Consider the following 72089-nt stretch of genomic DNA (forward strand, 5'->3'; position numbering starts at 1 on the left):
TTCCAATCCCCATTTACAAAAGAGAGGTCCTGCTCAATCATATATAATCGGTTCTGCTCTGGATGCAGCTCTGAAGCCTCTGCTAAAACAGGGCTACATTCCTTCTCTATCTCTTTAAACCGACTGTAAGTGGACTTGTAGGCTGGTGGATCATCCCATCCCACTGTCACAGCAGTTTCAGAAGTGTAGAAACTGGCAAGGCAATAAACAGAGAAGGAGGAAGTCGCAGCCAGTACCCATATCCCAAAGAGAGCTTGGAAATACGCTCCCATGTTTTTTTTACAGTGAAATCACAATTGTCCTTCAAACGGATTCAGAATTTTCAGCTTGATACTGCAAATCGAAAAACAAAGCACTCTTTTCGAAAGCAGCTCCTGTGGAAATCGCAGCCTGCAGGGGAAAGATATCATTCAGTGGAAAGGCGAAGTGCCAAAAGGGCTTCGACTGGGATGCAGCTGATAAAGAACATCTAGGCGAAGAATAAATGAACTGGCAACATTGAACCCGACGTGAATTGAACACGAAACCTTCTGATCTGGAGTCAGATGCGCTACCATTGCGCCATGGATCCATGTTTATTACTCTTTGGAAGTTCACGGAATCAAGCTGTGCGGAGCTTGTGGAGGGTGGCAGAGCTAGGCGCGGCTGGAGCCGGAGGTTTTTCCAGGCGGCGACGGAAACCGAGCCATTCCTCCACCTAGGTAGACTACTCCAAACATTTGTGTTTCATCCCAACGTCGATAAAATAGGGAGAGCCTAGGCCCAAACACCAATACAATAGGGAAGACCATCCAACCTATTTTCTGGGTGAAAACATTAATGTATTTCATCTGAACATTGATAAAATAGGGAGAGCATGGGCCCAAACACAAATACAATAGGGAAGACCATCATCGATCGAATCACCAATGAGGTGACCTCTCATTTATTTTTCATTTGAACGCCCTCGAAACTACCAAACATGGATAATCAAAACTTATGCAAAAATAATTTAAGGTTGAAATATCTTTTAAAGGTTAGGTTTGCAGCTTGAATGAGTCAAATGGAATACCGCATAAGGATTTGTCTGAGCCTATTTTATACCTGTAAAGGTTTTTAGGGGCATTATGGGAGTACCGAGCATGAGAATGCTTAAATTTCACAAATAAATATGAAATTGGAGTATGTTGTGTTTATTTGTCAAAGTTCATTTCGTAGTCTGTTTGTATTTTCTCGGAAAAGTTCTCAATACAAAGAAATTGGTTAAATTTTCTTCATTTTGTTACATTCGGTAATTGAAACATACAAGCTTGATTAGAAAAATATATTTTTGTGTCTATGTAGCTTTTTCAAATAATAAGCATTCTGATAGAGCTTAAAACTAGGTGAAATCACATATCTAGCATGCTAGGTCATTTTCATCCAAATCCCCAAATAGCTTCATATGGAATGCCAAAAGAGTAACTTCATTGTGCTGAGTGTGGTATGCAAAATGCCAAATGCAAAGTCTTTTGAGTAAGCTCATTGTGCTAAATGCAGTACAAAGGTGTAGAGGCAGAAATAATGATATATTGCGGAAATGCAAGTATTGTAGAGGCAAAAATAATGGTATATTGCAGAAATGTAGGTATTTTAGAATAATGACAAAATAATGACATAGTCTTAATCAATAAATTAGTGGTAGAGGAAGGGACTATGTTGGGTTGCAGCTATGAATCTTGTTAACCTATCATTATTTTATTTAGCCTTAGATATAGGAATGACAAATGTTTTTCATAGAAACACCAGGATATGTTATTTTCTCATTAACCTTAGTTTTAACCCTATTATTTTATTTGACATTAGATAAAGGCACCACAAATGTTTTTATATGGACACACCATATAGTGTGCATGTAGTATCCCCTCTAAAAGCTTCATATTGAATCATAGACCTTGTGGAATTTAGCCTTTTGATATGGGATAAAAAACAACCTAGACCTCTTCTTACATCATGTTTGGCTATCATGAAGAAAGAAGTCATGGGACCATAGTTTTTTATGCCCTTGAGCTCCCGGGGATGTGGATTTTGTTGTTTAAAGCCTTATTTCGTATTGAATTACCATCCTTATGGTATTTACTACTTTGGCATGGAAACACAAGTAACCCATACCTTGTTTTGCATTGTTATAGCTAGTGTGAACGAAAAGTTGGGGACCATAGTCATTACACCATTGAGATCCTTTCAGTCAAGTCTTCAATGTTAGTTTCTATAAACCTTACCTTGCAACGTGTAAGTGAGAGCTTTAGGATATCCTATATCTTTTATCTATTATCATTCCTTCCTAAATCTTTATATAATGCAATATAATGAATGGTTGATTTCAAACTTGGAAGGAATGAACATCATCATTTCTAAGATACAAACACACATAATTTATTTTGTCTATTAGCATTCCTTTTCTAAATATTTGTATAATACAATATAATTAATGATTGATTTCGAGCCTGGAAGGAATTAACATCATCGTTTACAAGATACAAACACACATAGTTTATGCTTCCTAAAATGTTATAACACACATGTTATGCATATGGAATATGAAAAGGTATATGGGGAACCAAAACGTATATGGTGAAATGATATAACTGCTACAAAAACATAACAAAAACACTATAATAAAAACCATAACTATGATTATGAACTAAACTAACCAATACACAAGATAACTACACATACTACATGAGGATCCCTTCCCAACTGGACGACGTGCTAACGAATTTCAATCACAACAATACCATTTGAATTAAAATCCAACTTGCATTATAAGAGAGGATATTACAATAATTTTAACAATACATGTCATACTTGCATTATAAGAGAGGCTATTACAATAATTTTAACAATACATGTCATAGTGTAGGTGAGAATATAGATGTGGTTACACAAACTACAATTGACATTCAATAACAACTCTATCAGCATCTTGTCTCCTCTTATAATCTATACAATCTGTGTAGAAAAGACTAATTACAAGGATACACATGGTTCCCGTGTTTGAGGAAACAAAGCTATCAAAATAACCATGTTATTAAGAAACAAAGTTATTCAACTAATATACGATATCCTCCTAGATGAACTAAGGAGTTTTCAAAATGACCATATGTCTCTATACATTATCTGTATGACATGAGAATGCATATGAATAGTGTTTTTCTATCACTTGAGTAATCCAATTAATGATTGGTGCACAAAGACTCATCATACCATCTATTGACTAGATCTTGGGTTCATTTGGAGAGGTCTAGGCATGAATCAAAGGAGATATGCCATCTTGCTAATTAGATCCTCAATACCCTTATAATAGTTTCTCACTTGGGTGGATGCATGAATGAAAAACAGCAAACATGGGTACTAGATGTCACCTAGAGGTATGATAAGTGAACTAGACATTCCATCATTAGTAATATTATCTTAAAAACCCAATTTAAACCTACTAATGACTTAGGAAATTAATAAAGTGAGAAACTATTACCTCTTAATTCTTGGAAAAGGTTTTTAGGATTAAAAGTGTAGGAAGTCACTAGGATGTAAATATAAATGGGTAGGATAATAGTAGAAAATAGGTTGCTAGTTATGTCAAAATGATACTCCAATATATTGGTCTAAAACTTACCTTCTAACTTGTAAGTCAGAGCTTGAAATCTTCCATTTTATAATTAATTATCCAATAGTAACAAACTAATTTGAATGTATAAATAATTAAATTCAAAATGTCAAAGAGAAGCAAGCATTACAAATAAAGTGTAACTCAATATTACTTCTCAAGCTTTTGGATAGAGCACGCATATGAAGTAAACTACCTTTCTTAGTTTTGATCCCACTGTTTCAGTTAAAAAAAATATGATGGGAAAAATGAGAGGATCTTATAAAACACACAAATTGGAAACCAAATTCAACTATTTATTAAATATTGATCTCAATGAATGATGTACAATGTGTACATATAAATGCATAAAGAAACCATTGATTTAGTTTCCAGGTCTCCTTGGAATCTAATAACCAATCACACTAACACAAACTAAACCGACCTTAATCCCAAGGATTAACTATGCAACATTCCCCCCTTAATCTGAAGGGATGCATCAAAGTCTAAGAATGAGAGCTCATAATGGAAAAATGCATCCCAACAAAGAGTTTAATGTGTATCATAGATGGTTTTTAAGGATGACCACAAACCAATGTGGGATAACTCAAGGTATCAACCAACACCAACTATGGAAACTTCATAACAGTTCTCAAAGAACTAAAAAATGTGGTTTTAAGGTGACCACTAACATGTAACTATCATTGTTGTTCCTCTAACAATTCTGAATCTTGAAGTTCTCATTAACAAACAACTTATTCTAAAACAATTGAAGTATCTCTAGCTACAACTTTGTCTCTAACTGATACAGGTTGTGGCTCATGCTTACTTGTAAATCTCTGACTTAGGCTCGCTTAACAAATATTCGAACCTGTAGCAGATCATCACCAATTCCCCCCTATTCGAATACAGGTTGAGAAAATGAAATATTCTTCATCCCTGCAAGGCTAGTCAACAATCTCAAACATATCTTGTGGTATGACCTATAAATATTCTTGATTATTTTCGACCAATCGCATGAAGAAATCCATCCGAAATTTAGTTTCTCTCTTGCAATTATTTTCTTTCTGGAACATTTTTTTGAATGGTGATTACTCTTTCCACAATTCTCATATGATTGAAGATCAAAAAATCGATGTTTCATATGTCCAACTCTATCACAATTTTCGCATCGATCAACTTGTTTTGGAACAACACCATCCAAAAATCTAGCACTGTGAAATTCTATAGGTTTAGAAAAATCAGGGAGATGAAAATATACCTTTAGGACATCTTTGTTATATCCAAAACCATTTCTGTATTTATTATGTGTAATCTATTCCCATGATCTTATAAAGGTTTTGAGAACGACATGCTTCACATCTATATGAAAATGATTCTTGCATAGTCTTGCCTGAACATGACTTTCCACTGCATCCAAATTTGCTTTTGAAGTGGTTTCATTATTCTTCGACTGATGTTTGAAATTAAGATCGTCTCACTATACTTGAGACTCAATCTGGAGAAATTCAATTGTCTCCAATGCATCATGTAAACAGACTCTAATATCAACAAGACTTACTTTGCTGACATTTATAGTTTCATTGATACAGGAGCATCAACGATCCAAGTCAAAATTGAATTTTGGAACCTTCCAAAGGAGAATGCATGGCATGAGGACGAGATTTCCTCCAAATCTAATTGAGTTTGTTTGTAATTTGTTATTTTATGTAGATTTTGAGGGATGTGAGCAAAGATAGGGATTGATCGGATCTCACTTGATCTGATCCGTATTGTGTTACTCTATTTAACTATAAGTGTGAGTGCGTAGTAGAGGAGGCCCAGTATCGATGTAAGACCTGGTAGAGGGCCGCCACTCCATGGGGCATATGTAATAATTTTTCTGTAATTTCCATCTTGTTGAATAATTGATTGAAGTGTGGTGTGGACGCACTGTTCTGGTGCAGAAATTCATTTGTAGCTGTGTATCGGCGTTTTGGACCCTAATCAGGTATTTTTCTCTGTTTATGTATTTTATTGGTAAATCACAGTCAATTAGCATTAAGAGTTAATACTGAGATTAAGCGCTAAACCTTTGGTTAAGCGTCTTTCTTAAAGGTTTTGATTTAAGCACGTGGGTAGTAGTCGGCAAGTGGTAAGTGGTATCTTGCGCAGGCTAAAGGCTGGAAATGGTATTTCACAAATTCACACGATTAACCTTAGTAAACGACATGTAGAATGAGAAAACTACTTTTATCACATGCTCTCGATCTAATATCGGTCATGCAAGAATTTTCACAATATTGCGCGATAGCCGTTCGATTTGACGAGTCACATCAATGGTGGAGATCGGCCAATATAGTTAGCGAGTGGGTGACGTGATAGCCATTGGATTGAGGTAGGAGAAATAAACGTTGGAGATTTGGAGCGCCAAAAGTCAAGTGTTCAAATGAATACGCCAGTTGTGCGACACACGGTTGATAGTGATTGGTCAAGTTTGTTGTGAAGTCTGCTAATTGAAATGCTTTGATGTATACATGGGCCCATAACCCACAGGTCCACACGTGAATTATCTAAAGATGCAGTTTTGCTGCATCAAAGTGGTATCAGTGTAGAAGAAGATTCTGGGTGCAAAAGAAGGAGGTGCAATTATGTTGTAGATTGGAAATTTTGTGGTCTTTATATTGTTGTACAAGTAGTGGCAGAAGAAAGTGAGAAGATTGCAGCAACCTACAGCTAGGAGTGCTCAAAAGGTTCCAAAGAAGAAAGAACCAAAGAGATGTTGAAAGACTGAGCTCAGATGAGAGAAGCTTGGTGAGGTATCGGGTAGGAAAGAGGATTTGTTACTGCACAGGTTTTTTTGCATCTCACGGAAAGATCATAAAGGAAATTCCATAGAGGATGTGGGTAGAATTGCTAAGGGATGAAGAAGGCATATGACCAGGAGGTCATAAAATTTTTGTACCTCGGGTGTCTGATGCAAGAGCATCAATGATCTAAGTCAAAATCGATTTTTTGAACCTTCCAATGGAGAATGAGTGGCATGAGGATGAGATTTCCTCCAAATCTGATTGAGTTTGTTTGTAGTTTGTTATTTTATGTAGATTTTGAGGGATGGGAGCATAGATAGGTATTGATCAGATCTCACTTGATCTGATCCATATTGTGTTACTCTATTTAACTAAAAGTGTGAGTGCGTAGTAGAGGAGGCCTGGTATCGATGTAAGACCTGGTAGAGGGATGCCACTCCATGGGGCATACGTAATAATTTTTCTGTAATTTCCATCTTGTTGAATAATTGATTGAAATGTGGTGTGGATGCATTGTTCTAGTGCAAAAATTCCTTTGTAGCTGTGTATTGACGTTCTGGACCCTAATCAGGTATTTTTCTCTATTTATGTATTTTATTGGTAAATCACAGTCGATTAGCGTTAAGAGTTAATACCGAGATTAAGCGCTAAACCTTTGGTTAAGTATCTTTCTTAAAGGTTTTGATTTAAGCACGTGGGTAGTAGTTGGCAAGTGGTAAGCAGTATCTCGCGCACCCTAAAGGCTGGAAATGGTATTTCGCAAATTCACGCGATTAACCTTAGCGGGCGACACATAGCACGAGAAAACTACTTTTCTTGTGCGCTCTCGATCTGATATTGGTTGTGCAAAAATTTGCACGAGATTGCACGATAACTGTTCGATTGGACGGGTCACATCAATGGTGGAGATCAGCCAAGCTAGTTCGCGAGCGGGTGACACAATAGTTGTTGAATTGAGGTAGGAGAAATAAATGGTGGAGAATTGAAGCGCCAAAAGTCAAGTGTTAAAATGAATACGTCAGTTGTGCGACACACGTTTGATGGTGATTGGTCTGGTTTGTTGTGAAGTTCGCTAATTGAAATGCTTCCGATGTATACATGGGCCCATAACCCATAGGTCCACGCATGAATTATCCAAAGATGCAGTTTTGATGCATCATTCATCTACATTGGAACTAATGAAAGTATTTAATATATCTAATAAATTCTTAATTTGAGCCATTTTACTCAATCTCGTGTGGTAGGTTCAACCGAAAATGCTTTTACAAAATGATTTTAGCAAGTAAAAATTAATAACTTCACAATAAAGACACTAAAAAAAATGCTCACAAAAATCTTGATTTTTAAGATATCTATGTTATTATATTTCCATCAAGGTCAATTTCTATTCACTCCATCATGTATAATCTGTTCAATGAGACTTCAAATTAAGACTTCAACAATTTTCACCAAGAGATGTTTCATATATTTGACTGCTTTCAAATCGCACCCTCAAACAATTTCAATTTAAATAGAGTAAATTGTTGTGGAGTGAATTGCTGAATTCTCCAGAACAATTGCTTATTGGCCTGCAAAACCATTATTACCCTTATTAATCATAGAAATCGTTTAGGCAGTTACCTTTCTTAATCATCTTTTCTCAAGGAAAACATATTCTGCTTCCTTCTATTTCCAATCGTACCGCAAAGTCTTCAAAACTTTCCAACCCAATTTCCAGCTTCCTACGTTCCCACAGATTCACACTACCTTCATCAACCTCACTAAGCATAAGTCAATTCATATTAAAAAAATTCGCAAGGATAACAGATACCACCTTCGATGCTTATAGTGACTGAAACTCTTTATAATGTCAAGCCCCAATGCAACTCATTGATGGATCAGTGCTCTGACCTCTCTGTAAATAATTAACACAACTCTTGAAAATGGTAACACGATCTGGATTTTCACCCTTCTATCGACGCTAAAGGTAGCTATGAAGGCCTGACATGATAGGTTTCTGGGACATATGCTACAGAGGAACTTCCGAAGCTAACATGAGCCTTTCGTTCAAAATAAAAAACAATATTGGAACATGGAAATACCAAGGCCGATAATCTTCCATGTCATTGTGTATCAACCTACAGTCAATCCTTGAATTCTTCATAGAAAACTAGATAGTCTATGTGTGCAAGTAAACATTAACCTTAACACGCCATTGGAACAACTTTGAATGGAAATTTGGGAGAAAATTGGAACATGGAAATACCAAGGCCGATAATCTTCCATGTCATTGTGTATCAACCTACAGTCAATCCTTGAATTCTTCATAAAAAACTAGATAGTCTATATGTGCAAGTAAACATTAACCCTAGCACGCCATTGGAACAACTTTGAATGGAAATTTGGGAGAAAAATTTGAATCAATTCGCCAGGTAAGTAATAGGTACTTTACTAAATGCTTCAAAATTCGACTACAAAGTACAAAATTATCTCTTTGCTCCAAGATTAACGCAGTTTGTCACTCACTGGTCTGCAATGACTTCTGCAGTGAAAAATGTTGCAAAAATTTGTTGGCTCAAGGCTGGGTACCCCCGCTTTCTCTCGGCACATGTTAACAATATGAACACCTCTGCACTGACATCCTCAGTATCATCACAGGCCATACCCTTCACAACACCAAATTTCAAATGTGCACGAATACTGAAAACAATTCAAGTGGGCATGTAACTTCAAATGGTCATGAAGAAAGAGCGACATGCCTTACAGAACATAGAAATGGCTTACGCAACATAAAACTCAAATATCGAATCTTTACAATGCAGTGACAACCCACAACAACAACTCTTGAACCGTGAACAAAAATTGCCACGGTCTGGACGAAGTTGCAGGAGCCGCTAATCAACACGGAAAAATAAAATAAAATCTGAGTGCTCGCTAAACATAAAATATAGTTCAATTTCATATCATTTCAACTCCATCTTTTCCGGTCGGAGGAGGAATTCAATCTCAGATTACAATACATTGCATGGTCTGGTAATGGTCTAATTTATTTAATATATTTTGATAATATTACATTATCTATACCAATAAACTCATTTCCAACCCGAATTTTAAAGGCATGGAACCTTCTTCCACGACGCAAATGCCACTAATTAAATGAATTTATATTATTTTGTTTATGCAAAAATATTCGTAGACCTATGGTTAAGAGAAACACTGCACCGAATATTGTGAGTTCGGTCAACCGCAGGCTATTCCCTCGAGATTAGTGGCTATTCACTTCCGTTGCACTCTGACGCATGTTCAAATTCAGTAACCTTTGAAATCTTGGATTCATTCTATTTGATTTATTCAACAAAGCAGCTCACTGGCTCTGATATCACTGCAAAACACACAAATTGGAAATCAAATTCAACTATATATTAAATATTGATCTCAATAAATGATGTACAATGTATACATATAAAAACATAAACAAACCATTGATTCGGTTTCGGGTCTTCCGGGACTCTAATAACCAATCACCCTAACCCAACCTTAATCCCAAAAATTAGATGTCTAACAAATGTCACAATAAAATATTGCATGCCCCATTGTTCAAGTGGTCGATTGGCTAGAGTGGTCTATTCATAATCCTTTGGTAGATGACAAAAAACTAGGTTGCATGATCCTGGTTGATGGATTCAACATTGGCTAATAAGTGGTGTGAGAAAGACCATTTTTCCAAGAAAATTTTGATTCATTGATTATTTTATATTTTAATAATCTAAGGTTCCTTCCCATAACTGGGGACCCAGTAGCTATATATGGGTCACTCTCACGTCATGTACAGAGAAAAAAAACTCTACCTTGGGGCATTGCTAGCATGAGTGAACGATTGATCTCTCTGGAACTGTGTCGAACTGGAACCTTTAAACACCTATATTCAACAACAAATCACTCTAGATTTGTGAAGGATAAAAATATAACGATGCTTAAGGAGAAGACCAATAGTCGAGCGAAGGAACGAATAATGAGATTTGTGATAATATATTCTTAGGGCGGACCAGATTGGGATTTAGATCCACCAAGAAAATATAGATTCGTTCGAAGTGTAATGCTGTGTCAAGATTAGCCTGCTCAGAATCCATAATCGATGTAATCATAAATACATTGTATATTCACTTCCCCACATGGATTCACACTCATTCATATTATTATGCGGATAGATAGGTCAGGTCCATATTTGAATTGGGCTACAAGAAGTTTGTTTCTTTAAAAACAGAAAGGTTGAGATACCATAAACATGGAATATTCTTCATCTAAGTCACAATTTGGATAATAAAAGGTCACAATTTTCAGTTTCCTAATTTTAGATCGAGTTTATGTACCACATGTTTGGTGGCAACGTGAATCATTTCAACACAGATTAGTTTCGTTGGTCGTGGCATTCTTGTGCACTCCATTTCCATTGCTCGAGTAAACAATGGCTTACCTTTTATTTCTTTCCAGTAATTTCCCTTTCACAAGATTTCATCCGCGCCCTAATAATCCAGTTGTCATTACGGCATGTACAACATGTAAATGGTTTTGGGTTCAGTGAGAATAATTATCTAACTAAATCGTAATTGTAATATGTCACTTTACCATCGATATCATATGGTATTACTAAGCATTAATATAAAGGAAGTTAGATTTTATGTGTATTTTTTTCTCACTTTATATATTTTTGCTATATTTTTATTATCCCTTACCAAGGTTATATCCAAGTGGGAGCATGGAGTGACATTTTCAAAAGCTCCCAGGTTGGGAGCGAATCGGGAGTAAATTCTATATAATATATATTTTTATCTATTTTTACGCATATATGTTAACAAAAACATGTAGAATGATGGATTAGATATAAAAAACATCAAAACATGGATTAAACCATATAAAATCAATCATCTAGAAGTTATAATCTTCATCAACCACGTCCACAAGTTACAAGTTCTAATTTATATAACATCTAACGGTTCACATAACCAAAATAGCATCGAGTGTAATCCATCTCTGAACTGAAAATACATCAATAAATAGGCTCTAGATGGCATTGAGCATAAAAACAAATCATGCTACGACAAATAGCTACATATCATCAAAATCATTCTCTATCCTGGGATGTTTGTGATTAATATCACCCTCTAAGCAATTAACATAAGATAGAAAAATGTAGCATGTCAAGTCAAGATTTTGTTTGAGTCATGGGTACATTTTTAGTAGGGTCATGATAGAGGAGTTCGACAACCAATGTCATTAACAGGAAGGTACATAGAGAGGTTGGTGCTCTTCATTAAATATGAGTCTGATACCTTAGTACATGACCAAATCCAATTGAAACATTGCAATCCCCCCAATCCTAAAATCTTGAAAAACTAATAAGTAGGTTGGATTTTGAGTGAGATCTAAAATTATGCTTTCTCCATATGAAATCCAGTGAGGTTGGAACCACTCTCAAACATCCTGAGTCATTTCATGGCAATATTAAAAATTTAAGTAAAAGGATGAAAATGAAAGATAAAGGAGAATGTCACTTTTACTTTAAGAATTTAACATTACAATGAATTACATATCAATACTAGGGACATAAGCTTGAATATTAGGTTTCCCTAGTTAAAAAATCTTGTTTATTTGAAAATGAGTTGTGTTTGGAACATATTTGTGACAATTGTTTTGTGAAAAAACCAGGGAGAGAGCCTTTTTTTTTTTTTTGTGGAAGTGCAATGAGAGAAAATTTCGGGAATGGGAGTGAATTTTAGGAGTGAGCTCCTCAGTCACTCCCAATTCGCTCCCACTTGGAGCGCACTCCGGGAGTAATTCTAAGGGGGGTGAGCCTCTCCCTCGCAACCATGGTCCTTACTGGGTACAGACTATTGTAATCGACATGCTTCCTTTTATTAGCCCTTGCACATAGAACAACAAAAATTTAACTTTTTAACCTATGGTTTTTTTGATATTGTCTCCACACTTTTTTCTAAAGAAATCAAGTATATCCACCTTTTTTATTTAACCAATCCATAGAATATTCTTCTTATTTGACGTCATATTGAGGAAAAACTTAGGTGAGTATAAGAAATGGGAAGTTTCAAATGAACTAATGAATTAATGCTATAGTTAACTTAGCAATGATGCTGAAATATTTTATGCTAAGAAAATTTGGCTCAGACAATATACTCGTTTGGAAGTCGGTAGATACATGCCCGAAAACACTTAAATGCATGGCCTGATGTATTGTTGATTGCATTAAATAGAATTCCATTGATCATGGAATCGAGTAGGCACATGTTTGGAAACACTTACGCGTGACATAATGCGTTGTCACTTACATTGAATATAATGCCATTGATCATGGAATCAAACTAACTACTAGTTTAGTTCATGCTTTCTAGTTTATTGTTCATGTTGTCTGGTATGTAGTTTGCCTTCATATTTTTTAGTTTAGATAAGATGGATAGATATGGGGACCATTATCCTTCAAACATGGGTTTTATATCAGAAGAATTCAAAGTCTGATAATTAGGAACATGAACAGGAGGAATAGAAAGAATGGAAGATATATGCACCTAGTGTGTCGTGATTGGATTAGAAGCAAGGATAGATACCTTGTGAGTAGGATTGGGATAATCATTGAATTCATCACAAAGAAGCCAATGATGCACTTGTGTACAAACCTTAGCAACATCCTTGTGAGAAAAAGATAAAAGAGTGCACAACATCTCTGTGAGAAAAATATCAAAGAGTAAGGATGTTTAGATTTTTACTGTGAACTACAAATTTAAATGTGAGAAAATGAATTATTACTATTGATTTTTTTCAATACATTATATTAATTGGCTTATTTAGTGCTAAAGACCTTGGATAAGAAGCCACAAATTTCTATGGAAGGAGAGTCAGGAAGGATAACCTGTCAAATTTAGTGAATGTTTTATTTTGTGGATTAATGTGTTTCAAATGCCCCATTTCTTTGCAAAAAATTATTGAATGTTGGTTGCACCTTTCATAGATTCTTTCCACCGCCAAAATGCTTCATCACTTCTGCATATTTTTATATCCTTCTCCCTAGATAAGGATTGTTACTCTAATTTTTTCTCAGAATTATTTTGTCTCCTCTGCATTGCTCTTCACGAACTCTATTATGCAAACTTTGCCCCTACACCATCCTGCAATTGTGACCAATCTGTTGACTCTACTCCTACACCATCTTGTAGTTGTGAGAAATCCTCTAGTTTTTGAGTCCATCAATCCTACATTTATTGACACCTTCTTATGTAGTTGTGAGCAATCCTACAGTTTTTGATGCCATCCTATAGTTGTTGAGGAAGATGAGAGACGTTGATTTAAGCAACTACATCTAGAGACTAGTCCAAGCATTTTTCTAGAATAATTAAATGAGTACGTAAGATGGTCTAGATGTAAATATTTATAAATTTGTGATTGGCATTTGTTGAAAATGCAGCAAGAAAGTCTCAATTTTGATTTTTTCCTTAATTAAAATTGAGAAAATTCGAATTTCCACATCAAGAAACAACTTGGAGGAGTTAACTGAGGTGACATAGCACTTGTCACTCAGTTAAGAACAATCAATTCAAGTTAATAGGTTGAATTTTAGTTTTGGAAAAATGTACTCGCTAAAATAGATCAATCCTCATATGACTTACTCTGTTAATTTTTGTGTCTTCCAAAAGCAAGACTAGTCTGAGGGAGCTAGAATCCCGAGGCATGAAAGAATTTTCTGACTTTACAGTCCTAACTTTGGGAATTTTGGCCTAAATCCATGAAGTAGTGTGCAAGGCATCCTGGATTATAAATGCTGATATGAAACCTATTGCATCAATTTAATAAACAAAAATTGAAATCAATCTCAGAGTGTAATCCAAACATATGTAAACCCAATTCAATTCAGGAAAAAAAAAGACACCCCTTTCAATAAAGGGGAAAATTTCAATGGAATCCATACATATGTAAACCAATTTTCAATTGAGGGATAACAAATCACCCCCTTCAATAAAGGGGAAAATTTCAATGAAATCCACATAGATGTAAACCAATTCCAATTGAGGGAAAACAAACTACACCCACTTCAATAAAAGGAAAATGGAATCCACGCATATGTAAACCAATTTCAATTGAGGGATAACAAATCACCCCCTTCAATAAAGGGGAAAATTTCAATGAAATCCACACAGATGTAAACCAATTCCAATTGAGGGAAAACAAACTACACCCACTTCAATAAAAGGCAATCAACAAAACCAATTTCAGTGCACTCAAAACAATTGAGAGCACAACAATAAAATTACCTCTTATACTATTTAATACAACCTTCAGTAATTATGTGGGTCACTGGACCTTCTGAGCCCTCTGGTCTGCTTCTTTGGCCTGAGTTACACTTTGCTCCATATCCTCACACAATGAACATTTCGTCATGTTCTTCCAAACCACCCAAAAGAAACCCCATGTACATAGACAAACCACAATTCCAACCTCCATTACCCTCAGAACCAAGCTCAATCCTACCATAACAACACACACACACTCTTATCATCCCCTCTTCTCTTGAGCTTCAAAGCACCCAAAAACTGATAGTGGGCTACAACAATGGAAATATGCCTAGAAAAACAAAACTTCACAAAGTCCCTACAAGTTTCAGATGCCAAATATTGTTCAATTCGATGATTAGCTATATCAAATACAAAATCCCAACACTTTCGTATACATTTCCAACATATGTTGAAGTTCAATCTAGAACTTTTCTAATCTACTCTTAGTCTCAGGCTGCATGGATGAAAAATTTATCTACCTCATGTCCATCAAATTCAACTAAAACATTTATATTATCATGAAAAAAATAACATCCAATTTCATGCCTCAACATTGGGCCCTTGCTTTGAGGCTTCACTAGATGATTTCTATGCTCAAATTGCCATTAGATAATAAAAAAAATACAAGGATTTATAAAAATTGTGGATAGTGGAAACAACTGATATATCAATAATTGTGAATCAAATATGTTTCAAAATGTTTTATAAACTATGTCGATCCTTGGCAATTCCAAACTCCAAAGAAACCCTTAACTAGTTGACCATATTTAGAATTCAACTACTAAGTGAAATAGAAATCAAGATCATCAAAGGGGTCATGAATAACAACTTTGATTCAAAATTTGGCTTCTAAAGCTTGACTTAGACTCTTATACCCCGTTGTCCAAAGCATGCATTCAAAACAGGGCAGATTTGTGAGAAAGAGTAAGAGTAGATCTACACGTTTTGAGGACATTGAAAGATTAGATAATGCTTCTAGATTTTCTAGGAGTTGCATAATGGATATGATCCAACCTAGTAACCATGAACAATTTGAATGCTTTATAAGAGTGTATCTTGAAAATTGAACTGGAATTGTCATCTGAGAGATTAGGCACAAAGTCTAACGTGAATTTCATTTTCGTCTTGCACAAACAGAACTATGTACCTACTTGGGAAATGGCATCAAGGTCCTTAGTTCATTTACCCAATGTATTTTTATGGACATGATGAACCTAACTTAGATCGATTGATCCAAGAGGACAAGAGTTTCACTAGAAGAATGAAAGAGATCATCACTAGGTAGTTGTTGAAGTTCCCACTTAAGAGTAGCTATAAACAAATCATGTGGTCTGCATTTTGTAAATTCATGAAGAGCTGAGCAACCCTTCTATTGTTGTTGTTTTTCTAGCATTTAGTTTGAAGGGTAAATTTGTGTTTCTGTGCTGTGTGTTATTCTTGTCTTTCTTGCATTGTACTTTTGGTTTGACACACAATAGCATTGAGATATTAAAGCATAATCATAGCTAGTTACACAACAGAAACAAAAAATACAGAAAATAAGTGACACTTTTTTCTTATCAAAATCCATATTTTTGAATCATATTAGCCACACATTGGTTATGGATCATCAAGCATATGTATAATAATATTAATATTTATAATAATGTGTTTTTTAGATGGTGTATTCATTTAATGTAATAAATACTATACTATTCAAAACAAGCGGTAAAAAGTACTAACCAAATCAGGATTTAATCTTCAACTGCCACAACAGTGTCAACATTTCCTTGGTTGAGTTTGAGAGATGTGAGTTAGAAGGCTATATAGCTATTTTCATGCCATCTGTATGAAACTAGTGAAAATAGTTCTTTTATTTTATGTTATGGCAAAAAAATGTAGATCAAGAAACAAAATATAAATCATCCTTTCTGACTCCCCCCAGACGCGCTCTTCCAAATGCACTAACTTATTTGTATCTTAGTTCACCCATGAAAAGGAAGTTAGATTTAGCATATGGTTCTCTTGCTCCCATTCTTATCATAGAAAAGGTATAAGGTCCTTGCTTTATATATGGTCTTACAAAAATATGCATCCTTTTATCCTCATTATTGAAATTATAAATAAATGAGAACTTGAATATTGTTTGTCTATGCTCCTAAAGTGGAATGTCTACTTTAGTTACTTAAACATCAAGTTGAAAGGGTTAGCACTCAATGAAACATGAGAAGATACCCACATGGAATAAATCATACTCGATCATCAATGACCGTTGATCAATACTCTACTTCATCTAATCCTTTCAAATAATCAAACTCAGTCCTCATCGAACAAAAAAGGCCCATGATCTATCTGTCCATCAACCTCCTAAAATATTATCAAACCATCAAACATTCAACATGCAATAAAGCTGCCTGCAACACTTGAGGTTTTCACTCAACTCTACTATTTAAATCTCATTTCACTATCTCAAGTTGATCTTAAGCTATGTTCATTGAAATTTGAAACACCCCTTCTCTATGAGTGAAAGGAAGAATGTCATCTCCTATGATTTGGCTAGTAACACAAATGGGCATCTAGGATTTATGCAATGATCAATTGTTACATTATGTTTCTTTATACACTTTACTACCTAGTATAAGAAACCAAAACAATATGTTAAAACACAATCATATTTCTATGTTAGTAGTTGTCTGAATTAGTATCACCAATAATCCCCACAATTACATATTCCATTCTTAAATGATGGAAACGACTGGTGTCCCTCAAAATAATTTTCTAGTAGTGAGACAATTACCCCAAATGTGAACTTCCATGCTTAATGTTTGTAGGTAATTGATCTCAAACATTTTCTATGTCAAGTACTTCGATAGCAATCATAATTATTTCTATGAATTTCATATAAACAAGGTACTACATTGAATTTCATATAAGCAAGGTACTACTTTTATAAAGGGATCTCCATATTTATGTGGATATCAAAAACAAATTGTAGTGAAGCTATCAAGAAATATATATTTTGTCAATATAATTCTTAATTTACTAAATTATAAACTATAAAAAAATACATTTTGTCAACATAGTTGATAATTTACTAAATGAAATGATCTGCATAATATTTTAAAATAATTTTTCTTAAAAAATATCAATATAAAGACGAACACGATATTTCATTTGAGGTGTAAATTCTTTAAACTTCTTATCAAAGTCTAACCTAAAACTTTAGTGGATACCTAAACCACCTTCAGTATCTTAAAAAACAATTGGCATTAACACTATAGGACGAAGAATCACTTAATAGGTTGTTGCGCCCGTTACAGTGGTTTCAGCTTTCTACGAAAAATTTTGCACTCATCTTAATAATTCAATTAAGCCCATTGTTGCAAAGGTTTATGCATCCGTCTTGAAAAATTATGAATCGTGTGAATGTGATTACATCCATATCACAAACTACTAATGCACAAGGGGATAAACATGTATTACAAGGAGTTCACTGACATTACAAAAGAAATTATCCATATTCACTAAAGTACATTTAAAAAAATGTTCTTTACATAGTCTCAACGAAGATAGATGTCCCAACACTATATATTAACAATCAACACTGAAGGTTTAGGTTTTCAAGGAAAAAAAATATATAGATGCCAAACATAAATAAGAAATTGGTTGTATTGACAACAAAGATCATGCATGTTTACAGAAAAATCAACCCTGAAGAATATGTTGGACACGCAGTACATACCTTAGTTTGAAAATCATCCACACCAGCCTCAAAAAAGAGGTCCCTATCAAATTGTAAGGTATTTCCCATAAGTGAAACAATGGGTGTCTAGACTCCCATGGATCTCAGTTGTCTTGTTGCCTGGCATAAAAGTATTCATTTCAGTGGGTAAGAATGAGTGAGATGTGGAACCCATAATGAAAATAGTGGAGCATGGAGCCCTGAAATCCTTTTAGCCCTTTCTATTCCCAACACAATTCTTAACACCATATCGATCTAGTAATTGCAAAAGTTTGTCTCTTGGCAAAGGCTGCAAGAGGGAAAAAAAGATATAGATGCCAAAGATATATCAGAAATTGGTTGCATTGATACCAAATCTAATGCATGTTTTCATAAAAACCAACCTTGAAGAATAAGTTGGACAAGTAGTACATATGTTAGTTTGAAAGTCATCCACACCAGCCTAAACAAAGAGGTCTCTATCAGATTGCAAGTCATTTCCAGTAATTGGAACAATGGGTGTCTTAACTCCCATGGACCTCAGTTGTCTTTTTTCCTGGCATAAATGTAGTCATTTCAGTTTGTAAGAAAGAGTCAGACATGAAAACCATAATGAAAAAATTGAGATGATTGGAATGATAAATTCAGAGCACATGCAAGCAGGGGAAATGAAAGATAACTGCAAAAACAAGGGATGACAATTTATCTACCTCATGTCCATCCATGACAGACGTTTCTTTTTCCATGAACATGAGATCATATATTCTTCCCTACTTGAAGTAATCCACTGCTACCTTTCCATTCTCAGCTTCTTCACAATGAAGGTTTAGGGTTTGAAGCACCTTCCTGAATATAATCTGTCATTGATTGAGAGAAAAAGAATGATCGATATATTAATACCTGACCCTATGAAACTTAAATTTACATGGAAACATGTACTCTCTAAAAACCAATTAATAGATTCAGTCTCAATATTACTTACTCTTTTAATTTCTGGGTCTTCCACAAGCAAGTCTAGTTTGGGGGAGTTAGAATCCTAAAGCATGAAAGAATTTTTTGACTTTACAGTCCTAACTTTGGGACTTCTAGCCTCAATCCATGAAGTAGCGTGGAGGGTGTTATCACTAAGAAGTTTTCCCTAGAAGTTATCAAAATAAGGAAGCATCCAAGGTAACCACAAACCAATCTTTTAGGCTCAGGTTCTAGCCAACCTAAGTCCAGAGAGGGCTCTCTCTTTATAATTTAGCTTTGTTTTTATGATATTTTAGGCTAGCTTTTAGTGTTCATGGGGTTTTGATTTTGATGAAGGTTGGGTGGTGGAATTCTTGGAGCAGATGGATAGAGTTAGGTCTTCAAGCCATTGGGCTATGGAGTTGATAAATGGATAGCATAACTGGACTAAATCATTAAAGGGAATGTTCACAGGGCAGGCTAGCAAAGCAAAAGGAAAATATTCATGTCTAATGGGTGAAGTGATTCTAACCAGGGTGAAAGGGCACTTAAGAATCCTTGGACCGGGAACAGAATGAAGAACAGAGGGTGATAATGAACAAAGGGAAATTAAGAATCCTTTGCTATAAACCAGAGGGGAAACTACGGAAGATAAGGAGCAGTTAAGAATTCCCTAGCTAAGATAGTTTAGGAGAAAACATTCAAAATGTAAAACAGTCAAGATAGAGTGCATTCAAGCAATTTTTGAAATATCATTCCTTGTTATACATTTAGATTTTTAGAGAAACAAATAAGATTATGAAGAAACATAAGAAAAAACAACAGTAAACATGAGAGAATACTTATTTGTATTTCACTTTACACAAGAATCCTGTAAAATATCTTATCTTTATTCCTTGATCCAGCAAGCCAATCCAGTCATTGATACAATAGAACTCTAATTTGAGAGAAAAAGTCTATAGAAATGTCTTGGAATCCACCATACATACTTCGAAATGTGAAGTCTTTATAAAAAAATAATTACAAAATATCTCATAGCAATTTGAGATTTAATCTAGGGAATAAAATATCTTCATGCATGAAGATAGAGATAGATGTAGAATTGTTTCTTGTTGTCCCTCTTATTATGGTGTTGTTGGTTGTTTCTGTTGAGTTTTGAGCCCTTTAACCTAGTTGAGAGTTGTCGTATTTCTATGTTGGAATCTTCTTTACTTTGATCTTTCACTGATACTCTTTGACTCTGTTACTCTTTGACCCTACTGATTTGTCTTTACCTGTTTCACCTGGCTGCCTTCAGATTTACTGTGGTAACTTTTTGATGTAAAACTTTTTCATAGTAAATCTGTCATTTTCTCCCACCATTCTTCCTCAGGTAACTTTACTTTCAACATTCTTCTGTAAATTTTCTGTGTATTTTTCAAAATTAAGCTTGGTGAGAAACAAATGTTTCACCTCATGTTCTAGGAAAACAAGTTCTCCAAGGTATCATATAATACTTTGCCTGTTGGCAGGGCTTTAATGGCTGATGTACTTGCCTGTTCCTTTGCCAATCTTCTGAGCCTATCACTATAGTCCAACTGGGTCATGAGTTTGTCATTGATGACCATGGGACTGGGAAGACCTTTGTCCCTTAGAATCTGAAACTTAGCCATGAATGTTATAGACATTTTTGTGCCTTACAGCATGAAGCATGAAATGTCCATAATCTAAGGGATCCAAAGTCCCTAAACATGTTGTTCCTACCCCTAGAGGAACAAGGTCAGCAAACCACAGCACTGAAAATCAGTTCTCCACCTGAAAACACTCAAAAACAAGCAATTTCGGGATCATGTCAACTGCTCCACTGAGAATCTGCGCTGAATGTCAACTGCCCCTCTCTGTACCTGCGTTGAATGTCAACTCCAACAAAGGCTACCTGCGCTGAGCGAGATTGGACAAGTGGCACAGTCATTCCTCAAGGTGTCAATGCCCAGGAAGCTTCCAAAATGACACTTGGATCAGGGAATTCGCCTAGTGATGAGTAAGAGGTTCTTAATCTCCAAGTGGAAGCAAGGATCTCCAAGTGGACTCAAGAACTGAAGTATAACTGAAGTGAGAGAGGACACTAGTCAGCTTGAAGCCAGCCTCAAGCTGACTCATCCTTTCTCCAAAACTCCTATATATAGAGCTCTCTCATGAGGTCTAAGGAGGTTGGAATTTTTTGAATGTAAGGAAGTGCTGTTGGTTTGAGTTTAGAGCTATTGGGTGATTGCTTTGAAGGAGGTGAAGAGGAGATTTCTTTCTGCTGGGAGGTGTTGCTGGATTGGGCCTCTTATGGTTGTAACACTCCTTGAACTTTACTTCTTCCATTAATAAAGCATTTGAGGTTCTTCTATATGCATGTGTCTCAATGGTGTATTGTTATACTTGTGTATTTGATTTATTCTAATCCTTGAATCAATTATGAATGTATGCTTCTTGTAGTTTCCCTCTCTTGCCTTTTTGCAGGATCTTTTTGTAGCTGGGCCAGTGAAAGAGCAAGGAGCTGGGAGCAAGCAGCAAGGAGAGAAGATCGGATCAATCATTAGCGAAAGACATCGGTTAGTGGATCCCTTTCTCCCCTATTTTACTTTCATAAAGAAGAAATCTTAGATAGCTTTGCTTCGGTTGTTGCTGAGGTACTATCACCCTTAGAGTGGGATAGGGTCATTCCGTATTGGATACTTTTCCCTACAACAATGAACCTGTCAATGGCTACATGCATGTTATGGCACTTCTCTTTTAAGTTGTGCATGAGGTTTCTTTTGGACAGGACCTTTCTAATCTCCAGAATGGATTCAGTCCTATCTTCTATGTTAAGCTCTTAGAGCTCATATCTATTTTTGTTGTTCAAGAAGTGGATGAGTCGATTTGCATCCTCTGGCTTATCTTCCAATTCTTCCTTCACTTCTTGAATGGCTTCAGTGGCTATTTTCACCAATTCTGTTTGCTCAAATATAACTTGGATTGATGGCCAAATATCATTGACAGAGTCAATGATATTGGCCCAAAGCATCTCTTTAGTCTATCCTAGTGGCTTCTACAGTGTCAAATATTTCTCCAGGACTTTGATTTTCTCACCCATTCTTTGGGCTTCTATGTTTCTTCTCTTTGCTGAATTTGGGCAAGTTGGCAATCAATTTCCAAAATTTCCACTTTCTCCTTTAATCTTTTGAGCTCTATAGACTGGATGGACATCTCCTCCATGGCTTTTACCAGTTCTGTTGTTTTCTCAGTTGTATTTGGCAGTGTAGTGGCAGGTGGAGCTGTAGGTGCTAATGATGCTGCCAATGTGTATGGAACTACTATTGATACTGTGGGGATGACAGTTATGGAAGTTGTGGCTAGGTCACTTTGCTTCGATTGAATGAAAGTGTCAAACTCCTTCTTTGTCTCCTTGAGTTGATTGTTTAGCTTCAAGAGCAAGTCCATGAGCTCTTCATGTCCTTGTTGTGCCTCTAGGACTTCCTTTGTCTGTGGGTGATGCAAGTGGGGTATCTTTAGCTGCTTCTTGAGTGCAACAATGTCATCATTTTTCTTCTTGATTACTTGCTCTGTAGCTTTTAAATCTTTGGGATCATGTCCCAACTCTATGACTAAGTCCTCTAAGGACTTGATTCTAGTATCTTTGGCCTGTGAGGAGGCCTTCTCCAACTAGAATTGTGTTGATATATTGTTAAGAGAGTTTTGCAGTTGGTGGGAAACAATGGCTTTCCCTGTTAAGGTGGAGTATATCATCTCCCCTGTTTGCTTGTGTAGCTCAATCTGGTCAATGGGATGAATATCCCTTGCCAGTACTTCAAAATCCACCCTTTTAAAATCTGTTGTTGTCCTTGGTTGTTGAGTGGTTGGCTTGATGAAAGTCATATGCATTTTCCCCTCTTTGACATCAAAGGCTGACATAAGCCTTGTTTGATTGGTAGGGTTCATTTTCAGATACTGTGCATAGGTTTGGGTAGAAAATTATAGTTTATATAATTAAATTAAGGGTAGGGTTAATTTATATGTAGTAGTTAAATATATACGGGGAAATGGTTTTTATCGGGATTTAATAAATAAAAATTAATAATTAATAAAATGAGCGGAAAGGGGCACAATACCCTAAGTAAATGTTTTTTCACATCTTAATGCTTTTCCAGCATTAACATAAATACTTAGGGTAAGGTGTTTTTGTGGTTGTTAGATATGAAAATGATTTATGTGGGGGAATAAATACTGTTCCTAGGTAAAAGTATTTTAACCTTAGGAAAGGAGTATTATTAGGGAAAATGAATAAATTGAAGGGGGGGATGAATTTTTATGAGGGAGTTTAGTACTTATTGCCTATAAGTCATTGAGCCAAGGGTTCGATCCCTCCAAAAGTCAGAGAAATGCTCTGAGCCTCTTTGACTTAAAGGTTTTGGTACTTTGAACTTTATTGTGGGAAATTAGTTAAGTAAAAGGTGAAATGAATGAGGGAAGTTAATTAATTGACTTTGACATCCAATTTCATGCTTGATTGTCCATTCATCTATAGAACTTTTATGATGGAAAAGATGATAAACATGCTTTGTGTTATCAATCATCATGCTTCTGCAACCTTTCTACTACTTACCCATCTACTCATCCTACCATTTTTACTTCTCTTTATTAGGGTGCATTTGAGCTAGCAAACCCTTATCAAATATTTTTCTTTCTCTTTTACAATAGTAAACTAACTAAATCTAACCTTATTACATCCAAGGGCTGAGATTAAACAGTCGAGCTCCTTTTATTTACTCTACCTATCTAATTATCTGTCAAGATTAAACAGTTTGGTCATATTTTTATTCTCTATCTATAGAAATGAAATTTAAAACATGAAATAGCCAAGTTTAAACATTTTGACTATCATGGATTGTGGCAAAGATTACAAACTGCACGCAATCATTTATTATGCACCAAAAGTAAATAGTAGTGGATTTTTATTCCCTACCTATAGACATGAAATTTAAAACATGAAATAGCCAAGTTTAGACATTTTGACTATCATGGATTGTGGATAAGATTATGAAATGCACACAATCATTTATTATGCACCAAAAGTAAATAGTAGTGGCATTTTGGCTTGCTCACTTTCGTGGTCTTTTTTCTTTTCTTGGGGTTCATATTTTTCATCTTTTTGACCTTTTTTGTTCTTTTTGTCCTTTGATTATTATTTTAGGACATACCCTCTTTACATTTTTTAATTTTTTGAATATGGAAAACATTTCGGAAAGCAAAGGTATGTACATATTACGGGTTTAATCTTAGACATTCAAAAATTATGACTCCTATTGGTATAGGAACCTAATAGTGGCTCCACTTGGGGATGGCATTTCCTGGTGAAATGTCAAGAACTTTGTAGACCAATGGCCTTCTGAATTGTTGTGATGTTACCCTGTAACTTTCCCTTTCATGTTTCTACATTATTACTATTTATGACAGTAAAACTTTTGAAGCTTAGGGCCTTCTCTTCGGGCTTCAACTTCAAAAATCACCATCCAATCAACTCTAGACTTTTGAAAAATAAAGTATGTACAAATGATCAGTGAAATCAGTAACTAGGTTCAATGTAGTGTTTGAGAATTCGACCATTAACTGGTCCTCCTTCTACTTTTGTACCATCCATTTCTCTGAGGAAGAAAGCATTATTACCCCTGAAAGCATAAATGATATATGGGCCTTTCCATAGGAAATCAAATTTTCCATGTTTACCTTTATCCTCTCTCCTTGAATCCCATTTTAGAACTTTGTCCCCTAGGTCACAATCTTCTGCCTTAGTCCTTTTATCAACAGTCTTCTTGATCCTTTCCTGCACAACTTGAGATCTGATATACACTTCTTCCCTTGTTTTCTGTAAGTGAATTGTTTGTTTGATTCTTCTTTGGATGTCATTTGGTTCAATCTGCAACTCTTGGAGTAGCTTCATCACTGGTGTTCCCAAGGAATATGGGAAAATAGCTTCCATTCCATAAACTAATTGATAAGGAATAATACCAATGGATTTCTTTGTGGTTAGCCTATCTGCCCATAAGGCATTTACTAGCTTTTTGTTCCATGTTTTCTTGTTATCCTCCAACAACTTTTTTGATGATATTTACCAGAATTTTGTTTGAGGACTCTACTAGTCCATTTCCTTTAGGGTAATAAGTTATGGAGTGGCCTAGGGTTATATTATACTTATTACAAAAATCAATCATTCTTCTAGATTTGAAAGCTGTTGCATTATCAATGATGATTTTGGTTGGGCACCTGAATCTAGATAGGATGTTGGCCTCGAGGAAGGTTATTATAACGGTGTCAGTGGCTTGCCTTGATGGTATAGCTTCTATCCATTTAGTGAAATAGTCTATAGCAGTGAGGATCCATCTGTGTTGGGCACAGGAAGGTGGGTGGATTTCACCAATGAAGTCAAGGCCCCATTGTTGAAAAGGTGCTTCAATAGAGATTGGTTTTAGGGGCAAGGGTAAAAGCTTTTTCTTTCCTTCAAAAATCTAACATTTATGACATGAGGTTACAAATTTCTTTACATCAGAAAACAAAGTAGGCCAATAGAAACCAACTCTAAGAATCTTGTCAGTAGTGGTTTTCCAGTAAAGATGTCCTCCACAGTCACCTGCATGAAACTCTTGTAACACCTTGTCAGATTCTTCTTTCAATAAACAGTTAAGAAGGATACCTTCATGATTCCTCCAAAACAAAGCATTGTCAATTATGCAAAATTTTAAAGATTTCATTTTTAAAAATTTACTTTTGGTCCTGGATAATTTAGGAGGACCTTGTAGATTTTGTAAAACATATATGATGTTAGCACACCATGGTGATTTAACAGAGGCCTGGCTGATTGGTGGAGTCGCCATCTCCTCTTCATTATCCATTTCTACAATAAAATTTATGTCTAAGGCCTGACAGCTCGATTCAGCCATGAGCTTGGCTAAACCTTGGCCTTTGAGTAACTTTGTTGGTTTGATTTCTAGTTCATATTCTAATATAGTAGTGATCCATTTCCCTCTCTTTCCATCTAGACCTTTTTGAGTTAGGATGTCCTTGACTACTGAATTGGGGATATAGGATATTATATGAGAATATAAAATGTAAACTCTGAAGTCTTTAATAGCTTTGACCAAAGCAAAGGCTTGCTTTTCCATTATACTATATTTTAAGGGGGCATCCCTCAGGGCTTTGCTAAAAAAGGAAATAGGTTGTTCATAACCCTGATGATTCTTCTGCAGTAGGACTGCAACAATCATGTGTTCTAAGGTAAAGCAAAATATAATGAAATCCCTATCAAACTTCAGACTGATCAAAACTGGTGTTTTTTTTAAGGTTAGCTTAATATCTTCAAAGGATCTCTTAGCCTCAATGGTCCATTTTATGGTTGAATCGTTTTTCAACATATTGTTTAATGATCTAATTAATTCTGCTAAGTTAGAAATAAATCTCCTACGAAAGTTGATTTTTCCTAAAAAGGCTTGTAATTCCCTAATTCTCCTAGGATGTTGTATCTGTAAGATGGCTTCAATTCTTGTAGGATCTATTCGGATACCATATTTTGAGATTATATGGCCTAATAAATTTCCCTCTTCTAACCCAAATAAAGATTTCTTAGGATTCAAAGAAATTCCATACTTCCTGCATTTGATGAAAACTTGCCTTAGATGATCTAAGTGTTGTTTATCAGATTTTGAGAATACAGTGATGTCATCTAAGTATATTACTGAGAAGTCATGAATTTCCTTAGCAAAAGCTATGTACATGGCTCTTTCGAAAGTGGCCCCTACATTCTTTAATCCAAAAGGCATCTTCACATATATGAATGTGCCCCAAGGAGTACTAAACATAGTTTTAGCCTAGTCGTCTGGGTGAACTAAAATCTGATTGTAACCAGAAAACCCATCCAATAATGAGATTATGGTTGACCCTACTACCCTTTGTAAGATATGATCCATTTTAGGGAGAGGGTAATTGTCTTTGAGTGAAACTTTATTAAGATTCCTGAGATCAACACAAAGTATGATCTCACCAGTTTTTTTCCTTGTGGGCACCAAATTTGAAACCCAATCAGAGAATCTAATTGGTGCTATTATCTTGGCCTCATACATCCTTCAGATTTCCTTTTCAATAGAAGGCAATAGGATGGGATTAATCCTCCTAAGATTTTGTCTGAAAGGTTTCTAGTTTTCTTTTATGGGGATGGTGTGTTGTATGATGTTGGTGTCATAGGACTTGAGGTCCTCATAACTCCAAGCAAAGACATCTTGGAATTCTTTTAATAATTCAAGGTATTTCACTTTTTCGGTAGGAGGTAAGGACTTTGAAAGTTTAATCAATTTTGGATTTTCCTTAGTGCCTATATTACACTCCTCAATATCAGATTTTAAGGGTTCCATCTTTGGTTTTCTAGGGACATCATTTGAATCAAACAAGTCTTCCAAAGGGGTTAATCCTTTGGGCAAAAAGTTGTCTTTGAGATTAGTTATTTTAGAGTCTTCATTAATTATTTCATCAATTTCAACTTGCTTTAGGTTTTCTACATCTAATTTTGTAAATTTAGTGGGATGAAATCTATCTATCTTTTCATCTTATATTTCATTAATTTCTATTTCATCTTTAAAGTCAGGATCTAATGTTATGTCAGTATCTATATTACTATTTACAAATTCTTCTTCTAAGGTTAAGAAATTGTTTATCTGTTGGTCATTAGTGAATACTTGCCAATTTTTCAAGTTATCTGGGATAGCAGGTCTGTGCCTGACCTCAGCAGTGTACTGATGGTTAGGTTGAAATGGTAACTTACAAGTGTTGGCAAACATTGCTAAACTATGAGCCTGCATATTATGTTTCCTTGGGATGACTGCAAGCTTAGTTTCTAGGAAAGTATTCATTATTTCTACAATTGTTCCTCTATAAAAACTTAACCTAGGATCTTTGGTCATATATACAGCATTAATTTGTTTTATAACCAACTCAGAATCTCCCATAATAGATATTATTATAACTCCTAGCTTCCTAACTAATTTAAGACCTAAAAGAAGTGCTTCATACTCAGCCATGTTGTTAGTGCATTTGAAATTCAGTCTGTAAGCATGGCCCTCTGAGTGATCATTCTCCAAATTGTATATCCACACTCCTCCTCCTGCTCCTAGCTTATTCACTGATCCATCAAATTCAAGGTGCCATAATATCTCCTGTTTATAGTACTCACTATCTAGGGGAATAAAATTTTCATTGTTTGAGGTGTTTTGATCATCTTTTTTATCGAAAAGATCTTGATTTTGGACAGTTTCATTTTTAGTTGTAACTACAATTTCTTTTGGTTCTAAAACAATGTTGTTTGAAGTAGTTTGTTGTGTTTGTTCAGCATTATACAAAATAAAAGAATCAATGTCAGAATGCATGGAATAGATAGGAAAGTTTTGAGGCCTATCTTGGCTACTCACTACATATTTCATTAGGGTCTCTCTGTATAGCTTTTTAGGATGTCCAAAGACTGAGATTGTGGCATATGACATGTCAAGTTGTAAATATCCTTGGAGTTTATCCCCCCATGATCTAGAAAATAACATGCCATATTTAGGTGGGATGTCAGTGACAACTATATCCATGAGAATGCTCTTAGCAGGATATTGTACTAAGGAAACACATAGGTCTTTGATTAACCCTAGACACTTTACTTGACTTGAGTCAAATGAAAATAGGTCCTTGTAAGGTCTAGTAATGTCCAAGTTTAATTTTTCCATAACCGATTTAGGCATTAAATTGTGTGAAGCCCCAGAATCTAACATTGCATTGTGTAAGATTTTATCATGAATGCTAAGGCTAATATAAAAGGGTGGTACCCCTCCTTCTAGTGGTTTTCCATTAACATCAGGACCAAATATAAGTTCTGGTTGATCATCAAACAAGTTGAAAAAGTCTTCATTCTCAACAAAGTTTAAGGTTTTGTTTATTTGAGACTTATAGGTTTCACTTTTAATCAGCTCTGTTAAGGGAACTGAGATTTTCAGTTTAGCCACCTCTGCTCCCAAATTGAAAGGCAAAGGGGCTTTCTCTATTTGAGGGCTTGGAATTTTCATAGCAGGAATTGGAGTAGGTTGCTCTTCTCTTTCTGTGTTTGTGGTCTTTTTTTGTGGATTGTCTAATACAGTGTTTGGAGACTATTCCACTGTTTCCTTGGAGGGGACTGAAGTGGATGGTTGATCATTAGGGGGTTGATTAGGGGTTATATCTACAATGGTGGGACCAAGAGGGTTCTTGTTTGGTCTAGGGAGGATTTAGAGAGTTTTAGTAACTGGAGCTACTTTGATTTTCTTAGGTTGACTTCAGATTGTTTTCTTGGTTCGCTCAGGAGTATCAATATTCTTTTTACTCCTCAAGTTGTATTGTTTGTGCACTTCGAAGATAGAAGAATCATACCCTTGTTTATAATCAAATGATTCTCTAGATTGGGTTTGCAACTGCTGCAGCATATGCAGTTCCTGCTCATCTTGGGTCAAGAAGATAGTTTCCTCCTCATCCAATCCCATCAATTTAATGTGTGTGTCTTGTTTAGGGTCATCTGAATGGGATGTTTCAGCATAGTTTTCTTGAAAGGGAGGCCTAATATTCTGATCAGGTCCATTCTTCCCAGTATTCTGATTTTGATTCTTTCTAAAGTTTGGGTTTCTGACAGGAGGTGCCTGTTGATTATCCCATTGGGGCTTCCTCTCAATGTTCTCTATCATATCCATCAGTTTTTCCATACCTTTGTTTAGGACATCTATTTTAAGGTCAAAGGGTGAATCTTCATCTTTGTCAGATCCTGTCCTTTCGTTCCTAACCCTAGCTCTTTTTTCTAGCAAGTTGGCTTCTACACTAACTACTACACTCTGCATGTCTTCTAAAGTTGGAGGATTTCTCTCTCCGAGTTGGAATGCCATATCAGTATCAAACCCATCAGGGAACGTTATCAGTCCTAAGTCAGGTGGGGGTCTAAGATTGGCCGGTATTACATTGTATATATTGTTAAATTTGGTGTAATAATCCTGGATTGTTTCATTCGATCCTCTTATAATGTTTTCATATTCTGAAAGGATCTATAGAGGATTCTTTTTCTTTTCCCATCTATTTAAAAATTGCTAATAAAATACATCTAGACTATCTATGTTATTGTAGGTTTTAACCCCGTACAGAAATTACCTGCATACAAATTCTAAAACACATAAAATAAACAATGCGAGAGCATAACACATAAAACACATATACATAGAGATTTTCCCCTGGATCCCAAAACCAGGACTAGCAGCTTGATTTTTCAATATTTTCCTTTCAATATTACAATACATATTTATACATGCCGAAGCATCCAATACCATGGACCGAAAAACCATCGCGTCCAAAACCGTGGACTGAAAACCATCGCATCCAAAAAAACATGTGCGAAAATCATGCACAAAACCATAGGTGGGTCCGCCCAACTTAACATAGGGTCCAAAACCAAAATTTTCTGGGGCGCTGCCTCGAACCCCATAAAGTGGGGTTATAGGTGCCCCTCAAACCCCCTATGACCTCCCCCCTTCTAACCCCTGGTTAACTACGTGGGCTAGTCATGGAAAGAATATAACACAACCCAACATTCTCCCCCTTGTTGTTTTCTTTCCACAGGGGGCCACAAGAGAGCTTAGTCATTTATCCAGCCCTGCAATGCCCATTGTTTCTCTACACCAAGAGAACTTCTCAGATCTCACACATTTTGTCAATGCATCTGTAGTATTCTTCAAAGTGTCCACCTTTACTAGCAACACCTTTTTTTCTTCTATCATATCCCTCACAAAGTGATACTGAACATCAATGTGCTTTGTCTTTGAATGATATGCAGGGTTTTTTGCCAAGAAAATTGCACTTTGGCTGTCACAATCTATCCTTATATCTTCCTGTACTGACCCCATACTTGAACACAATCTCTCCAACCAAACTGCTTCCTTGCTTGCATGAGTGGCTGCCATGTATTTTGCCTCTATAGTTGATAGTGCCACTACAGATTGTTTCTTACTCATCCAACTGACTGCACCTCCAAATAGGTTAAACACATTCCCACGTGTAGATCTTCTCTGATCCAGATCTCCAACCCAGTCTGCATCAACAAAGCCATGAATATCCAACACTCTGTCCAATCCTGGTCTTCCTTGGTAGCACAAACCATAATCACTAGTGCCATGAAAATACCTGAAAACCCGCTTCACTGTTGTCCAATGCTCCTTTCCTGGTTTTGACATAAACCTGCTCAATACTTCCACTACATGTGCAATGTCTGGTCTAGTACAGACCATTACATACATCAGGCTACTGACTGCACTTGCATATGGAACATGGGACATGTCCTCTTCCTCTTCTTGTGTCTTGGGACACTGTTTATTAGATAACCTCACACCTATAGGAATAGGAACCTTCACCAGTTTACTATCCTGCATATTAAACCTCTATAGTATTGTCTCGACATACTTCCTCTGGTTTAACCAGAGCTTCCTCTTTATCCGATCTCTTTTAATTTCCATGCCCAAAATGTATTTTGCAGCACCAAGATCTTTCATGTCGAATTTGGAGGATAATTGGGTCTTCGAATCCTGGATAATTCCTTTGTCGTTTTCGACCAGCAACATATCATCCATATACAAGACCAAATAAATAACACGGTCACCAATTAATTTGAAATACACACAGTGATTTTCCTTCCTTCTGGTGAAGCCAAGTCCCCGTATAATCGTATCAAATTTCTGATACCACATCCTTGGTGACTGTTTTAACCCATACAGGGACTTACTTAACTTGCATACCAGTTCTTTCTTACCCTTCACTGCAAAGCCTTCAGGTTGCTTCATGTAGATTTCCTCTTCTAGATCCCCGTGAAGAAATGTTGCCTTCACATCCATCTGTTCTACCTCAAAATCAAAATTAGCAGCAACATATAAAAGTAATCTAATAGAAGTCACCTTGGCAACAGGAGAAAAAATATCACCAAAATCAATTCCCGGAACCTGTGTATAACCTTTGATACCAACTGAGCTTTGTATTTCTCCACCTTTCCTTCTGAATTTGTCTTCTTTTTGGACACCCATTTGCTGCCAATGGGTTTCCTTCCAACCGGAAACTCCACCAGATCCCAAGCCTCTTTTTTGTGCAAAGATGCCATTTCATCAACCATGGCCTCTTTCCAGAGTTTTCCATCCTCTGAATCCACTGCTTCCTTCACAGTTCTGGGATCATCATTAGTAACAAACAAAGAAAAATTTGAACAAAAAGAAGATGGACTATACCTTTCTAGATGCCTTCTTTCTCGAACTGATCTTCTCACAGCCAGAGTTTGTGGCTCTTCATCTTCTGATTCCTCCTCTGCTGTAGAGTCTGATTCTTCCTCCTTTAGCTCAAACTCTATCTTCTCAGGTTCCTTTGGTTGGACTTCATGTTTAATAACATCTTTCACCTATCTGAACACCACATCTTGGCTTTACACAACCTTCCTTGTTACTGGGTTCCAAAGCTTATAACCCTTTAAACCATCCTTATACCCAATAAAGATGCACTTTTCAGATTTACTATCCAACTTGATTCATTTCTCCTTTGGAACATGTACATATGCATCACATCCAAATACCCTTAAATGTGAAGGAGAGGGTTTCTTACCAGTCCATACCTCTTGTGGAGTCTTATCCTCCAATGCTGATGAAGGTGACCTGTTGACCAGGGAACATGTAGTATCCACTACCTCTGCCTAGAATTCCTGTCCTAACCTGGCACCACTGAGCATGCTTCTTGCCCTTTCCATCAACGTCTTGTTCATTCTTTTTGCAACTCCATTTTGTTGAGGTGTATATGGAGTAGTCTTTTGCCATGCTATACCACACTTCTTACAGAATTCTTCAAATTCCTTGCTACAAAACTCTCCACCATTATCTGTCCTCAGCACCTTTATCTTCTTCTCTGCCTGATTTTCCATGAGAGCCTTAAATTCTTTAAATGTATCAAAGACTTCAGATTTTTTCTTAAGGAAATATATCCATGTATTCCTTGAGAAGTCATCTATAATTGATACATAGTACACAGACTTACCCAGTGATTGAACCTTCATAGGTCCAAACACATCACTTTGCACAAGCTCTAATATCTGTTTCGCCCTCTTACTACCAGAGCGGAAACCACCCGATTCTGCTTCCCATATACACAATTTTCACAGAAATAAAAATCCAGAGAGCTATTACTCATACCTTCTACCAATATGTCCAAGCCTTTGATGCCACAACATGGTCTTTTCTCTAGAGACCAATAGATTTTCTGCTCCACTTTCAAGAACCACAGAACTGTTGCACCCATCAATAACAATGCTACCTTGAAACTTGTACAAAGTTCCAATCCGAACACCCTGCATCAATACCAGTGCTCCTCGAACCATTTTTCAAGTATCCTTCTCGAACATTGTTTTTACACCTGCATCATCCAGCTTGCTTACAGAAATGAGATTTCTGGCTAATGTAGGAATATGTAGAACACTCGAAAGTGTTCTAACCCTTCCACCTTGCAACTTCAACTTTACTTTTCCGCAACCAATGATGCTAGCCTTCCTGTCATCCCCCAAGAAGACATCACCACCATCATATTTCTCATACTCGTAGAACCACTCTCTATGGGGAGTGAAGTGAAAGGATGCACCTGAGTCAATCAACCATGCCTCATGATCTACATGTGTACTTGAAGAAGCCAAGTACACATCCCCACCTTCATCTGAGGTGGTTTTCACCTCTGCAGAAGGAGCATCATCAGATCCCTTTCCTTTATCAGGAGCTTTAGATTTACAGTCCCTTTTGTAGTGCCCTTCCTTTCCACATTTCTAGCACACCACCTTTACAGGTTTTCCTGGAGATTTAGATCTCCCTCTAGATTTAGATCTCCCACTTGATGACTTATTTTTGTTTCTGTTTTGAGACCGTCCTCATACAGACAAGGCATCACCATTCCGGCTTTCCATATTTTTCCATCTCGTCTCCTCCGTCAGTAAGGATGACACTATTTCATCAAACTACAAGGCATTTGCATTGCTACCTATTGCAATAACCAGACTATCCCATGAATCTAGTAGAGAACACAACAAACTGATGCACTTATCTTCATCTGAAATTTTAATATCAGTAGATGCTAACTAACTTACCACAGTATTAAATGCATTCAGATGCTCTATCACTGAGTCTCCATCTTTCATCCTCAAGTTATACATCATTTTCCGCAGGAACAGTTTATCCACCAGAGACTTAGATTGGTACAAAGTCCCTAACTTGTCCTACAAAGCCTTCACCGTAGCTTCCCCTGATACATTCAGCAATACTAAATCTGAGACACACAATCATATTGTGCTCTTTGCCTTCCGATCCAACTTCTTCCATTCTTCATCGGACACTCCCGTTGGTTTAGTACCCAGATCTACCACGATCCACTGATCTTTATCCACCAATAGATCTTCCATCTTGAGTTTCCACAACTCAAAACTCTGACCATTAAATTTCTCGATCTCTATCTTTCCACTGCTCACCATCTTCTTTCACCACCAAAATCAATCTCGCAGATCTTCCACTGAACAGGGTCTACCACAGGCCCGAGCGAAACCCCTCAGCAACAAAGGCATCCCCTTGAAGCCAAAACAGCTCTGATACCAAATGTAGGTTTTAACCCCGTACAGAAATTACCTGCATATGAATTCTAAAACACATAAAATAAACAATGCGAGAGCATAACACATAAAACACATATACAGAGAGATTTTCCCCTGGATCCCAAAATCGGGACTACCAGCTTGATTTTTCATTATTTTCCTTTCAATGTTACAATACATATTTATACATGTCGAAGCATCCAATACCATGGACCAAAAAACCATCGCGTCCAAAACCATTGACTAAAAACCAACGCGTCCAAAAAACATGTGCGAAAATCATGCACAAAACCATAGGTGTGTCCGTCCAACCTAACATAAGGTCCAAAACCAAAATTTTTCAGGGCGCTGCCCCGGACCCCATAAAGTGGGGTTACGGGTGTCCCTCAAACCCCCTGTGACCTCCGCCCCTCTAACCACCAATTAACTACATGGGCTAGTCATGGAAATAATATAACATAACCCAACAGCTATTAGTAGGTAACGCTCTAAACCATTTCCTAACATCACCAGCTAGAGTTTGAGCAAAATGTCTCATTTGAACATCTCCAATGTCAATTTCATGCAATTCAAATTAATTTGTCATTTTTTTTAAATGATGTTGTGTCGGATAAGGTCCTATGCCATCAAATTGGACAATTTTGTTCTGGTAGTCTTATGGCATGGCACCCAGTGGGGCAAGTAACACAAGAGGAGCAGATCTATTTGCCATGGCTCTAAGTTGGGCACGGCTAAGAAATGGGGTTGGGGTACTAGGAGATGATACAGTAGTTAATTGAGAACTAGGAGTAATAGGTGATTGATGGGTAATGGTAGGTTGGTAGGGAAGTGAAGGTATAAATGGAGGTGAGGAATGAACTTCAGAGGTGGAAGGGAATAATGGTGAACTAAGGGGAGTTGAAACTAGTTTAGAAAGCTCAGGGATCTTAGCATTAGTAAGGGATGACTAAGAGGAATTTAGAATATACTCATCAATTGACTGGTTTGCCTTTTGGACTTCTAGATCTGCAATAAACTCTGGATCTAGAACTATATAATCAAGTGCACTTTCAGATTTGGTTCTAAATAGGGATAGGTCAAATGACTCGTCAAAAGGGAGGTCTTCTAGGAATAGCCACTCTTCAGGGCATGAATCTGATTTGATTGAAGGTGTTGGACTTACTAAACTTTCTTGTCTTTTGGATCTTCTTGAAATCAGGTTGGGATTATCCACTACTGGGGCAGGGTTTGGATCTGGATTAGCCCTAGTATAGTGAGTTCTCCTTGAAGCCAGAATTTCAAGCTTTTCTAATTACTTTCTTTTTGTGAAATTTTGTAAATAACTTCTAATAAACCCTTCAAGAGGCTTGAAATAAAGATTTGAAATTTTCTCAAAGGTTTATTAAGACTGAGGGTTTGAGTCCCCAGTATGGTCGCCACTATGTTATCACTCAGAAGTTTTCCCTAGAAGTTATCAAAAGAAGGAAGCATCTGAGGTAACCACAAACCAATCTTTTAGGCTTAGGTTCTAGCCAACCTAAGTCCAGAGAGGGCTCTCTTTATAATTTAGCTTTGTTTTTATGAGATTTTAGGCTAGTTTTTAGTGTTCATGGGGTTTTGATTTTGATGAAGGTTGGGTGATGGAATTCTTGGAGTAGATGGATAGAGTTAGGTCTTCAATCCATTGGGCTATGGAGTCAATAAATGGATAGCATAACTAGACCAGATCATTAAAGCAAATGCTGACAGGGCAGGGTAGCAAAGCAAAAGGAAAATCTTTAGGTCTAATGGGTGAAATGATTCTAACTAGGGTGAAAGGGCACTTAAGAATCCTTGGATCGGGATTAGAATGAAGAACATAGGGTGATCATGAACAAAGGGCAATTAAGAATCCTTTGCTATAGACCAGAGGGGAAACTACGGAAGCTAAGGAGCAGTTAAGAATTCCCTAGCTAATATAGTTTGGGAGAAAACGTTTAGAATGTAAAACAGTCAAGACAAGGTGCATTCAAGCAATTTCTAAAATATCATTCCTTGTTATACATTTAAATTTTTATTGAAACAAACAAGATTATGAAGAAACATAAGAAAAACAACAATAAACATGAGAGAATGCTTATTTGTATTTCGCTTTACACAAGAATCCTGTAAACTATCTGATCTTTATTCCTTGATCCAGCAAGCCAATCTAGTCATTAATACAATAGAACTTTGATTTGAGAGAAAAATTCTATAGAAATGTCTTGGAATCCACCCTACATACTTCGAAATGTGAAGTATTTATACAAAAAATAATTACAAAATATCTGATAACAATTTGAGATTTAATCTAGGGAATAAAATATCTTCATGCATGAAGATAGAGATAGATGTAGAATTGTTTCTTGATGTCCCTCTTATGATGGTGTCACTGGTTGTTTCTGTTGAGTTTTGAGCCCTTTAAGCTAGCTGATAGTTGTGGTATTTCTACACTGGAATCTTCTTTACTTTGATCTTTCAATGATACTCTTTAACTCAGTCTGTTACTCTTTAACCCTGCTAATCTGTCTTTACATGTTTCACTTGGTTGCCTTCTGATTTACTGTGGTAACTTTCTGATGTAAAATTTTCTCATAGTAAATCTGTCATTTTCTCCCACCATTCTTCCTTGGGTAACTTTACTTTCAACATTTTTTTGTAAATTTTGTCTGCCTCTGTGTATTTTGCAAAATTGGGCTTGGTGAGAAACAAATGTTTCACCTCATGTTCTAGGAAAACCAGGTTCTCCAAGGTATCTTATAATACTTTGCATGTTGTCAGGGCTTTAATGGCTGATGTACTTGCCTATTCCTTTGCCAATCTTCTGAGCCTATCACAATAGTCCAACTCGTTCATGAGTTTGTCATTAATGACCATGGGACTGTGAAGACCTTTGTCCCTTAGAATCTGAAACTTAGCCATGAACCTGTCAATGGCTACTTGCATGTTATGGCACTTCTCTTGTAAGTTGTGCATGAGTTTTCTTTTGGACAGAACCTTTCTAATCTCCAGAATGGCTTCAGTCCTATCTTCTATGTTAAGCTCTTGGAGATCATATCTATTTTTTCTATTCAGGAAGTGGATGAGTCGATTTGCATCCTCTGACTTATCTCCCAATTCTTCCTTCACTTCTTGAATGGCTTCAGTGGCTATTTTCACCAATTTTGTTTGCTCAAATATAACTTGGATTGATGGCCAAATATCATTGACAGAGTCAATGATATTGGCCCAAAGCATCTCTTTAGTCTGTCCTAGTGGCTTCTGCAGTGTCAAATATTTCTCCAGGACTTTGATTTTCTCACCCATTCTTTGGGCTTTCTGTGTTTCTTCTCTTTGCTGAATTTGGGCAAGTTGGCAATCAATTTCCAAACTTGCCACTTTCTCCTTTAATCTTTTGAGCTCTGTAGCCTGGATGGACATCTCCTCCATGGCTTTTACCAGTTCTGTTGTTTTCTTAGTTGATGTACCTGTTGTTGTAGTGGACTCAATTGTAATTGGCAGTGCAGTGGCAGGTGGAGCTGTAGGTGCCAATGATGTTGCCAGTGTGGATGGAACTGCTGTTGATACTGTGGGGATGAAAATTCTGGAAGTTTTGATCAGGTCACTTTTCTTCTATTGAATTAAAGTGTCCAACTCCTTCTCCATCTCCTTGAGTTGATCGTTTAGCTTCAAGACCAAGTTTATGAGCTCTTCATGTCATTGTTGTGCTTCTAGGACTTCCTGTGTCTGTGGGTGATGTAAGTAGGGTATCTTTAGCTGCTTCTTGAGTGTAGCAATGTCATCATTTTTATTCTTTATTAGTTCTTCTGTACCTTTTACATCTTTGGGATCATGTCTCAACTCTATGACTAAGTCCTCTAAAGACTTGATTCTAGTATCTTTGGCCTGTGAGGAGGCCTTCTCTAACTGGAACAGTGGTCATATATTATTAAGAGAGTTTTGCAGTTGGTGGGAAGTAATGCTTTCCCTATTAAGGTGGAGTATATCATCTCCCCTGTTTGCTTGTGCAGCTCAATCTAGTCAATGGTATGAATATCCCTTGCCAGTACTTCAAAATCCACCCTTTTGAAATCTGTTGTTGTCCTTGGCTGTTGAGTGGTTGGCTTGATGAAAGTCATCTGCATTTTCCCCTCTTTGACATCAAATGTTGACATAAGACTTGTTTGATTGGTAGGAGTCATTTTCAGATATTGTGCATAGGTTTGGGTAGAAAATTATAGTTTATATAATTAAACTAAGGGTAGGGTTAATTTATATGTATGAGTTAAATATATACGGGGAAATAGGTTTTATCAGGATTTCATAAATAAAAATTAGTAATTAATAAAATGAGAGGAAAGGGGCACAATACCCTAAGCAAATGTTTTTCCACGTTTTAATGCTTTCCAACATTAACATAAATACTTAGGATAAGGTGGTTTTGTGGGTTTTTGATATGAAAATGATTTATGTGGGGGGATAAATACTTTTCCTAGGTAAAAGTATTTTAACCTTAGGAAAGGAGTATTATTAGGGAAAATGAATGAACTGAAGGGGGGGATGAAGTTTTATGGGGGGGTTTTAGTTCTTATTGCCTATAAGTCATTGAGCCAAGGGTCTAGTCCCTCCAAAAGTCAAAGAAATTCTCTGAGCCTCTTTGACTTAAAGGTTTTGGTACTTTCAACTTTACTGTGGGAAATTAGTTAAGTAAAAGGTGAAATGAATGAGGGAAGTTAATTAATTGTCTTTGACATCCAATTTTGTGTTTGATTGCCCATTCATCTATAGAACTTTTATGATGGAAAATATGATAAACATGCTTTGTGTAATCGATCATCATGCTTCTGCAACCTTTCTACTACTTACCCGTCTACCCATCCTACCATTTTTACTTCTATTTATTAGGGTGCATTTGAGCTAACAAACCCTTATGAAATATTTTTCTTTCTCTTTTACAATAGTAAACTAACTAAATCTAACCTTATTACATCAAAAGGCTCAGATTAAATAGTCGAGCTCCTTTTATTTACTCTACCTATCTAATTACCTGCCAAGATTAAACAGTTTGGTCAGATTTTTATTCTCTATCTATATACATGAAATTTAAAACATGAAATAGCCAAGTTTAAACATTTTGACTATCATGGATTGTGGCAAAGATTACAAATTGCACACAATCATTTATTATGCACCAAAAGTAAATAGTAGTGGCATTTTGGCTTGCTCACTTTCATGGTCTTTTTTATTTTCTTGCAGTTCATATTTTTCATCTTTTTTTACCTTTTTTGTTCTTTTTGTCCTTTGATTATTCTTTTAGGACATACCCTCTTTACATTTTTTAATTTTTTGAATATGGAAAACATTTGTAAAAAGCAAAGGTATGTACATATTATAGGTTTAATCTCAGACATTAAAAAATTATGACTCCCATTGGTATAGGAACCTAACAGAGCACATCCTAAATGATACATGGTGATATGAAAATTGTTGCATCAATTTAATAAACAAAAATCAAAATCAATCTCAGAGTGTAATCAAATCATATGTAAACCCAATTAAATTCAAGAAATACAAAAGACACCCCTTTCAGTAAAGGGGAAAATTTCAATGGAATCCATGCATATGTAAACCATTTTCAATTGAGAGATAACAAATCACCCCCTTCAATAAATTGGCAAATTTCAATGAAATCCATAGAGATGTAAACCAATTCCAATTGACGGAAAACAAACTAAACCCACTTAAATAAAATGCAAATGGAATTCACACATATGTAAAACAATTTCAATTGAGGGATAACAAATCACCTCCTTCAATAAAGGGGAAAATTTCAATGAAATCCACACATATGTAAACCAATTCCAATTGAGGGAAAAAAAACTACACCCACTTCAGTAAGACACAATCAACAAAACCAATTTAGGTGCACTCAAAACAATTGAGAGCACAACAATAAAATTACCTCTGATACTATTTAATACAACATTCAATAATTATGTCGGGCACTGGACCTTCTGAGCCCTCTAGTCTGTGTCCTCTACCCGCATTCGACTCTGCTCCATATCCCGACACCATGAACATGTCCTCATGTTCTTCTAAAACACCCGAAAGGAACCCCATGTACACATACGAACAACAACTCCAACTTCCAATACCCTAAGGACTAAGCTCAATCCTAGCATAACAACACACAAACTCTTTTCATCCCCACTTCCCTTGATCTCTAAAGCACCCAAAAATAGATAGAGGGCTACAACTATGGCAATACGCCCAAACAAACAAAACCTCATAGAGTCCCTACAAGCTTTGGAAGCCAAATCCTATTCAATCTAATGATTAACTATATCAAATACAAAATTCCAACTTTTTCGTATACGTCTCCAACGTAAGTTGAAGTTCAATATTGAAATTTTCTAATATACTATTACTCTCCGATGACATGCATGAAAAAACTATCTACCTCATGTCCATTGAATTCAACTAGAACATTTTTATTATCATGAAAAAAAGAACATCCAATTTCACGCCTCAAGATTGGGCCCTTTCTTTGAGGCTTCACTAGATGATTTCTAAGCTAAAATCACCATTAGATAAAAAAATAGTACAAGGATTTGTAAAAAATGTGGATAGTGGAAACAATTGATATACGAATAGCAACAAATCCAATATGTTTCAAAATGTTTTATAAACTATGCTTCCAATCCTTGGTAGTTCCAAACTCCAAAGAAACCCTTAACTAGTTGACCATATTTAGAATTCAACTACTAAGTGAAATAGAAATTCAAAGTAAAGCTCAACTTAGACTCTTATACCCTGTTGTCCTAAGCATGCATTCAAAACAGCGCAGATTCATGAGAAAGAGTAAGACTAACTCTGCGAGTTTTGAGGACAAGGAAAGACTAGGGAATTCTTCCATATTTGATAGGAGTTTCAAAATGGAGAAGAGTTGCAAGCTTGTAACCATGAACAAATCGAATGCTCTATAAGAGCGTCTCTTCCAAACTGAACTGGAATTGTCATCTGGGAGATTAGGCACAAAGTCTAACATGGAATTCATTTGACATATTGCACAAACATATCTATGGACCTACTTGGAAAATGCCATCAAGGTCCTTAGCTCATTTACCTAGTGTATTGTTCCTAACATGATGAAGCTAACTTAGATCGATTGATTCAAAAGGACAATAGTTTCACCAGCATAATGAAAGAGATCATCACCAAGTAGTTGTTGAAGTTCCCACTCAAGAGTAGCACTAGCTATAGACAAAACATGTAGTCTACATTTTCTGAATTCACAAAGAGCTGAGAAACCCTTCTATTGTTGTTGGTTTTCTAGCATTTAGTTCGAAGGGTAAATTTTTGTTTCTGTGCCGTGTGTTATTTATGTCTTTCTTGCACTGTATTGTTGGTTTGGTACACAATAGAATTGAGATATTAAAGCATAGTAATTGCTAATTAAACAGAAAAAAAAAAATACAGACAATATGTGACAATTATTTATGTCTTTCTTGCACTGTATTGTTGGTTTGGTACACAATAGAATTGAGATATTAAAGCATAATAATTGCTAATTAAACAACAAAAACAAAAAATACAGACAGTATGTGACAATTGTTTTTTTTCAGACTCCATATTTGTGAATCATATTGGCCACAGGCCGGTTATGGATCATCAAGAACATGTATAATAATATAAATATTTATAATAATGTATATTTTATGCGATGTATTCATTTAATGAAATAAATACTGTACTATTTGAAATGGCTAGTAAAAAGTACTAGCCAATTTAGGATTTAAGCTTTAGTTTAACCTTCAACTACCACATTGGTCTCAAAATTTACTTGGGTGAGTTTGAGAGATGTGATTTAAAATGCTACATAGTTGTTGTCATGCTACAGTGTGTGCAACTAGTGAAAATGGTTATTTTATTTTATGTTATGGAAAAACAATGGAAATCAATATAGAAAATATAAATCAGCCTTTCTTCCTCCCCCTAGACCCACTCTTCAAAACGCAATAGCTTATTTTTATATTACTTCACCCATGAAAAGGAGTCATACTTAACATATGGTTCTCTTGCTCCCATTCTTATCATAGAAAAGGTATAAGGTCCTTGCTTTATATATGGTCTTACAAAAATATGCCTCATTTTGTCCTCATTATTGAAATTAGAAATCAATGAGAACTTGAATATTGTTTGTCTATGCTCCTGAAGTGGAATGTTTACTTGAGTTACTTAACCATCGAATTGAAAGGGTTAGCACTCAAGGAAGCATGACAAGATACCCACATGGAATAAATCATACTTGGATGATAACCGACCCTTGATCAATACTCTACTTCATTCAATCCTTTTAGACAATCAAACTCAGTCCTCATGGAACGAAAAAGGCCCATGCTCAACCTGTCCATCAACCTCCTGAAATCTAATCAAAGTGTCAAATGTTGAATATGCAATAAAGCTACCTCCAACACTTGAATATTTCACTCAACTCGAGTGTTTAAATCTCATTTCAAGGTCACAAGTTGATCTTAAGCTATGTTCGTTGAAATTTGAAACACCCTTTCTTTGTGACTAAAAGGCAGAATGTCATCTCCTATGCTTTGGCCAGTTACACAAAAGGGCATCTAGGGTTTATGCAATGATAAATTGTTACATTATTTTTCTTTGTACACTTTACCTAGTATCAAAAACCAAAACAATATGTTAAAACAAAATCATATTGCGATGTTAGTAGTTGTCTGAATTAGTATCACCAATAATCCCCACAATTATGTATCCCATCCTTAAATGATGTAAATGTCTGTTGTCCCTTAAAATAATTTAGTAGCAGTGAGACAATCACCCCAAACATGAAGTTCCAGTTCCATGCAAATGTTTGTAGGTAATTGAGGTCAAACATTTTCTATGTCAAGTATTTCGATAACCATCATAACTATTTCTTTGAATTTCATATAAACAAGGTACTACATTGAATTTTATATAAGCAAGGTACTACGCTTATAAAGGGATCTCCATATTTATGTGGATATCAAAAACAAACTGCAGTGAAGCTATCAAGAAATATACATTTTGTCAATATAATTCTTAATTTACTAAATTATAAACTATCAAAAAAAATACATTTTGTCAACATAGTTGATAATTTACTAAATGAAATGATCTCCATAAGATTTTAAAATAAAATTTCTTAAAAAATATCAATCCAAAGACAAGAACATGATATTTCATTTGAGGTGTAAATTCTTTAAACTACTTATGAAAGTCTAATCTAAAACTTGAGTGGATACCTAAACCATCTTAAGTACCTTAAAAAGCAATTGGCATTAACACTATAGGTCGAAGAATCACTCAATAGGTTGTTGCACTCGTTACGTTTCTTGCATCTTTCTCTGAAAAAGTTTGCAGTCATCTTAATAATTCAATTAAGCCCAGTGTTGCAAAGGTTTATGCATCCGTCTTGCAAAATTATCAATCATGTGAACGTGATTACATCCATATCACAAGCTACTAATGCACAAGGGGATAAAGATGTAGTACAAGGAGTTCACTAACATTACAAAACCTATTATACATATTCACTTAAGTACACTTCAAAAAATGTTCTTTACACAATCTCAGTGAAGATATATGTCTCAACACTATATATTAACAATCAACACTGAAGGTTTAGGGTTTGAAGGAAAAAAAAAAAAGATATACATGCCAAACATAAATAAGAAATTGGTTGCATTGACAACAAAGACAATGCATGTTTTCCAAAAAATCAACCCTGAAGAATATGTTGGACATGTAGTACATAGCTTCGTTTGAAAAGAGGTCTCTATCAAATTGCAAGGTATTTCCAGTAAGTGCAACAATGGGTGTCCTGACTCCCATGGATCTTAGTTGTCTTGTTGCCTTGCATAAAAGAAGTCATTTCAGTGGGTAAGAATGAGTCAGATTGGGAACCTAGAATGAAAATAGTGGAGCATTTAGCCCTGGAATCCTTTCAACCCTTTATGTTGCCACCACAATTCTTAACACCATATCGAACTAGTAATTGCAAAAGTTTATCTCTTGGAAATGGCTACAAGGGGGCAAAAAAGATATAGATGCCAAACATATATCAGAAATTGGTTTCGTTGACAACAAATATTATGCATGTTTTCATAAAAATCAACCATGAAGAATATGTTGGACATGTATTACATACCTTCATTTGAAAACCATCCACACCAGCCTAAAAAAAGAGGTCTCTGTTAAATTGCAAGATATTTCCAATAAGTACAACAATGGGTGTCTTTACTCCCATGGATCTTAGTTTCCTTGTTGCCTGACATAAAAGAAGTCATTTTAGTGGGTAAGAATGAGTCAGACAGGGAACCCACAATGAAGAAATTGAGATGATTGGAATGTTAAATTCATAGCACAAGCAAGCATGGGAGATGGAATAAAACAATGAAAACAAGGGATGAAAATTTATCTACCTCATGTCCATCCATGACAAACATTTCTTTGTCCATGAACGCAAGATCATATATTCTTCCCTTCTTGAAGTAATCCACTACTACCTTTCCATTCTCAGCTTCTTCACACTGAAGGTTTATGGTTTGAAGCACCTTCCTGAATATAATCTGTCATTGATTGAGAGAAAAAGAGTGATTGATATATTAATACTAGACCCTATGAAAATTAACCTTACATGGAAAAATGTACTAGCTAAAGCCAAAATAATAGATTTAGTCATGATATGACTTGTTCTGTTAATTTTTGTGTCTTCCACAAGCAAGTCTAGTCTTCGGGAGCTTGAATCCTAAGGCATGAAAGAAATTTCTGACTTTATTGTTCTAACTTCGGGACTTCTTTCCTCAACCCGTGAAGTAGTGTGGAGGAAATCCTGAATGATACATGCTAATATGAAACATTATGCATCAATTTAATAAACAAAAGTCAAATCAATCTAAGAGTGTAATCGAAACATATGTAAACTCCATTCAATTCAAGAAAAACAAAAGACACCCCTTTCAATAAAGGGGAAAATTTCAATGGAATCCATGCATATGTAAACTAATTTCAATTGAGGGATTACAAATCACCCCCTTCAATAAATGGGAAAATTTCAATGAAATTGACATAGATGTAAACCAATTCGAATTGAGGGAAAACAAAATACACCCACTTCAATAAAAGGAAAATGGAATCCACGCATATGTAAACCAATTTCAATTGAGGATAACAAATCACCCTCTTCAATACGGGGAAAAATTTCAATGAAAACCACACAAATGTAAACCAATTCCAATTGAGGGAAAGCAAACTACACCCACTTCAATAAAAGGAAAACACCAAAACCAATTTCAGTGCACTCAAAACAATTGAGAGCACAAAAATATAATTACCTCTTATACTATTTATTACAACGTTAAATAATTGTGTAGTGCACTGGACCCTCTCATCCCTCCCATCTACGTCCTCTACCCAGGTTCAACTCTGCTCCATATCCTGACACCATGAACTGTTGGAAATAATACTGAGAGGGGGGGGGGGGGGGGGGGGAATCAGTATTAGCAATTTAACAATTTTTCATTTCCACAAACAAATTGATATATGCTACTTTTGTTAATTAAACCTGCGTATATATGCAACTGTGTTTAGAGAGAACCATGTATATCTTACAGACTTCTAATTTTAATTAGCTAATCTTAATCTAATTGAAAGAAGTTTTGATGTAGGTGATTGGGTATTCCTATGGATACAACCATATAAAAAAATGTCCCTCAAGCAAGCTAAGAAGGATAATAAATTATCACTAAAGTATTATGGTCCGTACAAGGTGTTGCAAACGATAGGTACTATGGTATACAAATTGGAACTTCTTGCAGCTTCCCGAGTGCACCCAGTTTTCCATGTTTCATGCTTAAAGAAGGTTATAGGTGACAAGATTCTAGTTCAAACAATATTTCTAGAACTTTATGAGGAAGGAAAAATAATATTGGAACCTGAAGAAGTCAAAGAAACAAGAACTCGACAGCTACGGAATCGATCAATTTCAGAGTATCTCATCAAGTGGAAGAACTTACGCATTGAAGATTCCACATGGAAGGATGAGAATTTTATACATAAGAACCCAAAACTACACAAGCGTTGAGGACAACAAATTTTTGAAGGAGAGGGGCATGTTAGGTCCCTATAATACTAGTGATTCCCCCATTACTATTGTCATTGTAACCCTTATTGTTATTTTTGTGCCCCTATTGTCCCCATATTGTTATTTTTGTGGCTTTATATTATTATTGTTAGGTCGGCTTGGCTATATTATGTCCCCTTAGACTCCTATATATAGAAAGGAGGTTTTGTCATTTGAATCATCCAGGAATTGTTCATTTGTGTAATGTAAAGGAGGTTGCTCCCTCAAAGAGGTTGAATTATAAGGCGTTGATCTATCTTTTTATCTTTTTGTGAGCTAGTTTCCTAACAGAGGTGAGAGGAGTTTTGTGACATATATTGAAGGATGCACTGCACCATTTTACGACACCAATCATCTCCATGCCATAATAATGGATCTCTATTCCACTGAGGGAGAAACGATAAAGTATTACACTGTAAAGAATTAGTATGTCAGGGATGAGGAATACAGACGTGGGATTTATAAGCTTATTATGAAAAGAGGTTTGTGTGATGGAGACAAATCAAGGATTTCATGGACCTGAGTAGAGACTGGTTTGAAAATCACTGGAAATGGTCAAGGATTGTTTTGAAGGGTGATGATGCAATTGTAGAGTTCTATTATGTTGCCCTTAAAAATAACTATCAATAGGGGGACAAAGATGATCCATATAAGTAAGAATTGCAGGAGTAGGATTGTTTCTAAAATTATATCTATAGGAAAGTCAAGGAACTACTACAAAGGATTAGTGCAGGTGCAACCAAATTCTTATAATGCAAGGAATTTTTCACAATGTGATTCGATGCTCATCAGGGACTAGGTAACTGCAAATACTTATCGTTACATTCAGGTACAATTTAAGTTGTATTCTAAAGACTTTAATTTCATTTATTAATAGTCCTTCTTGTGTCCTTTTATCTCTTAATTTCATTGTGGTAGGATTGGAATGAGTTAAAAAATCAAGCGTATCATTGAGTGAAATAGACACCCACATGTCACTACATGTCATTATGCATACTCTCTATTTTTGGTACAATTAGAAGTGAGCAATATGATGTGTGCACAACTAAAAGTCCTAGCAGGCATGATGAATCCAATCTTAGCATGGAAATCAAAACCAAGAATCATAAAATATCAATAAATTTGTCACATGGAGTAAAAAACGTAATAAACTATTTTATGCCAACATTGTCTATTTAGTGCAAGATACTGCTAATATTTCATAATTTTTAGAGATGGTGGATGTCATGAAGATTCCCTCAAGAAAAGTTACTGACTTGAAGATAAGATTGTTAGTGAAACTATTTACTTTAAATAGGCTAAATTTAAGTAATTAAAACAATTTTGAAAATCACTAGAAACACCACCCTTGTTTATTTTAAATAGCCTAAATTTAGGTAATTAAAACAAGTTTGAAAATCACTAGAAACACCACCCCACATCATTTTATTTCCAGTTGTACAAGATAATATTGAATAAAATTATGAACACTTCCATTTAAATTGACCATACATAAAATAACAAACAAGTTTGATGCTTTTAAAAGCTATATCCATCATTAAATATAAGATATGACAAGGATGGCTCATAATTTTAAAGGCTATATCCATCACCAACTATAAGATAAAAGTTAATGAGATGATAAAAAGTTTGTCTTGATATAACATCTAAACGTCCTATTACTTAAAACTCATGTATATTGTAGCTTATTGTTCGTATGTTAATTGTATAACTTCAATATAGGTAATTTTTTACATTTAAATTTTCAAATATGTAGAAGTTACATTACACTAGCTTAATTTCGCACACAAATAAAATATTAGAAATATGGAAGGGGAATGAGTAATCATTTTCAGGCTAGTTTAAAATTTCCCCTTGGTTGGTGAAGAACCAATTCAATGCTATTTTTGGTGGAATATTAAGTTATTAACCGAAGATAAAAAAGTGTTAGTCTCTTAAATGATTGAAAAATGATATTTAGAAGGTTATATAGAACTTACATTTCACGTAGCTATATCTACACTGACATAACTATAATATTCCAACTCCATTTTTTTTACACTTTTCAACATTTTAAAGATTTGTCTATTTTAGTGTGATTATGCAATTAAATAGTTGATATTGTTTAAGACATCTTGTATTTGCAACATTTTTAATTCTTAAGTGGGATCTTGGGTAGGTTTTTGTTACTACCATATATCATGTTTTAAGTAGATGGTGTTTTATAATTCACCCAAGAGACTTTAGGAGCAACCTTGAATTGCATGCTTGTTTCCATTATACATCTAATATTTGCAACCTTTTCCACATGAAGAACCCAATAGCCCATGTTGAACATGAAGCAAGTACCTAAAAAGTTGGGAAGTGACAGTTATTCTATTTCTAGAGGGGGATAGATCTAGAGAAGGCAACAACAACTATCATAAATGGATTTCGCTGGGTTGTATTTAATGAAATCCCATTAGAATTTTCTACTAAAGTAAATCAATTGATGAATTTAAAGCTTGAAGGTAGTGTTGAATAGGTGTTGCAAGGTATCTCTATAACACTATATATCTACATGATTCTAATTCCATGAGATGGTGTCTCAATAACACTATTGTCCAGTGACGAGTGCTAGATCTAGATAGCTTTCTCATGTCCTACAGGTAAATCGTATCATTATATTTCTATGAAATCTCAGAATGTGTTCAAAGTTTGTCTCACATAAGGAAATATGTATGTACTCTTGAATTTATCTATGTTGTAATAAGATCAAGAATAAAGTTTTCATTGCAAATAATTTGGATTTACCATGTAAGTTTACCCTACTACATGAAATTCTTGATTTGTTAGATCCTAGCTAGTTAGGGTTGAACTTATTTTTGTTGTAATGAGATTAAGAATAAAATTGTCATTTTAATCACTGAAATATACCATGTAAGATTTATCCACCACATGAAATTGTCTATTTTTTAGAGCCCAACTTATTAGGATTATGAAGAGTCCTCCTTCATGACAATATTTATGAATTCTCTATTCTTGCTGAAAGAATTACATATTACAGAAGGGTGGAAACTAAAGAGATGCAACTGAATGATTTTTGTTTTAAAATGTGTGGAGGGAGTGTAAAATCATTTTTAGTTGCGTTCAAATATTTTGGAGCACCCACTAAAGTGCTTCATTTTCCTCCTAGTTAATTCCATTTCTATTATCCCAATGCTTCTAGAAGTCCTTCTCCAAAGTGATCTCTTAACTATGTTGGAGGGAAATTGATTACTTGATTGGAACCCATGAATTACAATTTTATTAGGGGCAAGGGATGAGAAAGCTTCATATTCTTCAATATATTCCTCAAGTTAAAAGCATATCGAACAATTGCCTTTCTATTTAATTGATATGACAATCACTCGAGAATTTGTTAGGATTTTGAGACCTTTTTCAATGAATTATTTTTTCTGAAAGTTATGTTCTCAATTAAAGAAATTAAAGAAAAGTTTAAAATGATGCAATAGAAGGATTTTCTATTTTAGTGCCTATGATTTCCTTGCTAATGTGAAGGGCTTGGTATTTTCTTGACTCAAGATTAGTCACATTTGACTTCCTAGCATTTAGTTTAATTTCATTTTTGTTGTGTTTATATTGCTATCCTTGAATTTAGTGATCTACTTTGTGTGTAATAGGAGGTATTAACTACTAAGAACTCTCAAAGGTGATATTGATGGATGACTAACTTTAAATGTCCCTACTTGACACTTTAGTATTACATGATCATGCAAAGAAATTATTAATAAATATTAAAGGGAAGATGGTTAACGTGGAGTGTTTCTTGGCTTGTCATATAATTACTGCATTTTGGCCTGCAATAATATATTTGAGGCTACTTTTCTTTTGTTACTTGTGGGGCTTCCATTTGTCTAAGAAAAACATCGAGGATAAATGTCCATTGCATTGGCATTAGACATCATCAAAGAGGAATTCACCAAAAGCCGTCGATGACATGGGATCAATTGGTACAATGAGAAGATAACCGCTAGAGAAACACTAAGGCATGATAATTTCTTGTGTATTTAGATTCACTCAAAATTAACTAGTCACAAAAAGTACATTTTTTTTCAGAATATTTTCATGTATACAAAAATACTAAAAACACAATTTCAGACTAATTATTCAAACTAATAATAATCTAATAGTCATAATTTATAATTAAATAGTATAATATGATTAATATTATAGGACACAACTATAGGGTCTGACTGTGAGGGGCATTATGACAATATATGTACACTTCTCATTGTATTAGACAATCATCTCTTAGAGTGTGATATCCATCCAATGAAATGTAGTCCTAGAGGCCATTGTGGGATTGAATTTTTTCTTTCAGTGGACAAGTGGTGATATAATTTCTTAGGCCTTAGTGTTATGCTTCCCTAAGGTTTTGACACTACTCACTGCTAGCACCTTCATTCAACCAAGTGAGGTACTTACCTTGGAAAGTTGAATCATTTTGTCTTCACAATCCAATATGATGTTGGATGAATCTCATGATCCTATAAACATAGGTCATAATAGCGAGGAACTTTTAATGTGGGAAAAATAATATCCAAATTTAAGGAACATGACTCTTTTAGAACAAGCAATAAGGATATCTTTTATACTGATTCTTTTTTTTCCATTTTTTTTCACAAGTTATCAATTGCCTAATATTTTTAACATGTAACTTAGTTGGTATGATTGTGCCTAAGGTTTTGTTGAAGGTTGAATACTAAGTTCCTAAGGTGTTATTTTCTATGGTGATGATTTATTCGTTTTGTTTATACATTCCATCTAGCCGCATAATGGCCACTATCGAATGTTTAGGTATATGTCGTATAAATGTTTTTATAGTTTACTTTATTTTATATTCAAGTATTCATCGTCTTTCATGTCTTATACTCTGCATTATATCTTCTTTCATTTTCAGGAGAGGAACTCAATATTGATGGTAATAAGCAGCAATTGAAGAAAGAGGAGAACAATAACATTGGAGTGACAAATGAAAAATGAGAGAGAGAAGAGAATATGTCTAGTGATACACTTAGAGCCAATATCTTGCATAAGACACACTCATAGAGACTGATGGTCAAGCCTTCAGAGTTCGTGAATTCACTTGCAATGCTTTGGAAACACAATGATAATGTTTTGAAATGATGAAACAATATTTCATGTGTAAATTGTAGTCCAACTGATATTAAGTTGGAAACTCATATTGTAATACTTGATATTTTATATAATAATATTTATATGGTTGAAATTATTTTTATTTGCACTTTATATTATTTAGTCTTGTAATTAACATATGTAACTTTACATGTCTCCAAATATTCAAGGAAGAAACTTGAGTCAACAATAAATATTCAAGGAAGAAACTTGAGTCGACAACAAAGTTAGGAGTTTTTGTGGGTTACATCGAAACTCCACACAATTATCGTATGTACTTATATTCCCTCAGAATGACAACTGTGCAAAGGGATGTAAAGTTTGATGAGGAGAAAGCGATGTGATGCTATCTTGAGAAGGAGATTGACCAGATCCCACAAGAAGAGGAGCTTTTAGCTCCAAAGGAGGAGCCTCAGGAAGTTGTGGAGTGGCAATAAATGGAGGAAAAAAGAGGAGGCATAGTGGAGACATCCATTCAAGCAGAAACATCTAGAGAAGGTAGAAAAAGAACCAAGGAAACTGATAAATTAGTGCAGGATATGAGGGAGAATGTGGGTGCTCCTTCAAATTGGTGTAGGAAAAGGAGGTCACCTAAGAGGTACACTAGCTACATGGCTCTAATGATTGAACTTGTAGAGACTAAGCCATCCTCTTTTAAGAAGTTGAGAAACTAGTTTGGTTTGATGCAATAGTGGAAGAATATGAATCCATCATGAAGAACAGTGTTTGGGAAGTGGTCTCAACAGTGATAGATAAATCATTTATAGGTTCGAGATGGATCTTCAAGGTTAAGCATGCATCAGATAGAAGAATAGAGAAGTACAAGGCCATATTTGTGACCAAAGGATTTTCTCAAGTTGAGGGAATTGACTATGAGGAAACATTTTCTCATGTAGCAAGGTATTCATCCATTAGATTAATTCTTGCACTGGTTACACAGATGGGGTGGAAGATCTACCATATGGATGTAAAAACAACATTTCTCAATGGTGTTATCAAGGAGGAAGTGTACATCAAGAAAACATATTAAGGTTTTGAGGCATTTGATTGGGATTCTCATGTGTGCAGCATCAAGAGAGCTTTGTACGGTCTCAAACAATCACCCCGAGCTTGGTACACTCAGATCGATAGTTATCTCACTGGTTTTAGCTTCACTGAAAGTGAAGAAAATGTGAATCTTTGTCATATTTTGGTGGAAGGTAGATTTATTATCATTTCTTAATATGTTGATGATTTAATATTGATAGGTGATGAGTAGTTGATCAGGGAATTTTAGATGAAAGATATGGGTCTCATGCACTAATTCCTCAGGCTGGAAGTATGGCAAGTTGATGGGGAATTTTTTGTTTCTCAAGGCAAGTATGCCACTGAGATACTATAGAGATTATGCATGGAGAGTTGCGAGCCCATGAAGACAACACTAGCGACCAATTGGAGAAGGAGGATGCCACTTCAAGTGAAGAGGTTGTTGCTACAATTTACCAACAACTATTGGGTTCACTGATGTATCTTGTGAATACATGACCCGATATGTCCTATGCAGTCAACCAATTGAGCCAAGTTATGGTTAGGCCAACCAAATTGTATTGGAAGGAAGCGAAGCATGTTTTACAGTACCTCAGAGGCACTACTCAGTATGGATTATGGTACAAACGAATAGAGAGAGTGAATTTGTGTGGCTTCAGAGATGCAGATTGGGTAGGGAGTCCATCCGACCCAAAGTGCACATCAAGTGGAATTTTTAGTGTTGGTTCCGTAGTGGTTTTTTGGTACAACAGGAAGTATAGGTATGTGGTGCTCAGCTCAACAGAAGAATACATGGCTGCAAGTCAAGGAACATGTGAGGCGATCTATATGGGAAATATACTTGTGGGACTATTTGGTCAAGAGATGGATCCAACTTTGATCTATTGTAATAATAAGAGTTTATCAAGATCTCTAAGAATATGGTATTTCATGATTGATCCAAGCATATAGATATTTGGTACCATCATTTACGGGACCATTTGCAGAGGAAGATAATGTTGCTACAATACATCCCGTCAAAGGAACAACATGGTGACATCTTGAAAAAGGCCTTGTCAAAAGGGAAGTTCGAATTCCACAGGTGCTAGATAGGGGTGGCTGAAAATCCCATTCTTGCTAAGAGGGAGTGTTGATAAGTGTAGCAAGAAAGGCTCAATTTGACTTAGCCTTCGTAAAATTGAGTAAATTTGAAATTTGTGAATCAACAAATAACTTGGGCGCAACTAACTGGGGTGACATGGCTCTTGTCACTTAGTTAGCTTAGTAAATTCGAGTTAGAGGGCTTGGAGTTCAGTGAAGCATGTGTGATTGCTAAATTTTAGTAATCCAGTTCAGTTATTTCCAACTGTGTTCAATTAAACTAGTTCCAACTATTGATAGAACTAGTGGAAGGTCAATTATGTAGTGGGACAACAATATAACTCAGTGATCATCTAGTTAACTGATCAATCAACTGAAAATAGCTAGTGCATGTAAGAAATTTGATTTCCTCAACTGTGGTGGAGATTCCAAGGCAGTGTAACAAGCAATTGTAAACGAATTTGAGTGTACAGGTGTTGCATGCAGTCAGATGATCAATCCTTGGGAATTGTGCAATCAATTGGAGGAAAAATTCCTGAAAAATAGGGGCTAATTCCTCAAGATTTGCACAAGTAAATAAGGGATCAAGTTGAAGCAGAAATTGACTGAGTCTGGGTTTTAGCTTCTCATTAAGTAGAGATAAAGGTTATTCACTTTCAAATTGAGCTTAGAGCAGGCAAGCAATTGTAATACATTCTCTATTCATCTAATTAATGCAAAGAGGCTTGAGGGGTTTTTCCCAATTGGTTTCCCCAAGAAAAATATTGTGCATTTGTGGTTTTTATTATTGCATGTTTACAAATGTTGTTCTAAACTGTGAATTAAGTTTCGCAGATCAATAGAGTAGAATTTTGTCTCTTGATTTTAAATTAATTTTCTTAGGCAATTACAATTTTATCACCTTATTTCTACACCTACTAAGGGTAGAAGGGGTAAGTTACTCTGATGAACCAACCTCTAATTTCTCATTATGGAAATGAGGTCTGTTTTTTTTAACCTTTTTTTGGCTTTCTTAAAACTAAAAATGCATGACATCATTGTGTTCATTTGTCAAGAAACTTCTAACGATATAAAATTTGTCTTAATCTGAATCTTAGATTAAAAGATACTCCCATTCAAAGATTGGGTTGTTAGGTAGTGCTATGTCATCTAGACCTACCAGGTAGTTTCTATGTGGTCCCCACATGGCACTCACATGGCTATCCAAGTTAGATCCAAGTCAACAACACTTGGCAACATGACCCCAACTATCGACTTATTCATACTGGGTTACGTATTATCCCTGTTACACAGTTTACCCGACCCAACATATAACACTTATATATATATATATATATATATATATATATATATATATATATATATATATATATATATATACAAGTGTGGGCCCATTTTATGGCCACTTCAGCCTAGGAAAAAGATCCAGTGGTATTCCTTGCATTCTCTCATTCAAATTCTTGGGAAGAATGGAGTGGGGTTATGTGGCATATCAACATCACATATTTCCATGTCAATGTTATTGCACGGGTTCTAGCCAATTGTGTGTGGTCATGTCCTTTATGTCTCTGGAGTTGGGCCCCACCATACCACATCACCACAGGGATTAAAGCCTGATAAGATTGCACCCGACTCCATCAGAAATTGTCGGACTAGGGTTTGGGATGATGTTAGTAGCCATTCCTGCCAAGGTGATGTCACCTTCCACCTAGCTCCTTTCTAGGTGTGTCACATGTCATCCATTTACTGGACATTTTCCCTCACAAAATTCTTGAATATGTGTGGCATGTTTCTTATTCCCATGTTTTCATGTAAATTAAAAGGTAGTTCCTGATAGTTTCAACAAGGAATTGTATTGGAGCACATAAATATTTTATTTTCGGGGTGACATGGCCATTGATGACCCACTCCTGCATACATTGCATATTTCATATATATGTTATAGGTTGGTCCATGGGGGCTACAGAAAGGGGTTAATACATGACACCAGCATGGATGAGTTGATAGTTGAAGTAATGCTACCATGTGGCGGTGAGGTGGCTAAATTAGATAGCCATGTGGGAACCACATGGGCACCGTGTGGTAGGTCTAGATGATGTGGCACGTCTAATAAGTCAATCTTCAGGCATGATTTTTTTAAAATCAATGGGTTTCCCTTGTTTTTAATGAGTTCTTTAAGCTAGAGCTTGCTTGTAACATACCCCCTACTATCCCTAGCCCCTACTAAGGCTAAAAGGAGGAAGTTACTATGATGACCTAAACTCTAATTTCTCGTTATGGAAATGAGGTCTAATTTTTTTACCTTTTTCAACTTTCTCAAAACTGAAAATGGGTGACATCATTGTGCTTTTTTGTCAAATTCCTTCCAACAGTGTAAAAATTGTCTTAATCCAAATCTCAGCTCAAAAATATGCCCATTCAAAAATTGGTCTATCAGATAGTTCCATGTCATCTAGACCTACTAGGTGGTTCCTACGTGGTTCCCACATGGATATCCAAGTCATATCCACCTCATCAACACTTGGCAGCATGACCCCAACTGCCAACTCATTCATATCGGGTTATGTATTATCCTTGTTACACGGTTTACCATGCCCAACATATAAAACTTATATATATATATATATATATATATATATATATATATATATATATATATATATATATATATATATATATATCCATCTATGACCATATCACCATGGGAATAAGATCCAGTGGTATTCCTTATAGTCTCTCATTGAAATTCATGGGAAGAATGGAGCAGTGTTACATGGTAGCTCCACGTGGCATATTTCCATTTCAACACTACTAAACAGGTTCTAGCCAAATGTGTGCGGTCATGTCCCTTATTTATGTGGAGTTGGGATCCACCATGCTACATCACGTTAAGGATTAAATCTCGGTAGGGTTCCACCCATATCCATCAGAAATTTTCAGGGACGAGGGGTCGAGGTGATGTCAGTGGTCATTCCCACCAAGGTGATGTCACCCTCCACATGGCTTCTTTCTTATTGTGCCACATGTCATCCATATATTGGTTATTTTACCTCACAAAATTCCCGAATAAATGTGACACTTGTCCTATTCCCAGGTCGTGGCGTAAGTCAGAAGGTAGTCCCCAACAGTTTCAACAGGGAGTTGTATTCGAACCCTTCAATATTTTATTACTGGGGTGACATGGCTATAGAGGGCTGACACCTACATACATTGTATATTTCATATATATTCTATAGGTTGGTCCTTGTGGGATATAGAAAAGGGGTTAATACATGACATCAGCATGGATGAGTCAACAAGTGAAGTAACATCACTGAAGGAAAATCTTTGAACAACCATATATTTTGATTTGGGAGTCGAATTCAAAAAAACTCCATATCATTGAAAATGTCTATACGAGATGAGGGCAATGACTATGTTGGTTTTAGACTTTGAAAATGTTTCGAAAAGACCGAAAAAAATTTAGACCTCATTTCCATAATTGGGCTTTGGAGGTCAGGTCATTAGAGTAGCTTCCTCCTTCTACCCTAATTAAGGGCTAGGGATAATATGGGGTTTGTTACATTGCTTTTTCTAATGTAAGTACCAGATCTTATAACCCTAGTACATTTAGTAACCTAAATCATTTGTGGTCATATCTAAGCATCCCTAGGCCCAAATCTACCACATGGGTTTTGTTGCTAGGTGGATCAGGATGGATTATTTTTGCTTGGATTACTCCTAGGTTAGATAAGTAAGGCACTAGCTCGTAAGCAATGCCCTGCTCAAATGCAAGGTGACAATGCATAAAACACAACAATAGTTGAATAGTTAATTAATTTCGAAGTTTTGTAAATTGGCATGGATATTTGCATGCATGTCATGTCATAAAATTATCATGTTTCAAAAAAAAAAGAGGTTATCCATGTTAGCAAGAGCCTTATTTTTCAATGGCAGTATGCGCCACTTTGTTTTTGGGATGTAAATAATTAAGAAGTTTTTATGTCCTTGAGAGCTAATCGTGGTTCGACACACCCTCCCCTATCTTATATAACCTTTGTAGAATGTAAAGGTCAAATTCTAATGATTGTAATAGTAAGGGATTGGTCAAGGAAGTAGTCATTTTGTGTATTGCAAAGTTGTTCAAACATTCTAATATGAAAGTTGTATGTTGGTCTATATTGTAGATTAATGGTAATGCATATGTGGATCCATGTTGAGTCTACATAGATCATATTTATAATTGTAATGTGAACCCATGTGTTCCTCTCTTAATACAAATGATGTTTGTTTTGAGTTTTATTGCATAGAAAAATACTTATACTATATTTTCTTTTGCATCACAAGTCAATAGGTAGGGCCCCATGCCTAGTTTGTGTTGCAAACTCATTTATTTCCTAGTTAAATTAGCTAATTAGATAGAATTTTATTGCTATTTTTTTCAATATATCAATATTTTAATTTAGTGTCTTTTTAGTCCTTGAAATTTCATATGTACTTCAGTTCAAAAGTTTGGATTTCCAATAGAGGTTAGGCATAGAAGGTTGACGAACGAAAGTGATTTTCAATGAATTGCAAAAATATTTGATACTTTTGATGTTGAAAACAATATTGTGACTGAAGCTCATAAATTTCTCTCATTAACATAAGCCCAGTGATTCAAAAAACCTATGTAGCCTTTTACCTTTTGCTTGATTGAATTTTATCTTTTAATTACAAAGTGTGGATTCCATCTACAAAAGGTAGGCACTGAAGATTGAGGAATGAACGTGATTCTCAAGGAATCATAAAGCCATTTGATGCCTTTGATGCTAAACAAAGGATTGTGACTGAAACTCACAAAATTCTCTTGAAAACATAATATTAATGATCCAATAAACCTTTGTAGCCTTTTAATCTCCATTTTGATTGAACTTTGTTGCTAGCGCATGTCTTAGAGCATTAGATTGTAAAATTTATTTTATAGCCTGCAAATTATTGAGTCGAGAGGCTCGTTCTACAATCTAGTATGAGGGCCATGTGTAAGTAATTTTTACTATTGTCGGAAAAAAAATAAATTAATTTAATAAGCATATAAATAAACAATTAAAAATCGATTAACACAACAATCAACGTTGATATTTCATTTTCATTCTACATGGTTGGTTGATATTTCACTTTATTTCTTTTTTATCAGGTAAGAGTAGGACCTTCTATTAAACTTAGCCAAATATACATAATTTACAAGGAGCCACACACCCACTCTGTGAGCATTCAACAGTCAGCCGGGCAGGCCAAGCCAAACCAATCACCCAAAACTAAGAGAAACCTAAACCGGAAATCCAGGGAGAACCACCAAACAGAGCACAAGGTCATCTGGCAGTGCTGTCGTGCAACAAATGAGCCTAGAAAACCATGGAGGGCAAGCCCATAACTTGTCATGGGTTCACAAGAGGACCCACCACAGGCCAACCTGAAAACTGACAAATGGACCTGATAGAAGTTAAAAGCATAACACTCTAAACATATTTCGGGTCTGACCAAAATGCACAAACAATCACCACCATTGATCCACAGATGAAGATCCAACGGTCATCGTGGATATCGGAAGGACGAGAAGCGTGTGAGTTAACCGCCCAATGGGGGCAGTTTTCTCTCACCTCACTCCGCCATGCATCACTCAAAGAGTGGAATTGGAGCCAAACACAGAAAAATCAAAAACCATTTAGACCCCGCCCGATATACCGCTTGCGGTATTGGACCAGTTGACTCACGGAAAAACAAAACACGTCCTTTCGTCACATGTTGTCCCTTAATTTTGTCCAGCGGTCAGTACTTGAGTTAATCCCGTTCACCTGGATTCTTTGTCAACCACCACCTAAGCCAAATGACGAGGGCTACCCCATCCAATGGAGCTATTCGAGTCAAACCTTTCATCATTCAAACGAAGGGAATCCAGACTTTGGAAAAAAACTGAACCAGGGCAGGTTAGATTGTGTGGAGTTCTCCAACCTCTTGCTGTTCTTCAGGGTCCCTTTGATCCAACCTATTAATCCATTGTTCCATATCCTAGGTAGCCTGATAGAGATAGTCCTCCTGTAATTTACCTAGGGGAAGCAAATCCCAGGTATCCCTAGAATCCTTGTCCCTATTTGTGACTCCTTCATTCGCCAAAAAATCCGCTGACATGTTAGCCTTCCTTTTCACATGAGCAAATCTTACAGTTTTAAGGGTTCGCAGGTGAGAATAGATGTGGTAAAAAACCTGCAAGAGCTTCCAATGCTTCGACACTTTATCTAGAGAGGTTCCATTACTGATTTTCTTAGTAGCTCTAATAATTAATTCCAAATATGCTTCAATTACAACATTGTGTAAACTTGAATTCACCAGGATTTCCAAGCATTTCTCTAATGCCATGAGCTCAGCCATGTTTTTTGTGGCCTTCCCCAAGTGGCCATGGAAGATTATCTGTATTTGTCCCTGATCGTCTATTATGGCACCCCCAAAGCCCGCTAAACCTGGGTTAACCTTAGCTGCTCCATCAATGTAAACCTTTAAGAAACCATAAGGAGGAGGCTTCCAAATGGTAGTACACTTGTTTATAAGGCTCAATGCCTTCATTATTCCCAGAGGATTGATAGACTGGAGACCCAAGTGAAGTAAAATTCTCTCCTCATGGGGCAGGGGAGGATCTTTAGGAAGGGTCCTCAGCAAGCTTCTTACTGTGTCTTTGAGCTGCCTCAAAATTTGCTCAATTATATGTTGGGGCTTGTTTGATTTGTTTTTGAAGATTTGACTGTTGCGTTCTTTCCACACATTCTAGATGATAAAACTTAGAACCATAATCCAGGCTTTATTAACTATCTCATTCTCTGAGAAGTTCTTCCTCCAGTTCTTTAGAGTGTTGGATATGATGATACTATCCCTATCAGTTTGTCTAAAAATAGCCGCCACTCAATCCCACACCTTTGAAGTGAAAGGAAAAAGGTTGAGAAGGTGTTCAACTGTCTCCTCATGAGCGCCACAAAGGTAACACTTGGAAGGACCAATGAAGCCTTTCTTGAGGAGATTCTCCCAAGTTAACATCTTATTTTGATGCACTAGCCAGATGAAAAGCTTTATCTTCATCCAATACGGACTTTGCCAAAGTTTCTTCCAGATCTGATCAGGATTCACATAGTTAAATCCTGTGACTTCCTGTTTGGCATCTTTGAGGTTAAAGTTGCCTTCAGTGTTCTTACCCCATCCTAATTGATCCATTGAGGAAGAGACAAGAATAATTCTATGCTCTAGCTCCTGGGTGATGGATTCTGCCTTGGTCTTCAGCTGGTTTTCATCACTGTATCCAAGATCCTTCCACTCCCTCCATTTTCCATTATTCCTTCCCTGATCCCAGAAGTCTTTTACCAGAACCATACCTTTGTTTTCTGTGTCACTTTTGAGATCTGCAAATTCATCCCTATAAAGGTTGGGTTCTTGTTGCCAGTTGTCCTCCCAAAATCGAGCAAGATCCCCTGCTCGAATTTCCCAAAAACAATGGTGTTGAACAATGTTTTTATTATCCCAGGCAAGGTTCCAAATATGGGAGCCCCTAATTTTCCCTGACATTCTAATGTGATCCTTCTCCTGCCAGTGCTTGGCATATTTTTGTTTCCAAAGCTTAGCCCAGGGGGCATTCGGTTCCTTAATCCATCTCCACCAAAGCTTGGCTCTCGAAACTCTGTTGAGGGTCTCAAGATCATGAAGCCCCAATCCACCATGGCTCTTGGGCTTGCAAAGCTTGTCCCAGGCTACTAAAGCCCACTTCTTTTTCTCCTCCCCTCTGCCCCACAGAAAGTCCCTTTGTATGCTTCTTATTTGCTGCTTAATACCTTGAGGAGCTAGAAGAGCTAAAAACATAAAAATGGGAATGGCCTGCAAGACTGCCTATGTGAGCACAAGGCACCCTGCCAGATTTAGTGATCAACATGTCCATTTTCTGATCTTGTCCTGAAGTTTATTTAAAATTGGTTCTCACACTTTCTTGCTTAGCGGTTTGTCAGTAAGGAGAATGCAAAGATATTTGGAAGGTAACTGTTCTCTTTGAAATCCAAGAATTCTGGTAATATTTCTCTGAATAGCAATATTAGTGTTAAAGAAAAAAACTTTGGACTTGTGAAGGCTTACCTCAGTGCCTGCTGCCATAGCAAAGTCATTTAATATGCTTTTGATTGCTTTGGCCTCCCTGACTGTAGGTATGCCCTGCAACATTGTGTCATCGACAAATTGTTGATGAGTGTTTGCCTCTCCATCCACAGTGAGTTTGATACCCTGAATTCTTCCTTCAACATTTGCCATTTTAATCGCTCTACCTAGCCCTTCCATCATAAGGACGAAGAGGAATGGTGAAAGCGGGTCTCCTTGTCTGAGCCCTCTAGAGGGAGTGAAGGTCCTTGATGGAGCTCCATTAAGCAGTATGGAAAAATTGGTTGAGGTAACTAAAGCCATGACCCATCTTATCCAATTCTGATCAAAACCATAGGATTTTAGAATTGCTCTTATGTAAGCCCAGCTCAATTTGTCATAGGCTTTCGCGAGGTCCAACTGAATGATCATACCAGCTTGTTTGTTGTTTTTAAGAGAGGGTACTACCTCATGAGCTTAGATGATATTGTTGAGGATTTGTTTTCCCTCCACATATCCTGTTTGCTACTCCGATGTGAGAGAGGGTAGAAGTGGTTTGAGTCGATTGGCTATAACTTTGGAGATAATTTTATACACCACATTACATAAGGCTATGGGCCGAAACCCATCCGGAGTCATGGCGTTTTCCTGCTTTGGAATCAGAGCTATGAATGATTCATTAGAGCCTTCAAAATTTTTTGGATCTTCTTGAGTCTTCCACAACCTTGAGGATGTCATGTTTGCTAGTTTCCCAACAGGCTTTGAAGATGTCTACATTGAATCCATCGAAGCCTGGTGCTTTTCCACTCTGCATTTCATTTATCACTTCACTGACCTCCCCTTCTGATACTGGGTTGTTGAGATTTTGGTTGTCCTCTCTGGTGACCAGTTGAGGGATGTACCGAGTGAAATGATCAATGAACCTATATCTATCCTCCAGTGGCTCCTTTGCAATTTTGCAGAAGTGTTGCACAAGGACCGATTCCATATCATTGTGAGAAACAAGCTCAATGCCTTGAGAATCTTTGATTTTTGTGATTCTGTTGTCTGCCCTGTGAGCCATAGTGGTTTTGTGGAAGAATTTTGTATTTCTTTCTCCCTCTTTGATCCATTGTATCCTTGATTTCTGCCTCCAGAAAATTTCTTCTTGTAAGCATCGATCCTCCCATTCTTCCTACAGAGAGTTAGTTAATTTTTGCCACTCTTTGGTGAAGCCATCTGTGATGTTGATCTGATTGATCTCCTGGAGCTTCAGTTCAATTTCTCTTTTGGCTTTGAAGATGTCTCCAAATTCATTTTTGTTCCAAAATTTAAGACGGGATTTGATATGCTTAAGTTTCTGCTGGAGCATATACATTTTTGTGCCCTGAATATTCAACTCCTCTCTCCACCATTTATCAACATAATTAGTGAAATTAGGGTGTGAGAGCCAGGCATTTTCAAACCTGAAAGGTTTGTTTCTCGGAGTGCCCATAAAGGTAGCTTCTAGCTATATAGGCCAATGATCTGATCCTCCAAAGGGAAGAATGGAGGCTGTCATGGCAGGTCCTGAGAGAAAGAGGTCCTCTGAAATCATGAACCTATCGAGTTTGGAAGCAACTTGATGAGACCCTCCCCTTTTGTTGTTCCAAGTGAAGGTTCCATTAATTGTCTCAGTGTCCACTAGCCTCATGTTCATAATGAAGTTCTGGAAGGCCATGGAGTCGCTGCCTAGCTGTCTAGTACCTCCTTTTTTTTCCGAAAGAGATCTTATCATATTGAAATCTCCTACAATGATCCAGGGCAAGATGGGATGTCTCACTCTTAGTTCCTCCAAGGAAGTGAGAAGCTTGAGTTTGTTTGCTTGCTTTTGAGGTCCATAAACATTTGTAATCATGTATATCTCCTTGTCCCCTACAGGTTGACATATCAGGGAGAGATAGTTCCTGGATGCTTCAGCATCCAGAATTCCAAATTTCTGTGGGTCCCACAAGGTGAGAATCCCCCCTATCGAGTGATTTTCCTTAACCTCTAAATACTCATATTTAAATAACCACTTATTATGAATATCTCTTATCTTTTCCATCGAACATTTTGTCTCCTGAATGAAAACCATGTCTGGTTTTTCTTCTTTCATTCTGTTACTAAGATTTCTTTGTTTCCTCCTATTCCCTATTCCTCTAATGTTCTAGGTTGTGAACTTCATTAAGAAAGGTTAGTAAAGGAATAACTGGTAAGATCTTTCATCTTACCTGAGTTGATCAACAGTTTTCCACATTCGTTCAACAATTCATTCTGTCTCTTTCTTCCTCTTTTCCTACCCGAGTTCTTTGGAGATTGTTCCTGAGAATTCTCCATCATCTTGACCCCGCTTGGCTCCTAGCTTTCATGATTTCTTTTGACTCCAGCTCCCTTCACTTGTGACCTCCAGAGAAAGAGTTGTTGTACTCTATCATAGTCCTCTTTTGGCAGGGAGTCCACCCCTATGTTTTTTCCTTGTTCCAGAAATTTCTCTAGATCCAGATTTTCCCTATCCAGGATCTCCTATAACTCATGGTCCTCTGTTCCTGCTTCACTTGGAGTCATTTCCTGGTCCCTACTGTGATATCCTCCATGTCAGCTACCTTATCCTATTCCTTTGTTGCATTCTCCATGTCCTGGATTATCTCCTTATTCCCCTCTTCTTCCTCCAGGATCTTGAAGTTGTTTTGTCTTGTATGTCTGTCCTCATTTGCCTTCTTGTATGGATGCTTACCCCCTTTTCCTTTACTTCCGACTTTGGTGAAACCCTCGTGATCTCTCTCCACAGTGGTTTTCTAGTTATCTTCCCTATTGATTGTGGGGAAATCTCTATATAGATGCCCATGTTCATGGCATTTGCGACATCTAAATGGTATGTGTTCATAGTCCACTGTCTGCACCCATTCTTCATCATATACTTCTAAAATGATCGCTTCTGGAAGGGCTCTAGATAGATCCATTTCCACACATATTCGGGCAAAGGAGGTATATCTTCCTTTCAGAGTTGCCTCTGAGATCTTTAGAAAATGTCCCAGCTTGTTGCCTATGGTTTTCAAAGATTCTGGCAGCCAATAATCCAGAGGAAGGGAATATAGTCTAATCCAAACCAATACTGATGTGAATGTTTCACGTTCTGGGACAAAGTTCATCATCCATGGCTACATGTAGAGCCCTGCTGCAGCATAGAAATAGGGCCCCCCTTCAAACACTCTATCCTTGTCCTCTAGGCTTGTGAACACTACTATGAAAAAGCCCTTAGAACCCAGATGTATTTCTCCCTTTGGCTTCCAATGGCTCCTTATCCAGACATGTAACACCCTCTCCGTCGGCCATAACCCCATGAACTTGCATATGATTGCATGCTCCGTCATATGATCTCTATGAGCTTGTATCGTTGGGTCGCTCAATATGACCCATGGAATAATGCCTGACTTGGGCTTGCAGACTCCAGTGGTCTTACTGGAAGCCGGTCTTTCACTATTTCCTCCATTCCCCTTTTCTTTTCTCATTTCCTGTTGATTCCCTTCTTGATCCTGATCTCCGCTTCTTCCAGATGTCCCCTGACTTTGTGTTTTTGAGATCTTGTCCAGTGGTTTTTTGAAATGTTTCTTTCCCGCGTCCTGACTCCCTCCTAAGACTTCATGGTTGTAGGAGGGAGCAGCACTCCCCCTTGCGCTCCCCGCCATGGTACCCTGAATCCAAAACCATGTATTCAACTCCAACCCTAGCTTCTCCTTCCTCCCCAAGATTCTTAACCATCGGTTCATGTACGATGTCGGTTGATATTTCACTTTCACTCTTCCAGTAATAAGTAAAATATTTTGATATCTATGTCAAATAATATAGTTTATAAACTATATCGACTAATATATTTTAGAACTCTCTCTCTCTCTCTCTCTCTCTCTCTCTCTCTCTCTCTCTGTATATATATATAAAGAGAGAGAGAGAGAGGGGTGTAAATCTTTTTTTTTAAGTTTTGCATTCTAAAATAAGAATTGCATATAATGAGATTTGACCCTTCTCGACTCTTGGTAGATTTGTCCTTAAGATAAATCTATACTCGTTTATGTACTAGTTCTACACATATAATGTTGTTGTTTCTAAATTTATGACCCAGATTGATAATTGAATGTAATGGGATTTAAGCAATTAAATCGTGTGACAATAACCCTCTCAAATAAAACGAGGTTCTATTCAATCAATTTTGAGCAACCTCCTTAAATCAAATGATGTTACTATAATTTAAGGTCCCTCAAATTTCATGTAGACAAACTCTTGAAAATCTAGTAACTCTATCTAAATTTGGAAATAGAATGTGATACAAAATCAATTTTAAATAAATTTCCCTTAAATTGATAGTGATGTTCAAATCAAATTTAAGAAGATTTAAGGTTCTTTAGATTTAATGTGGATAAACTTTTTGAAAATTTAAAAACCCTCCTCAAATATAAAGTATAAATTCCTAATAAGAGGTTTGTCCCATAGCAAACAAACACTTTTACATAGAAATAAAAGTTATCAAAGTGTTGATTCTTGCTAGTAATTTCAAAAAAATTCATCAAATTTAAATAATATTTTTAAATTTGAAAAATATTTATAGCCAATACATATTATAATATACCTAAAATATATTATTAAGTGAATTATCGTAATGTAATAAATAAATAACATGTTCTATAATTTATTATTATTATATAATAATGATTACACTACGTAGTAATTATCATATAAATATTGTTATATAAAATTTATTTATTATATTATATATTAATAATTACACTATATAGTAACTATCATGCGAATATTGTTGTATAAAAATTATTTATTACATTTGCTTCATTATTAATTACATTAATGTATTTTAATTACATTAAAAAATTTCAATTAAATAATAATAAAATCGTTAATGATTAAAACATGTATTTTTGACTCTTTCAAATTTAAAAGAACTTATGTTACAAATAAATAAAATATGCATTAATTATATTAAAAAGTTTCAATTAAATAATTAAATAATAAAAAAATTGTTAATGATTAAAACATGTATTTTTGACTGTCTCAAATTTAAAAGGACTTATGTTACAAATAAATAAAATCCATACAACATATTTGATTTCTTCTTAACCAATATTATTATAATTTATTAATATTTTAATAAAAAATCAAAAATAAAAATTATTATTAATATTTTTAATTTTTAATGTAATTTAATTATATCTATAGGTAGATGGCCAACAAGTTCGGGGTGAACTTTAATTCATTCCTTCAGCATTGCCCCTTTTAAGGAACCCCAAGAAGCTGCTAGGAAAGAAATATTTATCATGTTATATTGAGTCGTTGGAATCATGCATGAGGGAGTGTTTTATTTTCTTTTAATTTTGAACATTAACAAGTGGCATGTTCTTATATTTAAATGGGTTGTTAGAATTATGAGAAGTGTTTATTTTATTTTTTTAATTATTGAGTGAGTTTAATGGCATGCGTTTTTTAAAAAGGTTATTTGTTTAAAACTAGAGAGGTAGAATATGTATATTTTTGTAAATTTAGCAATCAAATTATTATACCGAAATGAATCCCTTGTCTTACAAACAAAAAAACAAAAAAATATTATATACCAATTTAATATATGACTTAATCATAACGTATAATAATAATAATAGTTTTTTTTAATTTCAAACATTGGCAAATGACATAATTTCTTTTCACTTCAAAACATTGACAAGTGTCTAGATATCATGCCACTTGCAAATGTTAATGGAGTCGTCTATTGAGGTGGAGGAATTGCCGAGACGGCCAAAAGTGGCCAGAATCCAGGCAAAAAAATTTCAAAAAATCTTGTAGAGGCAGTGTTTGTGATGGTGGAAATAGATTCAACACCATAAAAAATGCCTAGAACACCTAAAATTTTGAAGTTTAACAACTGTAACTTCGATTTCAAAAAATCTTTACAAATTTTCTCTAAACATAACCAGAATTTCCATAACCTATAATAATAATAATAATTTTTTTTAACTTCAAACATTAAAAAATAACATAATTTCTTTTAATTTCAAAACATTGACAAATATCCAGATATCATGCCACCTGCAAACGTTAAAGAATTAGTCTATCCAGACCGAAGAATTGCCCGGAACATAATGCCAACCACTCAAGAGAATATGACAAATATTTATTTCCTTAAAATGAGAGTGCGTTTGCCAGGAACTTGCTCTGTCATCTCGCTCCGCATTTGTTGCAAGGGACCAATATCAAATATAACGCGCGTGTATTAATTTTATTGCTTTCGACTAGTTTTTAATTGAAAATTTAATTTATCTTGTTTTTTTATTTAATTATTTCCAATTTTGTATATTATATATATTTAAAATTTTAATTTATTGTGTTTTTTTATTTGATTGTTTGTATTTTTTATATTATATAAATATTTTTTTTGGTTTTGTTGTATTTTTTAATATTATTTTTTGGAGAAGAAAATTTATAAAATTTAAAGTTAATAATTTAATTTTTAATATGAATTTAATTTTTTTAATAAAAAATAATATTATTTTTCAAAAACTATTTGTTATAATATTTTTTTTAATATATTGATAAATTAATATTATATTTAAATTTTATTGTTTAAATATAGTTGTTACGTGAAATTTTGGTTTTTATAGTGTTCTCTATTTAAATTTTTGTCATAATCTGTTTCTGCATTTGGTCCTGATAATAAACTATACTTATTAATTCGAAACACATCAATAATTTTCTTATTATATAATTTCTACCTAAAAACTTTACTTTTATTTTATCTTTTTATTATTAATTTATTATGATTTTGAATCACAAGAAGTGCCATTGTCCTTTCCCTTTTTCGAGAATATGGAAGGATGGAGCAGTATATAATAGCCAAGGACCCACTTATGACACCAAGGAAGGATCATAGTTTTCACTTATGAATTAGCTTATTATTTACAGTCTCAACAAGGCTTCAGTACCTACCCAAGGAGGGGGGAGCAACAATAGGGACCGACCTTATGACTTTCACGGGAAAGACATAGTTTATTAACTCCACATCTTGTTTTTTTATTTCCTTCAACTTAATTATGATCTATTGCTCATACTTTTCTTTTTTCAATTCTTTCGCAAAATAATTAATTAAAATTTTAAATCACAATTTAAAAAATTAAATTTATTAACCTCACAAAAGAACTCATTCTGAATGGTTAGGATATTTTCATTCATAGCCCTTTTAAATATTTTCAAAAATTAATTAGACTTCAAAATAAGTCAAAATGTCATTGTTTCAATTTCTAGTCGAATTCGTTGTAAGTCTTAACTAAAAGAATTAATTAAATCTGACCACGCTTCAAAATGACTATCTAAGTTTTGAAGTGAGATGATCATTGGTTTTTTCTTTTATAAATCCATAAATTGCAATACAAGATACTGCCACAAAGAAGATCTATCCCAATGAACAAATTACTATAGTTACAAGAAAAAACATAATATATTATATTCAAATGGGGAGTATAAAACTGTATTTTTTAGTTAGGGTTTGCATCTTTTTAGTTAGAGTTGGTATTGAATGAAGATTTATCTTTTGTAGGGTTGGAATTTCAAAACAAATTTATTCGTGAAATCTGACAGTTTTAACGTCTCTCGATTAGTGTTTACAGTTTCAACCAGAAAAAATTACAGGTTTATAATCTTTTTACCTATATTTAACAAGCAAATCACCCCATAACAAACAGTCTACCATCAAATTCTATCCCTAATTCCATAAATACTACCTTAGAAAAAAAGAGTAATATATCATATTCAAATGGGGGGAGTATAAAATTGCATCAATAGAGTTAAGAGTTTGGATTGAACGGAGGGAGACTCTGTTACACGTCACAGATCTACCCTAGTGAATGAATTACTATAAATAAACAGATAGTATACCATATTAAAATGGAGTATAAAATTGCACCGACAAGGTTATAGATCATTGAACGAACTGGGGAGATTCTGTGTCACACCTCATCACGACGACATATCTACTAAAATTATATATATAATATATCATATTAAATTGGAGGAAGTATAAAATTGCATCCACCAAGTTAGATTTTCGATTGAACAAACAAAACAGTGTTATAGGTTATTTTAAAATGTGACTTTTGTTTTTTTAAAAATATTTTATTTTAGAATGTGAAATTTTTAAATGCAATAAGGAAAGTTATGTAGATATTTTGGTAACTAGTTTTTGGGATAATTTATTTAGCCATATGGTTATTTCATTTTAGAATGCGAGGCTTTTAAAGACAATAGAGAAATTTATGTAGATATTCTGGCATCTAGCTCTTGGGATAATCTATTTAGCTAGAGGTTTGTGGAGGAGTTGGGAGCTAGCTATTGGGATAATCTATTTAGTGAGGAGTTTGTCGAGGAGGCTTTACAGGGAAAGGGCTGAATACATCAACAAGATAAAGAAGCAATCTGTCCCATTTTTTTTTTTCTTTCTTTCTAAGTTTTGGAACACTAAGTTTTGGAGTTTTTGTTGGTGCTTTGGCTAATTTTTTTTCCAAATCTTAACTTTTGTTATTATCCCTGCCCAAAGGCATGTTATTATGCATCAATTTTGCCTTTGACTGTGTATTAGTTTGTATTTGACCAAAAATTTCTATAGTTTATCTATAGTTTAATATTGGGAATGCAAATTTTGTTATTTTATTATTATTATTTAAATTTATTTATTTGTAAAGTGATTGGTTGAGGTCTTATTATGGGTTATTTAGTAACTTCACCATTTTTATTAGTTACTGTTCTTTTTGTTTTTATTTTATTTCTTTTTATTTAACTCTTTTATTTTGATTTTTTTTGCCTTTTCTAATGTTTCCATTTTCATGAATTATAGTTTTTTCCCTTATTTTACTTATTATTATATTAAAAACATATTTTAATAATTTAATTATAAAAAATCATATATATTAATAAATATAAAACACATAAATATATATAAAAAGATAAACATATATATTAAAATGTATATATATTAATATAAATAATATTAGTTAATTACATTTCTTAATTTTTGATAATGGTATTCAACGATATAATATTTGATTATTTATTTAATTTTTGTGATGAAAACTTTATATTTTTAGTGTTCTTATTTTTCTAATTTAAACTAAGTAGTAGGTACTAGGTACTATATAGCTTTTATTTAAAATAAGTTCTTGTTGTACTATGTTCTTAGAACCTTAAAAAATTATTGAGACAATCTCATTGTGTTTTTAGTTTTATTTATTTTTATTTAATTTTTTTATTTTGATTTTTTTCCTTTTCTATTATTTTCATTTTCTTAAATTATAGTTTATTTCTCTATTTTACTGAAGATAAACATATATATTAAAATGTATATATTTTAATATAAATAATATTAGTTAATTACATTTTTTTTAATATTTGGTGATGGTATTTAACAATATAATATTTGATTAGTAATTTAATTTTTGTGATAAAACCTTTATAATT

Source organism: Pinus tabuliformis, chromosome X (assembly GCF_031772625.1).
Source record: "Pinus tabuliformis cultivar Carrire ecotype Pingquan chromosome X, CPIR1, whole genome shotgun sequence".
In the NCBI taxonomy this organism is placed as follows: domain Eukaryota; kingdom Viridiplantae; phylum Streptophyta; class Pinopsida; order Pinales; family Pinaceae; genus Pinus; species Pinus tabuliformis.